This window comes from Hakea prostrata, chromosome 10 (assembly GCF_041222555.1).
Source record: "Hakea prostrata isolate BN-2017 chromosome 10, UWA_Hpros_2, whole genome shotgun sequence".
NCBI classification, from domain to species: Eukaryota; Viridiplantae; Streptophyta; class Magnoliopsida; order Proteales; family Proteaceae; genus Hakea; species Hakea prostrata.
The window spans coordinates 28,408,863-28,480,951 of NC_142609.1; the positions used below are offsets into that span (position 1 = coordinate 28,408,863).

Here is a 72,089-nt window from a genome sequence, read left to right on the forward strand (position 1 = left end):
TAAACTAGGGATAAAGGATTCTAGAATTTTGAGTTTTCTCTTCTAGCCAACTGTGCCTCTACAAATTCATTATAGAGAGAGCAAGGTGTAGTAAAGAAAATTACAAAACTCATTAATTGATTACTTTTTCAGTCGAGTTTGTCAGGTAGATTAATTTAATTCTCCAAGTTGCAAGTTTACTCTCATTAGGAGTTTTTATTTGGAGATCTATAGAGAAGGCTCAACAATTCTTGTTGAGAATGGCAGTAGAACTTGTAGGACCATGGATGAGGAAGTTGCTGTTAAAAGTGGGGAAAAGATGCAAACTCGATGAGCCCTAAAGCTCCCGTGCTCCCTGCTTGAAGGCGAAGATGAGGAAGAACTAAGGAAATCTCCTCCTTCCTCACCCGAATTGCTATCTAAGAGAAGCGAAGCTGTTCAAGTTGTAGAGGCACAACACCAGGAGTACATCTTAGAAGCCACCACCTTAGAATCAAGCGAAGCTAATGTTAGCCTCCGATGTGAAACTTACTTTGGATTTGAAAAAAACCTTTCACGACTGTGACCTTCAAAATATTCAACTTCTACATGAAGCCATGAAACTACAAACTAAAATAGGGAAGTTGCAAGACTCTTATTCTAGTTAATTTGGTCAGCTTCTAGGCTTCCCTTGAAACCCATTTGGAAAAGAAACCTAAGAGGGGATTTATAAACAAAGAAGATGGTGAGAAGGGAGGGAGAGAGTGGAGGTGTGGTATGGTGAGAGCTACAAATGGGAGAAGGAGAGTGATAGTCATAATTTCAAGAGTTGGAGTGGTTTGTTCAAGAACCAAAAGCGTTAAGTTTTGGTAAGGTATTAGGAAGCTTGGCATTATAAAGAAAATGAGATATGTAAGGGAAGTTTTTTGGTCCTTCTAGGTATGAAATTTTAAAACACTTAACATTAGGTGACAATGTTACTCTAGTTGGGACCCAGACGTAATATATTGCACTAAAGGAATCTAATATTAGTTTATGGTTTACACGCAAGTAAAAAACTTTTACGTTTTTTTTTGTGTGTGTTATTGATACTAAAGTTAACCTTGAACTAGGTTCGACCGTGGTCAGGTCGATGACCCTGGTTGGGATTAGCTCAACGGTTGAACTAACAAAGTAACGTGAAGAACAAGGAACCTGAATAGTTATAGTAGGAGGTGTGATCCCTTAAGATTCAGGATGGATGATCGTGTCCCAGAAAGTAACTAACACCGATATGGGATAGGCAATCGTGCCAAAGAAGGAAACTACCATGATCTTAGAAAGACGGGTAAAACCCTAGGATCGAACGGCCACCAAGAAGAAGCACGAACGAATCCAATGATCAAGGAAGGGAAGTAAATCTTATATAAACTAAAGCCTTACACCCAAGAGAGGTATCTGAATCATTTCCATCTATTATCGTTTTCAATTAAAGTTCTTGCAACTAGCTAGAGCTCTGTGGTGATGCATTACTGACTTAGCCTTTGGAGGTGGCCACCCGATTGTGCGGTCGTGCATCTAACTGTATTTTGCAGATCAACGTGGAAGGACTTGAAGGTTAAGTGGTTTTTGGACGCATTAGTTATAAAGACTTTTCTTGGAAAAGAGAATCGTATTGTTGTGCACAACAATGCCCTTTTTATACCAAAGGTGGCTGAGATTAAAAGCTAAATTTTAAATTAAAATTTTTTTTCTCAAAATTATTGTGGTTGCGTTCTCAACCACCCATTTGGTATATATATGTGCATTGCTGTGCATAACAGATGATATATTTTTTTTCCTATGTAAGCATGTATGGTTTCCACATCCAGAAAACAATGAAAATGTATAGGAATGGAAAAATTAAAACAATGAAAATGCATAGGAATGGAAAAATTAAAACAATGAAAATGCATAGGAATGGAAAAACTAACCTAAAACAAGAGATATGAACCATAACTTTGGCATAAAAAGTATAAGGGAGTGATGGAAATGTGCTATTATTCAAGGAGTTAACGGGTCCATTGCTCCCCATTTATTATTAGTCCCCTTCTGGTAAACATAAGTAACAGTCCCTAACTCCTAAGATGTAAAACTATATTCAAATTCCAGAAAAAGAAAAATATAAACCACGATTCATCCAGCGGATATCAAAATTCGCGGGATTTTAACGACTTTTGCTTGTAGGTCCCTATTTTAAGTGATTGGCGGACTTCAAAACTAAGTTAATCAAACCTAAACCACGCATCACGCCCAGAAGAAAATGATAAATGATAAAAAGAATAAAATAGCAAAAAAATTCAATAAAAATGACATAAGCGCCAAATCCTCAATCTTCCCATCTATTTTTTATTCGAGCGCCTGCTTGATCTGTGGAAATCGTCTCCTCCTCATTTAAATCCACGAAAGAACAATCATATCAATCGAATCTTATCCACTTTTTATTCGAGCGCCTGCGTGATCTCTGCGTAAATCGCTTTCTTCTCCTCATTGATATCCACGAACGAATAATCCTGTGAATCGAATCTTTTGTAAGTATCAGTATCTCTCTTTAGTTTTTTGAAATTAAATCGACTGTTTTGTTTTCCTGCTTTGTTGGTTTGGTGAATGAATGGCGTGATGTATTGTTTTATTTTTCTGATTTAAATCTGTAGCGTTTGAGATATTAGGATTTTGTTTTCGGGGAGGAGTTGTATGGCGTTTGGATGTTGAATGCGTTGTTTGGTTTTCAAGATTCGGTCTGTGGTGCTAGCGGAAATTGTTGCGATCTTAGCAGACGATAATGCATTGTCCGAAGGTTTTTTTGTTAAATTTGCAGGTTTCTCATTTCTAGTCTGTAGGAACGGAGAGTTAGAATGGGATTCCGGGTTTCTTGATGCTTTTATCCGATGCAACTGATTTGAGAATACGGTTATACGAGTCATGGAAATTTTTTGTTTTATCAAAGGCATGGGGCACGGGACAGGCTTTTTATTTGGGGTTTATGATTGCGGGATTCATGATTTTGGTTCGAATATAGGAGGCCTCGGAATGATTATTAGATAATTTGGTTTTCACCATTGCCACTGGTGTTAAACGCTTCTTTAAGGCCTCGAGGTGGAAATAGAAAGATTATGGTATTCAAAGATATTAAGTAGCTATTATTTTCCTGGCAAAGAGATGGTAAGCCATCAGTAAGGGAAAAAAGCATTTAAAAAAATGAAGAGTCAGGGTAAGTACAGCATTCCTGTTTCCCTCAGCCTCGGACACAGATCCAGTCTTTTTGCCACCTGCTGTTTTTCTAAATTGGCAAAATTAATTGAAGAGTTTGAAGGTGTTCTATGAGGCTGTGTTATTTTTGCGTGACAAATTCAAGCAGCAAAACAAGGAAAGGCATATTCCAACTTAATAGTATAGATCCTTCCCCTTTAATCAGCTTCACCTTGATGTCGTACTTAACGCAAAGGCCTAAGTTATGCTTATTTTTCCTCACTACTGGGTTTATCTATATTTACCGTCCACTTTTCTTTTTTTGGGTAGAACAACCATCCACTATTCTGTACTATACGTCATTGCTGGTTGTATGGCTATCCTACAAACTTTAAGCTTGGAAAAAGTATGGTGATCACAAAACACTGTAATCACGCCTCTGCACTTACATCCTATCTGGATTCTGTGTGAAAAATCATTCTCTATACCAACTTCTTTATCCATGATTAAGCTAAGATGTGTAAAATAGTTAATCTGTAGAGTCTTCCTTGTCATTTTTGTCTACTTCATTATCTATCCTAGTGTTAACCTAAGTTATACCGTATACTATGTCTCTGTTTTACTTATCCTAAAACCTTTTGATGGATCAACCCAAAAAAAAAAAAAAAAAAAAAAAACCTTTTGATGCCCATGGTCAATCTCCAAAACTCTTAACCTTGGGTTAATATATGCTTTTGTCTATTCTACTAGAACTGTTTCATCAATATAGTTATGGGATAATTACTATTGCCCCCTTATACTTTGGTTTTATTACTAATCAAACCCCTTCTTTGTGAAATTACTATTGCCCCCCTCACTTCTAACGGTGTTATGTGGCTGTTAACATCAACTATGAAATGTCTATTTTGCCCTTAAAATTAAGAAGTAAAAAATATGGCATTACCCTCATTTATAGAAACTATATTGCATGTCAATTATATCCTTAAAATCTTATATTTTAGAATTAGTTTTGGATTTGGTGGGACCACATACTTATGATTGTTGAAACTTTTACATTCCACTTAAATTTTTCGTAATCACCATGATGGAAGTTTTACAAACAAATTAGCATATAAGATCTAATTGATAGAAAATTTGGTAACATACATAATGGTCAACATATATTAGGTGATTTTCAATTTTCAGCTTTGAATTAAATTTGATATTTCTTAATATTTTAGTTTCTATTTTAAGTTTTATTTAATTACATATTTCCTTTATTTGGTGATTTCTTTTTAGAGAAAAAAAAAATCACATCTTTCCTTTATTCGGTGGTTTCTTTTTAAAAAAGAAAAGTGAAATTAAAGTTAATTTTTTCCTATTAAGGGTAGTATTATAACTTGAAAAAAGAGCAAATAAGTTAAAAGATGATTGCAGGGTTATTTTTGGGATTTTGAAAAAATATATAGATGCTACATCATTAGTAAACTAACGGAGCTTAACGGTAGGGGGGCCATTAGTAATTGTAGACAAAGTTAAAGGTTGGAATAGTAATTTTAAAAAGTACAGGGGATAAAGTAGTAATAAAATTAAAGTACAAGGGGGCAACAGTAATTATCCCTATAGTTATTAAGGTGTCAACTAGGTGTCCAATTGACTGCTGCCTTTAAGTGTTTTCAATTTTATTTATCCCAAACATCAACAACAATGTAAACCTTATCTCAAATTAGTGGCGTTGGCTTAAAAAAAAATGTTGGAAGGAAACATTTTGACTGAACCAGAACTCTTATTTCTTGGATCTTAAAACTAATTGACAGAACCAAAGTAAACACACACAAAGTGTTAAAAGGGAAGCTTATGTTCATTTACTCAATTTTTTTCTCTTTCTCTAATCTAATTGAGGGGGGGGGGGGCTATTTATAACCTCATATAAGTAGTCCTACTGAAATTTGGACTTAGAAATTTATTTAAACTAGGAAATAAACACTAACTTAACCTCTTGAAACTAAAATAAAACGTTAGAAAATACTATTCTGCCCCTATAACTTAAGTTGTGCAAAATTTACTTACTTAGACCAATTAAACCAATAAAGTAACCTTATTTGGTACTTAGCCTTGGCACTTAACTTTCAGGTCCATAAAGTAGGCCCATGACTGCATAAACCTATTAATCAAACACCCAACATCTGTATACATCAACCTTTGGTTGATTTCAAAGTAAATTAAGCAAATTCGGTGCATGGAAGAAAATTCGATCGAAATAGTCGAAATTTCGACCGAAATGCCTACAAAAATTCAAATCGAAACGAAATGTAGTAGTAGGCACGAAATGTATCCATATCGTTTAGTATCGACCGAAATTTCGACCATTTCGACCGAAATTTCAACCATTTCGACCAAAATTTCGACATATCAGCATTCCAACTTGTTTTTCCTTAGCTTTTGTTGGTTTCTATCCCATTTTCACCTAATTTTCACTACTCCTTTGCCTTCAAACACCACTTTTGCTCATTTTTTGCCTCCAAACACCTCCTAACCCACAACAGCTACAAAGGAAACTCCAGCAACAATAGAATATGAAGCATGAGCCACACCCAACAGTTCCAAACTTCCCCTTTTTTTATTTTTGTTTTGTTCATGCCTTAAATGATCTTTGTATTGCCTTGAAATTAATATATGTTTAGCCTAGGACTATGATCTATAATTGTGTTTTGTTAAACTTATCTTTTTATTATTTGCTACCATTTTTTCATTTTTTTATTTTAATAATTATTTTCTAAAATTATGTATTTTTATTTATGAATATATGATATATAGGCTTTAGCTTAATATATTTGAGACACCATCACTTGATCTAGTCGGTCATTTTATTTTGTTGACTTGTTGTATATGTAACCATTCTACCAAACAATCCATGTATGTTCGTTGATTCTATGCATGTATGCAATACAATTTGCATTTGTCGGAACCAGTCATTTGTTAGTATATACTTGAATGATAAATTTTCAATAGTTTTTTTTTTTACAAAATACTAGTTCCATTGTGTTTATTATGCTTGAAATAGGTAGTATACAAGAATCCAAATCATTTTGAGTCCATATGAGGCCCGAAATTGAAGTTCCAATTTTCAGAAAAAGTGTTCAGTTTCGATCGAAATTTCGACCGAAACGTCGAAATTTTGGCCTTTTGCAAGGTCGAAATTCCTGTTTCGGTCGAATTTTCTTCCTTGAATTTCGGTGTTGGATCTGCATCAATTCTCCCCATGTTGAAAAATTTGTCCTCAAATTCAGTGGTGTTGTGGGAGGAGCAATATGTGTAGCAGCATTCACGATTCTACAAAAAACTCTTACATTCTAATAACACTAGAGATGAAGTCTTCAACTCTGGAAACTCTCTCTTCAAAGAATTGTGGTTGCTTGACAAAATTGATATACCTTTTTTCACCATGCATTTGGGGGTCTCCATTAATCACAACTTCCATCGATATTGCTGTCTCAATCATGTGAACCTCTGTAGTACCATCACCGACCTGCTGTCCTTCATGTTGAAGATTTGTAGCACATACTATTTCTTGAAGAACAACATCTTGAACTTTGATGGTTTGTAGGGGAGTGTTCTAAATTACTTCCTTATCCTCCACTATGTCATCCTTGCTTGCTTTAATCTCTTCCACTTTAGGCATCTTTTGTTTGCTAGACAAAAGGGGTGGGAAAAATAAACATGTGGGACCCACATGTATTGGGGTCGGGGAGAAGGAATTGAAAGGAAAGGATTTTGTGGAAAAATTATAATTGTGGGTCCAACTTTTATTATAAACCCTCACTTTCCCACAAAATCCTACTAATTTAGTGGGACTTTAAAAGGGGGTGGGGTTGGAAAAAGTGACCTGCCATGTCAGCAGACAAGGTTCTTTAAATTAAGGAAGTTTGTTTGCTGACTTTTCCACCCCATTGAACCGAGCAAACCATTCTTTGGAATTTTGTGGAAAAGTTTACTTTTTCCACCCCTTTTTCCCACTTCAGATTCTTTCAAATAAACCATAACTTCTTTGTCCAAATATTTTTTTTTTGGATGAATTTCTTTATTCTTCATCCGATGTTCATCATGCCTTTAACTTAGAAGTTACTCCAAGCTCCTTGGGCAGAAATTCTTTGTCTTCCATTATTTCAGAACTGTTTGTTTGCGCACATTTAGTCTTGTCTTCTGCCTGCAAATTTTCCTTTATTCATGCTTTAGCTAGAAACTCTTCCTTGAGCTCTATGAGCTTGGCCTCGATGGAAGGATCCACTTCTCTTGTGTCTGGGGTAAAAGTGAGACTTGCTTGCTTTTGTTATTTTTGGACTTCTACCTGGGTGCTAATGACTTCTTCCTGAAACCTGGAAAAGTTAACATCTTCTCCTCTAACCCTTCTGTCTTCTGGATGGTTCAAATAGCTTGTTGTTTTCTTTATCTCAGCAGGCAGATTCAGGGGCTGAAGTATCAGTTTCTGTTCCTTTTGTGCAAAGTGGCACTCATTAGTTCTTCATGTTATACTGACATCATTGTAATATAACCAGGGTCTTCCCAAAAGTGCATTTTTGGGTGTCATGGCAACATCAGCACAGGATACTCTTACTGAATATAGTAATATTTCAAGGGAGCCGAGGCATCATTCGGTTACCTCAATTTTATTACTGTTCAAAAGAGAGACTTTATATGCTTTGGGATGTTTGTCAGTTGTTAAGTTTAACCTCTTTATAGAGGCCTCTGAAGCAATACTCACACAGCTTCCACTATCAACAATTACTTGGGTGCTGTTATTATTGGTTCTCATCTTGGTGTAGAAGATGCACTCTCTCCTTCACTCTGCACCCTGTGTTTAAGCAACTAAGACTCTGGTGACATGGGCAACATGGTAGTCTTCCTAATAATAGCCAGTAATGCTCTTCATCTGAACCTTCATCTGCAGTTAGGTTCAGCACTGAATCATCATATGTTGATTGATTCGGTGGCTCTAAGACAATCTCTTCATCTTCTTTCTCATGTTCCGTGGAGGTAGGTCCTTTCATGCTTTGGTACCACTTGATGAGCCCCAATTTAATAAGGGCCAATTCTTCCAAGATCTAAGAGAACTGACTTATATGGGATCAGGGAAGGGTATCTTGAAATTTTGGTTATGCGATGTGGGGGTTATTTGTGATGAGATGTGATGTAATGATTTTGCTAGTAAGGGTGGATTTGGTTAGAGATCTCTGAATTTCCTGGTTGGATTAATTAAAATCAAATCGCATCAAGGATATTTTTCCCATCCCTGGAGTGGTTGATAAATTCTTTGAGATGGAAAATGGGGGTCTATAGGTATTGGAATGGATTGGTACTTGAAGAGACCACAAATAATAATGTAGGGATATGATTTCCCAAGTTTGCTTGAGTTTCGATGGCTAAATTGGGAGATCAAAGGGTTCTTGCTTTGAGGGACAAAAATTCAAGAACGTATCTATATCTTGAAATTGGATGGTTAGAATGGGGTCAAACTGGGGTGATGTAGTTAAAGTTTGGGATATATCTAATGGTTAGATTGATGTAAGTCTGACTTGAACATGGGGTGTCTTTGGAACTCCGAAAATTCCAAAGAACTCAAGAAGAATTGAAAAAAGGGGGTGATATGAGAAGGAGAATTGAGTGTAGGCTGCCAGATACCTTTATCGAGCCTGAAGATGTAATAACTAAAATCAAATCGCATCAAGGATATTTTTCCCATCCCTGGAGTGGTTGATAAATTCTTTGAGATGGAAAATGGGGGTCTATAGGTATTGGAATGGATTGGTACTTGAAGAGACCACAAATAATAATGTAGGGATATGATTTCCCAAGTTTGCTTGAGTTTCGATGGCTAAATTGGGAGATCAAAGGGTTCTTGCTTTGAGGGACAAAAATTCAAGAACGTATCTATATCTTGAAATTGGATGGTTAGAATGGGGTCAAACTGGGGTGATGTAGTTAAAGTTTGGGATATATCTAATGGTTAGATTGATGTAAGTCTGACTTGAACATGGGGTGTCTTTGGAACTCCGAAAATTCCAAAGAACTCAAGAAGAATTGAAAAAAGGGGGTGATATGAGAAGGAGAATTGAGTGTAGGCTGCCAGATACCTTTATCGAGCCTGAAGATGTAATAACTCAGATGGAGAATGAAGGTTGAACTTTGATCTTCAACCAATTGTAGGTGGGTTGGCTTGACTTCACCTAGAACCTTCCTAGGGTTTAAATCTTCTAACTAATTGATAGAACCAGAACTCCTAACACTTGGATTTTCAAACTAATTGACAAAACCAAAGTAAGCACAAAGTAACTAGCCTAGACCAACTACTTAGACTCTGAAAACTGAAATAAAACATAGGGGAAATTTCAGGGACACCCCAAAATATATAGCAAAAATCACAGCACCCAAAATATATCGAGTTGGCAGAGACACCCCAAATGTCTCTTTAAATGGCACAATGGTACAATCTGTTAGCAGATTCTGTTAAGTCATGGTTAAATAATTCATAATTCCTAAATTGCTCTTAATGTATTGTGAGCTTACAGTATTACCCTTAATCACTTCTTTTTTTTTTTTTTTTTTTTAAATTTTACAATGTTACCCTTACTGGAATTTTAATCCTAATTCAATAAATCTCAATTAATAGCATTTTCTTCCTTTTAGAAAGGGGGAAAAAGCATCATTTATCTGTTCCATCGTTCCTCGTCTTCTTCCATTACTTAAATCTCAGGTGAAAAAAATTGCAGAGGAACATCAGAGATCGACCATAGCAAAGATTTGCTTTCCCTTTTTCTGATAGAATGTTGAATAACATGAGTGAAGGGAAAGAGAATAGATAAAATAAGGGAGATGACACAAATTGAGAAAACCAAAGAAAGAGAACACAAACAAGCAGAGATATGGTCGGGACTGGTTGGGGTTATTCAGGAATGAGATAAGAAGAAGCAAAGACGGAAGTATGGATAACTGCTCCTCTTTGTTTCATGAGTTTGCTTCCTCTTGGTTTCGCCCTGCTATTTCCCTGCTTTCTTCACGCTTGACTATTTTCATCTTGCTGGCCCCATTGGGTGCTATTCTGTCTGTGGCTCCCTCATTCTTCTTCTTCATTTTCTTTTTACTGTTATTCATATTGTTCTAGACACAATTGTTGCAGCCCAAGAGAAACGAAGCGTTCTCTCTTATCCCTGATTCCCTTTCATTTCAGACTTAGAATGTTGCTTCTTACCTTAAGGGTGGGCGACCCTCCTTTTGGAACATTTGTAATCAATATCTAGGTGGAGTGAAGATCTGGTAATCATTTCTCTGTTGGTTCTCAAAACAAATTTCCAACTGCTGTATCTTGGGGCATTCCTTCCTCAGTCGATGGTGAAATTGAAGAAGTTCTTCTTGTTGGTTGTGAAATTCATGAACCAACTTGGAAACTTAGACAATTTCTATCAAAAACAGGGGAAATTTTTGGGACAGTGGTTTCTTTAATTTTTAATTCTTTAATCTTGCACTGTCTTGGTGCCTTGAATTCAAATTGCAAATTGCAAGTTTGCAGTTAAGACAAAAAGAGAGTCATAGTTGGATCTTTGCATTTCTGATCTGTGAAGTCTTGGAGGCCGGTTTTCTATGACAGCCGGTTGAAGGTTGGATGAAAACGATACTGTCAAGGGAGACGTGAGGAAGTCTTGGAGAGAGAAGCTCCTTTTTTAAGGTGAAGTTTCTACACAAATTCGAACTTGAATTTTGAATATGGCGGCGGCTGGGGAGGACAGCCAGCCAGATCCACCACAGGCTGGGACTGTGTATTAAAAAACAAACCCAAAAAAAAAAAAGAGAAGAAAAATCATCATAAATTATTATTATTATTATTATTATTATTATTATTATTATTATTATTATTATTATTATTATTATTATCTTTTTTTTGGTAATAAGGAGATCATAGATTTTGAAGGGAAGAAAAAAAGATAAAGGATATAATTGTCTTTCTAAGTTATAATGCACAGAATACAGTAAAATCGTTGTTTTAATTTTTTGTACAGCAATGCTAATAATGACGTGTGTCTTTTCCTCTAATTCAATTTACCATTCTAACATAAAAGGGGGCGGTTGCCATTTTAAGAGACATTTTGGGTGTCTTGCCAACTTTATATATATTTAGGGGTGTCTCTAAAAATCTCCTCTAAAACATAAGAAAAGACTAATCTGCTGTTATAACTTGAGCAGTTTTTACATCGTTAGACCAATTAGACTAGTAAACTAACTTATTTTCATGCTTAGCCTTCACACTAAACTTTTGATCCCATAGAATAGGCCCATGACTACATAAAACTATAAACAAAAGCCCAATACTTATATCCATCAACTTTAGGTTGATTTTAAAGGAAAATAGGCTAATTCGGTGCTGGATCTGCATCAACTAGTGTGGTGTCGTCCCTATGAAGCTGATATATGTTTTTTACGAGGGACATCCTTAGCTATATGACTGCAATGTCAATATTGTTGAAAGTAGAACGGGTGTATATTTGTGCACAAGCTGCAGAAATAAATACTCCAAGACCATCATCTCTTATATGACGTAGAAGCTGATCTAGAAAAGTTTGGTTCATTGTTGAATGGCCTGTCTCTAATACCATCACAGACATAGAAGCTTTAATGGAATGGCATCATTTGAAAGGAGGTTTATTTTCCACTTCAGCACTGTTATGGCACCCATCATGGAGTGCACAGAGATCACCCATAGAAGCTTTAATGGAATGGCATCATTTGAAAGGAGGTTTATTTTCCACTTCAGCACTGTTATGGCACCCATCACAGAGTGCACAGAGATTTCCAAGGGTCATTTCTAATGGACTCCAGCAGCCACCAAGGCCTTTACTTTATAAAGATGATGACAGAAGCTCATACATTATATGCCTACTACATTTCAGCCAAGTGTTTGAAGTTGCTACTGATGCTTCACACAGTGATTTAGGAGGTGTATTAATGCAACAAGGCCATCCCATGGCATTCATAATAAGACTTGAATGAGTTAACTATACTTATGACTTGAAGCTGTATGCAGTTGTTCAAGCTTTACGTCACCAAAGATGCTACTTGGTGGGTAAGGAGTTCATTTTATTTACTAACCATGAAGCTCTCGAAGATCTTCATTCACAAATTCATAAGTCATAAGTATGCTAAGTAGATAGGATATCTTCAGAACTTTGTGTTCATCCTGAATTACTAGGCATGGAAAGAAAATGAAGTGGTTGATGCCCATAGTAGTAAAGTATGAACCTTGAAAATACTTTTGACAAGCAATTAGCATACATCAGCTTTTTGATGATCATGCAACTAATAGGAACTTTAATGTTCCTTATAGTGATCTTAGAAAGGGTAGTCAGCACCCTAAGCGTTCTTCCACGATGTATACTAGATTTTACATTCCAAACTCTTCAAGGCAGCACATGTCAGAGAATTACATTGGCGAAGACTGGGAGGATATTTTGGCAGGGAGAAGACTGTCTCTTAGGCTACAAACGAGTATTACTGGCCCCACATAGTGGGAAATGTAGAAGCAATCATTATTCCTCAGGAAGTAAAGTGTGCTAGCTAGCCAAAGTTGACTTCTCTACTCTCTCCTGCGGGTGTCAAATATCCTGGGGAGGTCTAAGCATGGAATTCGTGCTTGGCCTACCGCATACTCAGGAAAACGTATGATCTCATCCTAGTGGTAAGATGGGTCACTTTATTCCATGCGGTAAGACTTCAGATGCCTACCATATTGCCAACTTCTGCTAGTTCCACTTTCAGACAGGGATGTTAAAGTTATGAGTTACTTCCAGAAGACCTGTGTATGAAGACAAATACCAAGGTGCTGTTCACTTCCGCCTTCCCACCCACAAACAAATGGACAGATTGAAGTGGTTAATAGAAGCCTAGGTACACTACCAAGATGTTTGTTTAGACTATGAGAATACTTGGCCTTCTATATTTGTGACATTGCAAAGTCTGCCTATAATAGCTCTGTGAACAAGACAACTGGGCTTACTCCATCTGAAGTATTACTCAGTATCCAACCCAATTGATCGAGAAAGTATAAAAGACACTTGAATTTATCAGATATACTACTGAGGTGCAAGTTGATGTCAGAGGAAATATTGTACTCAATAATAAGATCTACAAGGCCAGTGTAGATAAGCATCACAGACTTCAAGTCTGGAGACTTGGTGATAGGTAGAGCCACCGCAGAAACGCACCAGTGTGGTGTATTCAAGAAGCTCCATCCAGAGAAGATGGGTCCATACTAGGTGCTCAAGTGTATTGGCCCAATGCCAATGTGATATCTATTTATAACCTAGGCATCATTCAGATGGAGGAGACCTTGAATGTATGCTGAAGCTGCCTTAACTAAAGCCACCCACGGAAGATGTAATCGAGGAGTGTTCTAGATGCTACACAAAAGACTGCTCGACATGGCCCTGGTTACTACACATTCTTAGTCAAATGGAAGGGCAGACCATCCATGTGGATGAGTTTTGACCTAGAACCTTACAACAAGTACATGGCCTTCACCATCCATGTGGATGAGTTTTGACCTAGAACCTTACAACAAGTACATGGCCTTCACCGATTCATCAGAGATGAATGTTTTCAATCAAGGGAGCTGATGCAGATCCAGGGAGCTGATGCAGATCCTGGGATCTGTGAGGAGCCTGGGCTTGAATGCTTCCTTATTTCTATTTTTATCTGAGGTGCATTAGGGTTCAAGTTATGTTTTTTTAATTTCTAACCAATATGCCCACTTTTTGGGGGTGCCAGTTTAGATATAACTCTTTAATTTTTTTTTTAATCCAACCAAACTAGTTACATCCTTAATCATCTAGAAACGTTCCAAATGAGTCTAGTCTGGTTGGTTACCGGATAAATTTCCTAATTATGTAAGCCATCTAATTTAAAATTGAGACTATCCTAGAGCTATAACCCATATGCCCATAGCAACTCTTCCTAAAATCTTAGGCTAATAAAAGTTGTTAACTCATCCTCCATGTATTGGCAATTGATCCCCAAGCTAGCGGGCCGTGGAATCTATAAAAGATCTGGAACTTGTCTGAGTTTATCTCTAATTGGAAAGGTCAATAGCTAGTATCCCCTAAAAATATGGTTATCATATTTTCCAACTCATCTGGTCAACTCATTCCACAAGTTTTGGGTAGTCTGTGAGTAATATTCAGGTGATGCATATCAGTAGTCAATCTGAAATAGAATTGTTATAGTGTTTTGAAAGTATGTATGTAGTTTTATAGGCAAGGTTGTTGTTCTTTGAGGTACTTTGGGGAAATCATGAATTTTGACATTGTTAAACGTTTTCATAGGGTCATCCTTAAGAGTTTTTTATGTAAGCAGCCTCCAGGCCCACCCAAGGAGGGCCCAATGGAATTGCCAGTGCCCTATGGCCCCACCAGCAACCCAAAGAATTTTGACCAACACAGGGGTATTTTAGTAATTTTACAAATTTCATGGTGACCTCCTGGATCCCATTGAGTCCAGTTTGTTGTCTGGACTGTAGATATATTTTTATTTTATTTTATTTTATTTTATTTTTCTGATTAGTATTTTGCCATTTATATAAAAGTCTTAGTTTAGGAGAGATTCTAAGAGATGTTGGAATGACACAATTTGAGTTCACTTTAATCTCCTTATTTTTAGGACTCCATATCTACTTTTTAGAACTTTGATGATGATTGGAGTCTTCTAGAGTTAGTTATAGCATTTTTTGATGTCAAGATAGTTGAGTAGTAATTGAGTGGAGTTCTAGTTGCTTTTCCAACTTAAAGAGTCTTTTTCTATTTCTTATTTGAGGGCTATAAATAAAGCCTCCAGCCATGTAATTCTCAAGTTGAAATTGATGAATAAAAATTGAGTTTGGAGGCAAATAAGGTTGTCGTCTTCTTAGGGGGGCAACGGCGGATTTTAGTGATCTTCTTGTTCAAGTTCAGTCCTTGTTCTTCAACTTCCAGTATTAACTCAACAAGTCCAGCAGCAACCTACCATCTCTGAGTAAGTTACAGCAACCCCAGCCCCTTCCCAACCCCTTCCTTCTCCCTTCCATCCGCAGGCCTTCCCCTCCATTACAGCGATAGCCGGCCACCCCCTCCCTTGATACCCCATTCAACATATCCCTTTAGCCCCAACCTTTCACCCTAGAAGGATAGCACCCTTCCCTAGACCTTAGTCCTACCCTTAGAATCTCCATTAAACTCTCCCTCAGTTGATTGCATAATTTTCTGCAATTCATCTTCTCTCTTGGAAACCCTAAATCCTAGTTGACTTAGAATTCCTATCTCTCTCCAACCCCAAATCCAATCATCTTGCCCTTTTAGGATTAGCATCCCCACCCCTTCTCTCACACTTGACCCAAACCCTAGCCTAATCCAAGAATCCCAAACCCTTGGAGACTCTTTAAACCTATCCTAAACAAACTAGGACTGACCTAAACTGACTAGGAATAATCTTAAAATATAAAGCACCAACCACAGCCCATTTATAAGCCTAACCAAATCATATAACTGGATCCCTTAAAGCCCTAACCTGGATTTTCATCAAGGCTACGACCGAACCCTAAGACCCTTCTATTCAGCCTTGAAACCCTGAAACCTTATCCTATACTTAATTCCCAAGATTGAAACCCAATTACAGCATCGTATTAATTCTAAAACACCTATTCTTTCGACCCTTAGCCCAAAAAGTGCAGGACCTAACCCTAACCTTTGCCAACGTCAATTCCACCAAGTGATCTTCAATTACAAGCTCCACAGCCCTAGAAGACTGCTGGTTCATAGAGAGAGGATTCTGGAGTGACCCAATTTTAGGGTTTGATATCAAAGTCCTTAAACCCTGGAACTTGGGTTACATCAATTGGTATTATAGGTAGAAAAACCAGTAGTAGCTAGAGATGGAATCAATAAAGAACATGGAAGAATCAGCAAGAGACTACATTCATTCTCATCATCATATGCACAGAGGGATAAGACAATCACAAAGACCTCTAGAGATTTATGTGGTAGGAACATATGCTGGTGTCAATAACCTTTAAGTTTTCTATGAGTGGCTATATGATCTAGACAACTATTTTGATGGGCATAACTTATTGGAGTATTGCAAGATGAGGAGTGTATGACCAGTTGGTGAGATATGCTTGTGTACAATAGGACAATACAAGGAGACAAATTAGATATGAAGGCACTGAATCTAACACTTGGGAGGAGATGACAAATGCTTTGAGGCATGTATTTTTCCCACAAGAATCCAAGCTAGGTGACACCAACAACCTCATTATCTCCAACATAAGTACCACTAGAAGTTCGCTCAATCTAAAGGAAGAAATCAGGATAATCTGTACAGAGGAGGAACAAACAGAGATGGGCATAACAGATCCAAGAATCCTTTGTATGCCAGGTTTAAATGTGAAGAAAGGCCTCACAAAGACAGACCCCATCATCACTCACTATCCACCTTGGAAGAGCTCATCGGATCTTATTATTTTGGTGCACATGATCAGTGGTTATGCAACCATTAGGGTACTGTTTGTAGGAGGGATCCACCATCCACCAATCTGCTCACACTTGACTCCACCTCCACAAATTTGTCACTACCTCCTAGGACAGACTAAATGGAGATAGGCAACACCAACATCAGCAACCTTAGCTACTATGAGGAGGGTCACTTTGCCAAAGAGTGCCCTCAAAGAAGGGGAGTTACAGTCTTCCAAATCCACCAACAAATTCCTCAAGAAGAATACCTTGCTTACCTCTAGAAGCAGCCCCAGAAGACTACTTTGATGAAAGAGAACACTCAGACAACTACCAGTATGAAATAGTGGAAGGTAAAGAGATGTTGCACATGCCTATTAGAGTGATGCCAGAAGAGCTTGAGAAAGGCTTCATGATTGAGACAATAGAAGACAAGGAGAAGACTCAAGCGCTTGATGAAGAAATTGGTGCTACCAAAGGTTACATAGACATGGCCAAAACAAAAACATCAGGTGGAGATGTGCTTGGAGAAGTGCCCTTCTTACTAGAAGGTCACCATGCCCTTGACCTAGGAGATAAAGAGTGGTTGCCCACAAATTTAAGAGTAGCACCAGCCCCTATTCTGTGCAACACCAACTTTACCCTTGTTCTCAAAGAGATTCTTGAAGGAATTGGAATAGACAACATCTAGACCATCAAGGCTAACAAAATGGAAGCAAAGGAGGACAACAAAATTGAGGTTGGTACTCAAGGCATTCATGACAACATGACTAAGGTGACTTTACTAGTTAGAGCAAAGAATACAAGAGATCCTAGAAGCATGAAGGTATACTTCGGGCATGAGCATATTGACATTGTCCTTCCCTCATGGTTCTTTGAAGAGAAGGTCCTAGGCTCGGAGACCACATTCCTTGCATTCCAATTTTGCCAAAAGTTGTTTAGGAGCAGGCTAGTAGCAACACATGTAACACATGCTACTTCCTCCCCACTACAAGATGCAAGGATGAGTTCACACTAAACATCTCCAGAGAATTGATTAAGAAGCGTATGACAGATGCTAGTTTTCTGAGGATGATTCTTTCGCATAAGGTCAGGGTAGCTAGAGTAGATATGACCTTTTCAGCATTGCTATGAGATATCCGAGTGAGCAATTTCTTCAAATGGCATGCTCTTTCTTGATACTTCCCTTTGTTTTTGCCAGATATCAATACTGGTAGGCAGGTTAAGGCTAGAGATTCGATGCCCGAGGGAGGTCCTTGAGACTTAACCTATCTGAGAGTTTGGCGAGTGAGCTATTTGGATGTTGAATGTTCAATCGAGGAGATGAATGAATTCAAGAAGGGGAGAATTGATGTAAGCAGCTTCAAAAACCACCTAAGGAGGGCCCAAAAGGCTTGCCAGTGCCCTACAGTCCCACCAACAACCTAGATGATTTTGCCAACACTTGGAGTATTTTTGTATTTTTGCAAATTTCATGGTGTCTTAGGTTTGGCTCCATCGAGTCCAGTTTGTTGTTTGGACCATAGATTTATTTTTATCTTATTTTTTGGATTAGTATTTTGCCATTTAAGAGTTCTAGTTTAGGTGAGATTCCCATAGATGGATTCCTGCAATTCTAGTTCACTTTAACCTCCTTAGTTTTAGGGCTCCATATCTATTCTTAAAATTCGGATTGGAGTCCTTTAGAGTTAGTTATAAAGTTTTTTTGTGTCATAGTAGTCGAGTTGTTGGATAAGCCAATTAGAGTTCTAGTTGGTTTTCCAACTTAGAGTTCTTGTCTATTTCTTATTTGGAGGCTATAAATAATGCCTTCCAGCTACGGAATTCTCAAGTTGAAATTGATGAATAAAATTCTGAGTTTGGAGGCAAGTAAGGTCGTGTCTTCTTGTGAGGGCTGCAGTGGATTTGAGTTATATTCTTCTTCAAGTAAAGCCCTTGTTCTTCATTCTCCAACATTAACTCAACAAGTCCACCCTCAACCTACCATCTCCAAGTAAGTTACAGCAAATTTAGTTCCTTCTCAGCCTCTTCCACCCCTTCTCTCTTCCATCCGCAGGCCTTCCCCTCCATTCCAGCAATAGCAGCCCACCCCCTCCCTTTGAAACCCCATTAGACCTAGCCCTTAGCCCCTCCTTTCACCCCTAGAAGGATTGTACCCCTCCCTAGACCCTAGTCCTACCTTAAAATCCCCATTAAACCCTCACTCAATAGATTGCAGAATTTTCTGCAATTCTTCTTCTTCATTTGAAACCCTAAACCCTAGTTGACTTAGAATTCCTGTATCTCTCCAACCCCAACTCCAAACGCATTGCCCTTTTAGGATTAGTATAACCACCCCTTCTCTCACGCTTGACCCAAACGGTAGCCTAATCGAAGAACTCCAAACCCTGTAGGACTCTTAAAACTTATCCTAAACCAACTAGGACTGACCTAAACTTACTAGGAATAATCTGAAAAATTTAGGCACCAACCACAGCCCATTTATAAGCCCAACCGAATCATATAACCGCATCATTAAAGCCCTAACCTGGAATTTCAATTCTACCAAAAAGAAACCTGCAATTTCAATTGTGGAATTTTGTCACAGCAACCGCTCAAACCCTAAGACTCTTGTATTCAGCCTTAGAACCCTGAAACCTAATCCTATACTTATTTCCCAGGTCTGAAACCCAATTATAGCATAGTATTAACCCTAAAACCTATATTCTTTCATTCTTCAGCCTGGCCGACACCTCCAAGACAAAAGCCCAACCTTTGCCAATCTCAATTCCTCCAAGAGATCTTCAATTACAAGCACTACAATCCTAGAAGACGGCTGGTTCACAGAGAGGATCCTGGAATGACCTAATTTTAGGGTTGGATATCAAAGTCCTTAAAGCCTAGAACGTGGGTTACATCAGTTTTAGCAGACTAGTCTCTTGTAGTCTTAATTTATGGTTCTCAGTCTACTCAGTAATTGGCTCCACACATATGACACATTTGATGTAGTCTCAATTGAATGAGGGCCAAATCTTCAAAGATTTAAGAGAACCAACTCCTATGTGGTGGAAAGGTTGGGTTTTAGGGAAAAAGGTTAGGTTAGGAGTATATGATTAAATGGAGTTCATTCTTAAATGATATTTAGGATATCAAGAATACTTAGCCCATCCCATTAGAGATATGAGATAAATTCCTTGAGATGGGAAACTGTGGTCTATAGGTGTTGGAATGGGCCAAAACTTCGAGAGAAAGTAGGTAATGACATAGGGATATGATCCTCCAAGCTCGGTGGGTTTTGATGGCTAACTTGGGAGTTACAAGGGTTCTTATTATGAGGTTTTAGGGATTACAAAAATTTCAAGAAAATATGAAAATATTAAAATTGGCTTGTTCAAATGGGATCAAACCAAGATCTAAGGTCACTAGTTTGGGGCTATGATGTAACTAAAGTGTGGGCAGATTGGACAGCTTGAGTTTTGTAGATCCAACCTTGAATTTTAGATGTCTAAGGAAGTCTGAAGATTCAAGAAAATTCCAGAAAAGTGAAAATAAAAAGAGGTTCATGAGAGAAGGGGGATAGAGTAGGCCGCCCGATAATTTATTTGGAGCCTTGTAAAGCTTTAGAATGGATGGAATGGCTTCTTGAAGACTGACTATTCAGCTATAGCAAGGATTTGACTTGAATTAGCCAAGAACCTTAGTGGAATACTCAACTCTTAGACCTTCTTTGACAAAGAAGTTGATATAAATTAACAAATTGAACATACATTGTTGACACAACAAACACCCACAGGGGGGGGGGACTCCAATTGAGAAGTCTTCATTGATAATCTGAATTCTTGTCTTTCCTATCAAGTGGAGAGGTTTATTATACATAATAAGTTGGAGTTCTATTTATGATATGAACTCCTAATCATGGTACTAAATTTCACAGATTTTGACCTGGCTGAAACAAAATGCTAGGAGAAATCAATTGAGAAGTCTTCATTGATAATCTGAATTCTTGTCTTTCCTATCAACTGGAGAGGTTTATTATACATAATAAGTCGGAGTTCTATTATGATATGAACTCCTAACATGGTACCAAATTTCGCAGATTTTGACCTGGCTGAAACAAAATGCTAGGAGAAATCAAAATGTGCAACATTTTGCCAAAATCTCAAAAATTTCGGTGAAAATTTGAAAACTCTTAGGGGTTGTATGATGTTAAGTAGTATAATATGGTGTGTTTGTTGTTGCATTTTAATGAGAGTTTTAGTGCTCTCTTGCATTATATCCATGGTGAGAGATCTTGCTCTCAAGTGACATCTCGCCACTTAAAAAAGTTGATATCTCTGTCGAGATATACAAATTTTCTGGTGTAAACTCGGTGGCCCATCTCGCGGGGTTTTAGGGCCCCGGTTGGGCTGAAACTTGGTATTTAGCCTATTTAAGGCCTTTTGAATACACTGGTGGCCTTGGATTTGTGAGAAAATAACCTTAAGTATGACTTTTAAGTCGACCCTATGTGTAAAACGAAATGCAGTGAAATGCAAGGTTAGACAGCATGTAATGTAGAGATATCAAGTAATTCAAGTTATCAACTATCAAGTATCAAATACATTACACATCAAACTATTAAAGAACTTAAACGTCTTCAAAATATGCAAACATAAGAAGTTTTAGACTTTTAGTAAGTCATAAATCATAATCCATAAGTTCCATAAGAGTACAAGAGTAATAAGACTACAAGACAACAAGAGTATCACTCAACATTCTGTATCAACTGATTCTAAATGGTGGTCAAATATGACTCCCAAGTCAACTCATCATTGTAGTATGTCATGTACGGTTTATGTGGAACCGATGTGTCTCTATGTCAGAATACTGGAGGAAGCACTCTTGGGTAACCATTAATCGTGGGTGGGTGAAAGAACCATTGCTGCTCTTGCTGTTGAATATATAGGTAGGGGTTTCTAAACCAGTCAGTCAACAACCACCTTCACTTCCATATGTGTACTCTTCAGGTGCAGGGTCTTGAGGAATAGCATGATCTCCATAAAAAGAATACCTAGTGTAATCGACCCGGTGCCTGTGATCCTTGTATAGGTACTTCGATCACTGCCAACTGGCCAAACTTTGCTGTTGTGATTCTTGTGAACCACTATGACAATGATCTAGGCTCATGCTTCCATGTTCAATTCAATATCATGCATGCTTGCATCATCATTCATTTGCCTTTGGTTTGATTTGCTCTTACTACTCCTAGTATAAGTCCGGGAGATAGGGGAACTATGGCTCGCATGTGTCAGATGACTTGAACCTGGTGGAGGTGACTCCCTTTGTTGACCCTGACATCCACTAACAACACCACTAGCCTGACTGCCTCCATGACTTGATGGTTTACTTGGAGTGATGGTACCATCGGCATCATCTGAACTCCCACTACTAGACATCATTGTAGTTATTTCAAGTCAACTAGGTGGCTCCCCAAATGGTACACTTGGTCCTGCTGATGCTGCTACAACAACCTGACGCTCATCAGAAGACATGTGGTCAGCCATAGCATCTGGGCCCATGGCAGCAGCAATGGTAGGATCTGGCTGCTCTCCTGGCCCATCCAACACTAGGCCACTTCGATCCCTAACCCACTGATATATAACATCATCTTCCTCATCCTTTGTGGGGGCTCATGGAATATATCAGTTAACTCAATCGATTCCCAATTTTTCGTCATCTAGATCATCTTGTATGTACCTACTCTCAACCTCATGTTGTAATGCACATACACTAAGTCCTCGAGCCTCTTACTCCCCAATCTGTTCCTTACCTTACTATGGATGAGAGAGAAGGTGCTCTAGTTCCTCTCACAATCAGAGGATGAGCAAGTTTGTGAGAGTTCTTTAATTGCTATGTCCCAGAGATTTGGTGAACTAGTTCCATATAACACCCACCAGTCAGCTGCATAACCAAATATAAGAATGCATTAGGCAAGTAAATCTTATTACTTTATAATTTATCAATTATCACTTATAGAGTTATAGACTTATAGTAATGGACTATTTTCCAGGATTATTTTTTTGCCTAGTTACAACCGTAGAAGGCTTTCCAAAACTCCCAAAGGCATCTCTGAACTCCCTGATTTGTACACCAATTGTTCAATTATTGTACTTTTACTACTTTAATATGCATTAATGCAAGAAGTTGAAGAAACAATTGAATAAGTTCTCACCTCTCCATTAATTCTCCCTTGCATGATGAGATTTGGCACAAGCTTCTCCACCATGTTTTGCACCGCATTCATCAACCTTACATTAAGCCCCAGATCATTCTTGTAATGGTACTTTGGGTTGAGGTAGTAAAGCGTGTATTGTGGAAATAAAAAATTTGGTTAGGGATTTGGTTGTTTACTTGTTTATAAATTATAACTTATAACTTATAACTTATAACAAATTAACAATGTAAATTGAAGTATACAACAAAAACTTAAAGACTTAGTGACTCACCAGCCAAGTACAAAGGATGCATTAAGTGCGTCTCGCATCTATCATCGATGATTCTCTCGTAGGATTTGAAGAAGCCAGGGGCAGCAACTCTAACTAACTCTTTCATTTGTTGGAGGGCAGCATATATGTGGGGCATTGTGGACTTCTTCTCCGAATCCACCATCCTTAAAACAAACACAATAGGCTCTAAAATGCGCACTATCCTATTCAGCTCCCTCCAAAAGGAATCATCAACAATGGTTTGTTGGACTACTATTGCATCAGGATGTCTAGATCCACACCGATTAAAGCACTCCTCATTTGCAAACATGTGTTGTAGACCCACCACTTTCTTCTGGAAGCTTTTTAGAGCTATATAGTTGGTGGCAAATCTAGTCAATCCCAGGTTTGACTAAATCACCCTTATAGCGGTTCCTCATCATCTTCAGCACATAACCATGGTTATAAATAAAATTAATGACCCTTCTAGCCCTATTAACCACAGCACTGATGGACTTTCTCTTCCCTAAGTCCTTTAACATAAGATCAATCGAGTGTGTTGCACATGGTGTCCAAAAGAGGTGGATCTTGCTGCTCTTCTTCTTCATTAACATTTCACCAGCTTTTTTGAAGTTAACACCATTATCTATGACAATTTGGACAACATTGCTTGGCCTTACCTCGAGGACCACCTGCCTAAGAAGCTTGCAAAGGTAGTTAAACATCTTTGATTTTATCTGAGGCATCCACTGACTTAAGGAAGGATGTCTTTCCATTGTAGCTCAGTTTGAAATTAATGATGGACTGTCTAGTAGGACCAGTACATCCATCAACCATCACTGTAACACCATATGTTGTCCATCTTTCTTTCAATGAACCTATGTATTCCTCCACCTCCTGCTTCGCCTTTGGTAAATATTTATTCATTACTTCCCAAGTTGTTGAGCCTTCAACCCCTACACCTGCCCTAGCAACTGCATTGATCATCCCCTAATAGTATGGTGTTTTGGCTATATTGGCTGCAATGTTGTTGTAGAGTATGAATTTGCTAATTGCCAACCTAGTTTCCTCCTCCCTATTGCCTTCTTTATCTCCAGCAAACATATATGGAATGTTTATTTGATAGGTGCCTTGATGCTTGAAGAGGGAGGGGTCCTGGTCAAATGTGACATCATAATGTGTATTCTTCCACCTCCTTTCAGTCCTCACTTCCATGAATACTATATCTAGGTGGCATGGATGCCCTTGACCCCGAACCACGTGCTCCTCTTGTCTGTTCATATTGCCTCACATTCTCAAAATGTGAGGACTGTCTGCTAGCTTCCATTGCAGTCTTCATCTGTCTCCACTTGGCCTATGACTCAATACCCATAACCCTCCTCTCCTTATTGTCGTCTGACTCCTTATCAACATCAACAAAAGGTCTATACAGAACTATATCCTCAAATTCCCTTTTCTTTTGTGCCATCTCCTTTTTTTGTCTCCCTCCCTTTAAAGTTCCTGCAATTGTTTTTTGCACTTCATAAGGAACCTTGGGACACTTGGCAACATCTTTGTAGCTATCAGACAAATGTTGCTTTAATCTAGTTGAACCCCCATAATTCAAGGTCTTGAGGCAACACTTGCATCGGGATTTTTTCTTGTCGGCAGTCAGTAGATCCCCATGTTGACAAGCAATGTTCCGAGTTCCACTGCCAGTGCCGCCACTCCCACTAGTTGCCATTTAAGATGCAAGTCTACAACACTGAAATACATACATGCATGTTCCCAAATAATCATTAGAATAATTTTTAGATAAATAAAAATATGTAAAAACAATTTATAAAACAACAAAACACACTTTGTTCTAAGATAACATATATACAATGCTCAACATTTTTATTTTTAAAATAAACTACATTATATGAGCATCATTTTAAAAAGATATATAATTTTTCATACTTAGTTTATTTAATTATTTAAATAAAAAAATAAAAAAATACAGCAAGCATGATAATCAAAATATGAATACATGGGGTTGTAGCCCTCTCAATGTAGTTTAACATAAGTGATAATCACATTCATGTCATAAGTATTTTTTTTATATTTTTTAATTTTAAAATTTTAGATAATATATTTTTTAAATACAAAAATTCAAAAAATAAATTAATAGCAGAAAATTAAATTTGTTTTCATGAAAGTGTAGATCAAAGCTAGTAGATCAGTATATATTTTATACTAGACTCACACATCCATTGTAGAACATTCTATTTGAAAAAAATTCAAATTTGGGGGAAAATCTTACCCTTGTTGAAGATCTAGTTGAAATAGGCTTGAATGATGATAAACTGATGTTGTAGATGTGTTTAGGATGTTTAGAAGTTGAATCCCCAAAAAATTTCGGCCAAAAATCAAGTTTCCGGCAAATTTTAAGAGTTGCAGCGAGAGAGAGGCAAGATAGGGGGCTTTAAAACCCCCTAAAGCTGGCGGTTGGACCAAAGTTTGCGAGATCTCCCAATTGGGTTAGGTTTTAGGCAAAAATAACACTTTCATTGTATTTATTGACCTTAAAGTACATAAAAAACCTGGCCCAAAAAACACCTAAAACCCACTGAAATGTGCCATCAAGATTTGGTGCAAGCTTATACCAAAATTTTCTGAATTCAAAATTTTGAAGTTCCAGGTAGAATGAACTAAAGTTTTGTACTACGTCTAATTGAACTCTAACTTAAAATTGAGACTTACTAGCCTAGATTAGAAAATTGAATTACTAACTCAACCATGGTAGAAGATCTAGCTCTCGAGCGGGACCTTGAACAACCATCGACCATCGACCATCGACCATCTCGGCGAGATCTTGGTCGAGATATGCGATTTTTTGGCGTCAACTCGGTGGGTTTTAGGGTCCCAATTGGGCTGTATTTTGGTATTTAGCCTATTTAAGGCCTTTTGAACACATTGGTGGCATTGGATTTTTTCAGAAAACAACCCTAAGTATGGTTTTTAAGTCTACCCATAGTGTGAACCCGAAATGTCTAAGATTAGGGAATGCAATATTATACAACATGTAATATAGAACCTTTAAAGCATATAAATGAAAAGCAAGTGTATCAAATGCATCAAATAACCTAATTGTCATCAAAATTCCATCCATATGTGTATCACAATCTCAATTTTCAAGAATAGAATAACAAAATTGAACAACCATTAGAAGTTCTATACAAGTCATTAAATCATAAGTTCATAAGACAAGCAGAGGATGATTGATCTTCCTTCAATGTCGTAGATGTGCTAAGAGTAGTTGCAAGTGAAAATCCAATTGGAATCCGCAAAAAAAAGGCGCAAAAATTGAGAGTTCCAGCGAGATATGGCGAGATCTTGAGCGAGATATCCCAACTTTCTGCTCTCGATCTCCATCTCGTCTTGCTTCTTTGAGAAAACAAGATATCTCGCGAGATCTCCCACCATGAACTCAACTAGGTGTTTATAACTTGGAAATTTACATTGATTGGGTTTCCAAATCATGGGCATTTTAGTGAATTAGTCACTAATTTAAAGATTATTGAAATACAACATCAACAAAATTTCTGCCCTTATAACTTAAGTTGGGGGAACTTACATTATTTAATAATGTACTTGGCCTAGGAACTTAACTTTTAGGCCCATGGAATAGGCCTATGATCAGTCAAACCTATGAGAAAAGGCCCAATCATATTTATCAACCATAGATTGATTTCAATGGAGAATAGGCTAATTTGGGCTAGATACCTGGAGGGGGAGCCTTGTAGAGCTTTGGAATGAGTGGAATGACTTCTTGAAAACTATCTATTCAGCCATAGCAAGGATTTGGCTTGATTTTGGCAAGAACCTTCATGGTTTTATTCAATGCTTTGACCTTTTCTCACTAAAGTTGACATAAACCAGTGTTTCTTCAATCTTGAACCTATCAAATTGAACAAAATTTTGTTACCACAACATATACCCACAAGGGGGGGGGGGACCTGAATGGATAATACTTTATTGATCATCTGAATTGTTGTCTTTCCCATTGAGTGGACGGGCTTATTTTTTACATAATGAGCTGTGAGTTCTAATATGATATGAACTCTTGATTGAACTCTAACTCAAGATAGAAATTTATTGGCCTACACTAGGAAATAGAAGTACTAAGTCAGCTAGATCTTTATAACTCAGGCATTTATATTGACTGGGTTTCCAAATCATGGGCCCTTTAATGACTTAGTTGCTAGTTTAAAGAATTGTTGAAATAAAACATAAGCAAAGACTATTCTGCCCTTAAAATTTAAGTTGTCAAAATTTATATAGTTGGACCAGTTAAACTACAACAACAATCAATGAGCCTTTGGCCCAACTTATTTTCATACCTGGTCTAGACACTTCGCTTTTAGGTCCAGAAACCAGGATCGGGACCACACAAACCTATGAAACAAAGGCCCAACCCCCTCCCCCCTATAGGCCTATATATTTGATCTCAAAGGAGAGTAGGCCAATTTGGTGCTGGATATGCATCACATGTACACCCTATGTTTCTTCAATGTCAGTATCCGCACTCTTATTGTTACCATTTTTCCAATCACTCTCTGTATCAGGATATTACATGGGTTCACTCACTTAAAGATTGGAGTTGACTTCAAGTTCCCAATGATCAGATGGATGCTTCAATGATGCTGCCAGAATTTGGTGAAGTGTCCACAGCCCAAAACCAATTTGTGAGTTAAGGGATTGATCTCAAATAAACTAGGGGCTCCTGTGGGTTTGATGTATACCTGTATGGCCGGTTGAATGGGATACTTGATTACTAAAATTTTATGGGGTTGTTATGTCAGATTTGAAGATTTTCGTAGGGTTGAGATGTCTCAATTACAGATTTGGAAGGTTTGGTTGATTAAAGAATTGGTGGGTGTGTAGGGCAGGCGTAAAGGGGCCTTCTTGAAGCAGTTGCTCAAGCTGAGAGTATGACTTAACACCCATTATTTGATCGATCTCAGGTCGCAGTTACAACTTGAGGTTGGGAAGTAGTTGGTCACGTTCTTCATGACTTCCTGCATCCATATCCGAGAGGAGATGATCGAACTTGTGCATGTACTCAAACTTCTTATATCCTTGACAAAGGGTATGGAGTTGGTGATGGAGCCTTCATTTGAAAGTGGAAGGCAACAACTCATTTAGCAGTTCATTAGACTTATTTTTCCTAGGTCCCCACCTTCCCCTTCCTGTCCACAGTAATTTAGTATCGGACAGCTTCATTTCTGCCCCTCTGATAGGTTGAACCAGTCATAGCATGGACAGCTTCATATTCTGCTCCTGTAATAGGTTGAACCAGTCAAAGTAGACACCGAGGATGGAAAACTAATCATAGAATATCTGGGGTTCATGTTTCTTGTTGTACCCTAACTCTGCAACTCCACCTTCACGTTGTGTCAGGAAGGCATCTTTGGTTCATGTCATGATCATATAGTACGTGTTCCAGTCCGTTGTCCTCCTACGTCTTGTGTGCTGGTGGTGTAAGGGTTCTTTGTGGCAGCCTTCGCTGGTACTGATTGGTGTTTGGGATGCAGCTGGTAGAGGTTGATGTTCACCCTTGTGATCCTCTTGAGTGGGTTGTTTTAGGACTTGTTACCATGATGTTACTGCATTAATATGATGTGACTCAAAAGTCCAGCAGTTATTCCTATAGTTAAATCCCTTAAGCCATATTCTTCCAATCCCCCCCCCCCCCCCCCCCCCCCCAAAAAAAAAAAAAATAATAATAATAAATAAAACTCCTCTTCCTCTTCTTTCTACAATTCAACTTAGGCTGACCCAATATCTATCCCAATGTACAATATGGTTGGTGGCCAAGAGACATGGGCTGAAGTTGACTGGTTAAATAGCCTCATAATAAGGTCGATCTGAACATCCTTTGAAGCCCAATCATTGAGCCTGCATTGCATCATCCACTCAAAATTTCTTTAATCACCATCCCAGTCCAGATTGGATTACATGCAGTCTTATAGAATTAGATAGAGAACTCCTAACCAATCCCAAAATTGATTGGTTGTTGACTTTAAGTTGGACTCATAGCCTAATGTAACTTCTGCCTGCTGTTGGAGATTTCAAATAGATAAGGATTTAATAAGGAAAAAAAGAAAACAAATTCACATCATCATCTCTAATTAACCGAACGTGCAAAGTGCATACCTTGACTATTATGATCATCATAATGTTGGTGTCGTATCTTTACTGTGCTACTTTACATTTTCTCATTCTTAATTGAGTCTCTGCTTGGTGTTGGTTCCTCATGCATGTTTTGATTTCCATGTTAGGATTTAAAATAGATTCTTTACCTGGAAATGAAATTCTCTTGGCATTTCAAGTTAATTAGCATCTGAGAGGAAATCTAACTCTTTTTATTTGAACATGGGGCTGCAATATAATGGACTAAACGTCCAATCTTTTAGCTAGATATTTTCTTCCTAGAGGCATGATTCCTTGGTTCTTCAGCTCAATACAGATCACGTAGTAGATTTTGATTTTCTATTTCTACTCATATAGGACTGCCTGTGTAACCTTGCCTGCCAATTAAGTATGTGAATATTCTGTATAGATAAACAGTTACAAAGTGTGCCCATAATCTTTAATTGGTCTAATCTAAATTTGAGGTCCTTCTACAGTGGGCTATAGAGGATGGCGGATAACGAGGATATTCAGCCTCTCGTTTGTGACAATGGGACTGGAATGGTCAAGGTATCAAGTTCTAATATTCTTTGTAAATTTTGTGATTCATATATTCTGTTAGTTTCTGGATGCCCCTAATAATGTGTTTAGCTACTGGGACCAGCTGTTTGACTTTGATTTTGGTACTTACGTTTTACCCCTATTTGAATGAACTTTGATAATTAGGCTGGATTTGCTGGAGATGATGCTCCAAGAGCTGTGTTCCCTAGCATTGTTGGTCGGCCACGGCACACTGGTGTCATGGTTGGTATGGGCCAGAAAGATGCTTATGTTGGGGATGAGGCTCAGTCAAAGCGTGGTATTTTGACTCTAAAATACCCTATTGAGCATGGAATTGTAAGTAACTGGGATGACATGGAAAAGATCTGGCATCACACTTTCTATAATGAACTCCGTGTGGCCCCTGAAGAGCATCCAGTTCTCCTCACTGAAGCACCTCTTAACCCCAAGGCTAATCGTGAGAAGATGACCCAAATAATGTTTGAGACCTTCAATGCTCCAGCCATGTATGTTGCAATCCAGGCTGTTCTTTCCCTTTATGCTAGTGGTCGTACAACTGGTAAGCAAATCTTTTGCAGGATAAAAGTCTTTCCCATTATTATATGATGTTGAAAATCATTTGTAGATTCTTTTGGGGTTGGCATGGATACTATTGTCCAGTGCTTATGAACTGAAAATTATTTGTTGGATTTTACTTTGTTGATCACAAGTGGTTGGGTTAGTCAACTGTTCCAGCAGTGATGATTACTTGATCCTCCGGACTCATGATGAAGATGAGTATTTGTGGATCCTAGTGTTTAAACCTTCACAATATAATGATGTTAATAGTCTGTCATTGCATCATGATGCATCTAGGGTACCTTAGGGTCCTGAACTCTGAGTGGGCTCAAATTTGACAGGTCACTTCTAAACAAGCCGGGGAACAAGACTCACAATGTTGCAGTGATTGACATCGTTTGTTTTGCATTTTGATATTGTTTTGATGGGTTTTTGGGCATTTTCCTGTTTCCAGTGGCATTTTCATAATTTGTCTGTTTATGTTTTAGCTCTGTTTTAGGGTTAACAAGAACCCTATAAAACTGTGTTTTGTGCTTTGGACAGCAATAGAATATTGATCTTCTTGTTTAACACTTTTGAGAGAGAGAGAGAGCTTGTCTTTTATCAATCCAATCTTCTGTTTAGCCTCAATTGTTCGTTGCTTGGCATTACATCATCTTTCTTTTATATGCAGGTATTGTTCTGGACTCTGGTGATGGTGTCAGCCACACAGTTCCAATCTATGAAGGCTATGCTCTCCCACATGCCATCTTGCGTCTGGACCTCGCAGGTCGTGATCTCACAGATGCCCTTATGAAGATCTTGACTGAGCGGGGTTACTCTTTCACCACCACCGCAGAGCGTGAAATTGTTAGGGACATGAAGGAGAAGCTAGCATACATTGCCTTGGACTATGAGCAAGAGCTAGAAACAGCCAAGACCAGCTCTTCTGTGGAGAAGAGCTACGAGTTGCCTGATGGCCAGGTCATCACCATTGGAGCTGAACGTTTCCGATGCCCAGAGGTCTTATTCCAGCCATCGATGATCGGTATGGAAGCTGCTGGGATTCACGAAACCACGTACAATTCCATCATGAAATGTGATGTCGACATCAGGAAGGATCTGTATGGCAACATTGTCCTCAGTGGTGGATCCACAATGTTCCCTGGCATTGCTGATAGAATGAGCAAGGAGATCACTGCACTAGCACCCAGCAGCATGAAGATCAAGGTGGTGGCCCCGCCAGAAAGGAAGTACAGTGTTTGGATTGGAGGTTCCATCTTGGCATCTCTCAGCACTTTCCAGCAGGTAGATTCTCTCGTGCAGGCATTCTCTGTTACACTGCCATCCGACATACTTGTTGATGAATGGGCTCTTGAAATTCAATGAATGTTACTGTTCAGTAACCTACATTACTAATATATGTGTTACCATATGGTTCTTACTGCAGATGTGGATCGCGAAGGCTGAGTATGATGAATCTGGCCCATCAATCGTGCACAGGAAATGCTTCTGATCACATCATAGCTAGGGCATGTGTTGCCAAATCATAGAAATCCATCTCTGGATGATGCATCTTGAGAATGCTGCTGTTGTTGCTGCTCCCTTTCTCTCTCATTTTCTGTTTTTTTTTTCTTTTCTTTTCCCAACTTAATTGAGAACATTGGTAGGGTTGAGAAATTTCATGTTGGCATTCCCAATTTTTATTTTTGTTTCATTCTGAAAGTTGAGAGTTAGTTGATTTTATATGTTGGACTTGAATCAAGGGGTCTGCCGTTTCTTCATTAGTGGTCCTGATTAATTTAGACCAATAAATATCTCTTCCATGTTAAATCATCTGAGTGACACCTGAGTTTCTTCTACTCAATGTAGCATGTCAAATATTTTTTTCGTTTTTAAATGTTTGGTTTGGGCCAAATAGTTGAAAACTTCGGTACACCGATTTTATAGTTTTTTGAGTTAGAAACGTATTCCCCTGTAGCGTAGGCTGGATTGCCTTATTGGAACTTTTGAACTCCTGAGGAACTTATTTTGGGCTGTATCTTGAAGGGGTATGGCTTCCCCTGACATTTTAAGGGAGGCGTGTCAATGGTTGCAGTTTGGGACGGTTTTAGGCTAAAAAATAACCAGTCCAACTATGGCCTATTAGCAAAATAATGGTTTTGGCCTGGTTTCAGTTTGGTGCGGGTTGGATTTGGGTTGACTGATGGTTTATAATCGGATTTAATAATGGTTTGGGCTAATGTTTGATGCCAACGCTCAGAAAGCAAGGCCACAGCAGACAAGAGAGGAAAACTTCCTTGCTGCTGCCTTGGTTCCTGTATTCAATGACACCGCACACAAGTGGGTTCTGGGTTCATGCACTTGCCAACGCAGCAAAAAGAAAAGCAAACCCATTTTTGAGGTCACCCACACCTATGGGTCAAAGGTGCCCCTTTTACCCTATGCCGTCCCCTCTATTGCTATGGTGATTCTCAAGCAATCCTGCTTCCCAAGGGGGGGTCAGCAAAATATATTAGAGAAGGAAAACACAATTGTTAGGAGTCACCCCATAAACCTGAACCTATAAGAAGATGAACCAAAACCAACCAACTATTGTCATTGAGCTTTCCAAAAATCCACACTAGAAACCTGAACCTCTCAACCCGACAAATTGGATTGGGATAGTTCATCACTAACCAAAGAAATCCATTCTGAATTATCGATGTACATTCATAGATATCATGATTCTAACAAAGACAATTTTCTTATTAAGAATCAAACGGGAAGAGAAACCATCCATACCATGTTGGAGCTAAAGCATGCAAATGAAGAAAGATCAAAGAACAAGAACTAATACAGTTTCTCATAGGTGAAACATTAATTGCAGCCATCAATATTGATAAGCCAAGAAGATGAATAGCAGAGATGCTGATGAAATGAAACTCTGACTTCGTGAAGGTGAAATAGAGAAAGTGAGAAACCTTGAAAAACAAGGCAACCCAAAACGGTGAAACTATAAGTAAGGCATAAAGAATTAGGTTTCATTTGACATTGTAACTTATTTTATTTATAACGGGTTTAAGGGGCTGGTTCGATTTTAGGCTAGTTTCGGGCCAATTAGTTTTGGCTAGCAGGCCCGCACACAGGTTGGCCGGAGCCCGTTTGGGCTGGGGCTGCTCAGCCCAAAAACTATAACAGGCCGTTCAGTCTACTTTTAATAGTTCGGGCTAAGTTGACACCCCTATTTTAAGGCTCTATAGGATGTTGGGTTAAATTGTCCCTACACTTAGAACATCAAATCACTGCAATATGACTCAAGAAATCAAAATCCATCTAATGTGAATGAGTTGAGATCCTTTATCCATAGTGGTGGAGGACTATATTTCCCTTACACCCTTCCACTACACATTTAGCAGGTGTTTATCTTTAATGAGGTGGACAAGAGGTGGGGCCCCTTTCTAAACATGTAGTGGAGTAACTCAAACTCTCAAAGACGATTGGACCAAAATTGTTGCAAGTATCATATCTAAACCTTCAAGAATGATCTCTAACCACATTTAATAATAGATTATAGTAGTGGCTTACTAGAGAAGCTAGATTCGATAACTCACAATCGGTCTTTCTACTCAAGGCATCTAAAAATCACATACACTTTCTCATGATGATATTGGATATCACAATCATAATCTTTCATGACAGTTCCAACCATATATGTTGTCTCATACTCAACTCCTTATGGGTGAAGAAGTACTTCAGACTCTTATAATCTGTGTAGGTGGCAATTCTTTCGCTATAGAGATAATGACACCTGGTAGAATTTAAGTATCTGTGATTAGCCTAGGGATAAAAAAATTTAAAAAGAAGAAGGGAGATAGCTTGTTGTTATGTGTATATTTTGGCTCTCCCGCAGTACTTTACTTATAATGTAACTAAATTTTCTAAATTGAGGTACAACAAAAAGGAAAATTATATATTACATGGAATCTCCTAAATCTACTAAAAATGACATATCCTAGTGAGATTACTTGTCAACCAAGTAATAAGAAAAATATAAAGTAACTAAAGTAGAAACCTAAGGTAACATAGAACGTGATATTCTAACAAAAAACCACACCTGCAAGCTCTAGGTCATGAATAGGATAATTACACTCATAATCCTTGAGTTGCCATGAATCCTAATCTACCACCTTACCATGCTGCATAAACACACAACCCCAGTCCAACCTTAGAGGCATTAGTGTAAATTGTCAAATCATCAAAGCCATCTGGCATTGTCAACACTAGAGCTTTCGTAAGTCTATTCTTCAATTTCTGAAAATTCTTCTCACAATTGTCACTCAAACAAACTTCACTCCTTTTTTGGTGAGCTTAGTCATAGGAGCAAACAATCTGGAGAAATTCTTGATGAAATGATGGTAGTAACCAGCCTCCCAAAAAGCTTCGATTCTCAATGACTATCTTAGGACAATCCCAATTTGCTATTGTCTTCACTTTATCAGGATCAACTCTAATATCTTCAGGAGAGACAATGATCCAAGAGTGCCACCTTCAAGAGACAAAACTCACACTCGCTGAATTTAGCATACAACTTCTTCTCTATCAACTTTTGTAATGCAAATATCTAGTGCTTAGTGTGTTCCTTCTCATTCTTCGAATATATCATAGTGTAATTGATTAACACAATTACAAGCTTGTCAAGCACATCCAAGAACATCAGATTCATCAAGTCCATGAAGGCAGCTAATGCATTGATAAGACCTAACAACACTGCTCTAAACTCATAATGCCCATGTTTGGTCCTAAAGGTAGTCTTGCACATATCACTTGCCTTACTCTTAGCTAATGATATCCTATCCTCAAGTCAATCTCCGAGAACACGATGACTCCCTTCAACTGACCAAACAAGTCATTAGTCCGAGGAAGAGGGAACATGTTACATCCCCCTAGCCGGTACCCTAACTGCAATACCTAGATGTGTGATCCATAGCCCCAAAGATCAGTTCATAACAATCATCCTCCCACATAGCACATTAGTATAATCAGGAGTAAGAACAAATCATTATATAAATATAATTAAGGAAACAATCAAAGAAGGATCTCAAGATAGATCACAACGAATATTAGAGCACAGAATAAAAGATACCAATCAATAATTCAATGTATAGAGTATAGCGGAAATAACTCTATAGACAAAGCGGAAAGGTAGATCAAAACTCTAATGTATTACATCTGGACAAAAATAAAGGAAGTCTAAGAATCAATCTAAGTCTAATCGTAATACAACTATGTATAAAAAAGAGTATGTCTAAACTCAAAAACTTCTATATCTAACACAAGACACTCCAACACCAGAATAGGACTAATCCTGGTACACATAATCATTCACATTGGAAATCTTCATTGTGATGTTCGTAATAGCTAGCACCTTGTATGCAATATGGGTCACTCGTTGCGGCCTCATAGTCTTGGCTCTTGAAGTCATCAGTACCTGCAATAAGGTCTAACAAACATTGTCCCTGAAGGATGAGCTCAAAATAACTCAACAAGTAGTTTAATCACCAATAACAATTACAAACAGTTCAGAACAAGCATGATGCAATATGATATGCGACAGTAATGCAAGTATGCTTCTAACTCTATATACGCTAGTCTCTAGTGGCAGACACACATTAAGATAAAACACCATACTCCTCTGGGTAGTCTCAGTCACTCTCCCTCAACAATCTCTGTATTTTGGGTTCTCCAAGGTAGTTGGGTCAAGGCTTCCATCTCAGACATTCCATGGCGGGGGTTTAGGTCACCACTCTCTCACTCCACCATTGGTTGTATGAGTTTTGGCGCATGTGAAGGTTATCCTTAGCCCAATGCAAGTCATCTACTGAGTCATATCAATCTCAGAGTCAAATACTTCCCATTCGTGCCCTAGATAGTTCGTTCTGGTATCTTTACCTCCCTTTCGTGCCTAGGCAATCCGTTCGAGTATCTCCCTCCCTAGAGTCATCGTATCCTATGGCACCAACCAACTCAGACTACAGACTCTTAACCCTATTGGTCATCCACATATAATAAATGGAAAGCTCTCATGTCCTCTCACGGGTTGTCTACCGATTCTGAGCGCCCATGAGCCCAGGTTTATTATGTGCGACTCTGCCAATGAATGACCCCCACAATGTGACTGTGTCCTCTCATAGTTTGGCTACTGGTCTTGAGCTCCCACAATCCCCATTGCTGCCACGGGTCACTTGGCCTCAATACCCTTGCTGATAGGGTGAGTTACGATGGGGTTTCCTAGCCAAACTCATCTAGACAATGTCCTAGGTATGAGTCCAGTAATTGTGGAAAGCGCCAAGGGGCAACATAAGAAAGCGTACCATACCACCTCCATTGATGTCTCAAGATAGAAATACCAAAAGGGCATTCCCCATTCCACAACTACAACCTAGGCAATTACATCTCAACATGTTTCCACAAATATGTCATATCAAGGTCCAATCACAATATAATCAATCACATTCATACGAGTATGCAAGTTAACATAATGAAACATATTCTGAAATTACAAAAGAGTAACAAATATAGAAAAGACCTAAGACAGTAGCAAACACATGCATACGAGTTCTAATAATATAAAGAATGTAATCATGTCAATTGTGAGTGAACGTACTCACCTTAACCTCGATTCATAAACTCCGAAGAAGAGATCAAAGGGTAGGTCCAAAGTCACCAAAGAAATCCTAAACAAACGAGTATTGAACATAAGGAACAAACCCTAAAGGATTGGAGACGAAACATGGTCAAACGGGGCAAACTTGCTGTCACAGGACACCTTGGTAGCCTGGGGCGACCAAGGCAGTTGACCAAGCAGCCTGTGTACGGACAGAAAACCCAAGTTTTTATCTAAAACTCATCGTTTGAGTTCCGAACACTCCGAAATTAATAGGAAAATTATGAAATAGCATGAGACTATCATGATCTAAGTGTCTAACATGGTCAACTGAGCAAAGATCTAATAAATCACATAATATGCTTAATCCAAAATCAGTCTACAGATTTCATGGATAGATTAGAGTGATTGAGAATTCACTATAGAGATAAGAAAAACATGCAAAATAGATCTAACATGTTAGAGAAATCAAATCGAAAGAATGATCATGGCTTCATGAAGAAATCACAAGGATCATGGTTAAGATCAATATGAAGTTCATAGTACCATAAGAATAAATGGAGATTGTAGAAGAGATGATTGCAAGGATGCATCATCTTCTTCATAATCTTAATACAGAGAATAGATCATAGTAAGAGTAGATCAATATCATACAAGAGAGATTACTAACCTTTGATTGAAGAATAAGAGATGAAGAACTTGAAATCTTGCAAGAGTTCTTCTCAAACACCAAGGAGAGGCTTTGAGAGAGGCTTCCCATGTTCTCTGAGGGTTTTAGAAACAAAAGAGGCTAAGAAACATGTACTTCTATTATATAGAGCACCAACAGAACTAATAGAGGATCTTTGGCAAATTCTGTCCCTGTTGGTCGATTGGCCCAATTGACCAAGCAAGACAGCAAGGCCAAAGCAGGGAATTAAGGGCCTAAACCAAATCCAATGAATTTCTCCCAACACAACATATGACTTACCTAGTATAGAGGAATGCCTTCAAATCATGTCCAACTACACTTTAAGTCCATCAACTAGTCTCATCCTCATCAAGGTGCAGTTTCATTTCCAATTCTGACAAAGCTTTCAAGTATGGAACACCATCATCAACTTCCATGGATTATGGGTCAAACACCATGTCTTCCACTGAGATGGCCCATAGTTGGCTTCTTCCTTTACTTCGGGTCTTCGGACCAACAAACAACAAGGTTTCCGAGCCAAGGTTAGGGCTGGGTTTCACTGGAAGCCTCTCTCAAAGCCTCTCCTTGGTGTTTGTGAAGAACTCTTGCAAGATCTAAAGCTCCTCTTCTCTTGTTCATCTTCAGGTTAGTAAACTCTATGTTTCTCATTGATTTACTCTAGTACTGATCTAATCTCCTTGCTGTGATTATGAAGAAGGTATTGCAACCTTGCAAACACCTCTTCTACAATCTCCTATGATGAGAATGAATCTCCATTCATTCCATTAATGCTATGATTTTCATACTCGATTCTTATCCATGATTATATGATTTCTTCATGAAGCCATGATCATTCTTCTAAGCTAATTTCTCTAGCATATTAAATCTGAAGTCGTGTTAGTATTCATCTCTGATCTATTGCTAATGATCCTCTTGAGTGAATCCTTCATACTCCTTTGCATCCATGGTTGTTTTCATTGAAGATCATGTTTTTGATCAAATTAGAAAGTCAAGTTTTCAAAATAGAAAGTCATGGTTTTGATAATTGTTTTGTGTCTAATCTATGTTAGTTAGTCTTAGATTACTGTTCCTAAGATTCCTTTGAAATTTCGGAGTGTTTCGAATCCCGGAAGATGAGTTTCGAATCAAAATTTAGCTTTTGGCTTCAGGTACTGTTCACCTAGTCGACTGGATCAATCAACCAGTCAGGCTGCCAGGCATGGACAACAATGATTTCTTCGTCCGATTTGATCCGTTTGACCTTCGATCTTCTAGGGCTTTTTTCTAATGTTGTATCTATGCTTGTCTAGGGTTTATTTGCTAGCTTTGGACTTAATCTCTTATTCCTCCGGAATATCTTTGAATCTATTTAAAGTAAAGATAGTTGTTTCCATATTAACATAGATTGCATGAATCTTAGTTTCTAATTTGGGAATTTCATAGATTCTATACTGTTCTTATATTTTCTTAGTATGATGTTACTACTGTAAGTACTTCAAGTATAGTAATACCTTGTTCATGTATTGCTTTATTACTTGAATCATGTATGAATACTTATTCTTGTCATTTACATATTCGATTGATCATGTTTATATGTATCTTTCTATATGATGGGATATCGATTGTGTATATTATGACTGAATTGGGATTGTGATTGATTAGGTATGATTTGGAATTGGGGAATGTCCTTTTGACATTTCTGTCCTTGAACATTAGTGGAAGTGGTATGAGACATTTCCGATGGTGCCCTTGAGTCTTTCCCATATTATTGTATGTCATACCTAGGGCTTGTCTAGCGGTGTTTGGCTAGGATGTCTTTGTTATATCTGTGAAACCTGGCCCTAACCTTAACCCGGATACTTTTTGATTGTAGGTCCGAAGACCCGAAGTAGAAGTGAAAGTCAACTATGGGCCATATTGGTAGAAGATATAGTGTTCGACTCCGAACCTATGGAGATTGAAGATGATGCCCCATACTTGAAGACAGTGTTGGATATAGAGAAGAGACTGAACCTTGATGAATAGAAGATTAGTTGATGACCTTAAAGCTTGGTGGGATATGATTTAAAGCCATTTTTCCATGCTAGGTATGTTATAGAATATGTGTTTAAAGTTTCGTTTGATTCCGAGTAGTGGAAGACCCTCAAATCCCTATTTTTGGCTTTGCTGTCAGCCTGGGTCGAGTGCTTGGGTCGACTGGCCAATGCTACCCAGCCAATCAACCCAGAGTTGCTGAACTCGAACAAAATCTTCTGTTTTGAGAATCTTGCTATATATACCCCATGACTTCGTGATTTTAGTATCCCTAGCCTCCATAACACTTAGAGAACGAAGGGAGACCATCTCCAAGCCTCCAAGAGTGAAAAAGAAGACCTAATCTTGCAATCTTGCAAACTATCTCTCTTGTTCTTCAATTAAAGGTTAGTAATCTATCTTTTGTGTTAATGATTTATTCTTTCTATGATCACTCTCATCTCTGAACTGAGATTATGATGAAGATGCTGCAACCTTGTAGTCATATCTTTACAATCTCTTTTCATTCTCTTGTACTATGATCATCTCATTCATTCTTGACATGATTCTTATGATTTCTTCTTAAACTATGATAATATTTCCTATTTTGATTCATTCTAGCATTATAGATGCTTCTCTATGATTATTCATACCTCTGATCTACTGTGTTCTTGTACTAGAATGAGATCTAATCATCTCTAGTTCATCTCTTTCATTCATAGCATGTTTCCAATGAAAACTATGATTTTTACCAAAATAGAAACTATGGTTCTAAATTAGTAAGTAATGTTTTAATGGTGGTTTGATGTCTAAATTATGCTTTTAAGGCTTAGACTACTGTGTTAGACAATCCCTCCAAGTTTCATCGCATTCCGGTTTGTGTAGCATAGGTTTCGGATCAAGATTCCCTTTTTATTTTCGGATTTTCTCTTGGGCAGATTGCCTGGGTCGACTCGCCAATGCTACCCAGCCAATCAACCCGCAACAGCAGAATCTGTTTTCTTCGTCCGATTTGATTCAATTCGATTCATGCTTATTCTTTTAGGATTACTTCCTAATGATTATGTGATGCTATTCTAGGGTTTATTTGCTAACTTTGGATTCATCCCCTTGTCCATCCGGAATATTCTCGGATCTATTTAAGGTAAGGAAAGTTGTTTCCATATTAACATAGATTTGCATAGATTTAGTTTCTAAATTGGGAACTACTTAGATTTGCTACTGTTATGTTAGTTTCTATTATGATATGAATGCTGCAAGTACATTAGAATCTTATTCCTTATTTACTTTATGTATTGGATTATGTATGATTACTTACTCATGTATGCTTTCTTATTTATTTAAGCTTGTCTTATTATACTCTTTCATATGATGAGATATTTGTCGTGGATGATATGACTGAATTATGGTTGTGATTGCTTAGGTATGATCTGGGATTGGGGAATGTCCTTTTGACATTTCTGTCCTTGGACCTCATTGGGAGTAGTATGGGATATTTCCAATGTTGCCCTTTGACGCTTTCTCGGATTATTGGTTTTCATACCTAGGACTTGTCTAGCAGTGTTTGGCTAGGTTATACCCTTGTTATATCAAACCCGAATCGGAAGGGTATTGAGACCGAACGACCCGTGGTAGCAATGGGGATTCATGGGTGCTCAAGACCGGTGAGTTATATCCGTGAGGGGACATGAATCACATTGTGGGGACCATTTGTGGGTAGAGTTGCATATGGATAGACTTGGGCTCATGGGCGTTCAAGACCGGTAACCAACCCGTGAGAAGACATGAGAGCTTCCCATTTACTATATGTGGATGACCTATAGGGTTGATGAGTCCGTATTTGAGAGAGTCAGATACGCTGACTCTAGTGTGAAGGATACCGGAAAGGATCCCAAGAGGGGAGGAATGGACGTATCTGGATCTGAGTTGATGTAACTAAGTAGAAGACTTGTATTGGGCTAGGCTTTACCTTGACATGCGCCAATACTTAGACCAAACGGTGATGTGAGAGAGAGGTGACTTGACCCCTAACCATGGATTGTCCAAGATGGATGAAGGACCCACTACCAACCGGCGTTGTGTGATGAGACCTACCCAAAGAAGAATGGTGCTATGACTTAAAGCATGTTTGCCTATAGAGACCAGCATACATAGAGTTAGACTCATACATGCATTGTTGTCTCATATCATATCACTTATTGTTTTGTTAGTGATACTATGTTATTTATGCTATTATGGAATAACTTGCCTTGCTGAGTTTCTTTTGAAACTCACTCCTTTTTGTACAATATCTTTTGTTAGACTATTCTATAGGTTTTGATGGCTATGAAGCGCAATATGAGGAAGCGCAAGATGAAGAAGCGTACCATACGCAAAGTATTGGCGATTACAAAGATTACTGTAAGGATCCCTCGAGTGGTCTCTCTTATTACCAGGATTAGCCCTACTGTGGAGTGGGAGTGTCTGAGCATCATCGATGAAGTCTACGTGTGAAACCCAGCCCTAACCCTGACCCGGAAACCCTATTGTTTGTAGGTCCAGCAACCCGAAGTAAGGCAAGAAGTCAACTTTGGGCCATTTCAGTTGAAGACTTGATGGTTGGAGTGGAATCCTTGAGTATGGATGTCAGTGCCCCTGCTATGGAAACTGCACACTGATGAAGATTGGATTAGTTGATGGACTTGGAGTGCTCTCTATATTGGTTCGAAGGCATTTCTACCTACTAGGTATGTCACTTTAGGTGTGTGCAAAACCCCTTGATGTTTGGACTTGATCTGAGCCTTCAATTCCCTGTTTTGAAGTTGCTGTTCTGATTGGTCGACTCATTGGTCGACTGGACCAGTCGACCAATCAATCGACCAATTGATTATGTTTTTGAAATTTGAATCAAGGCTACGCTATTTAAATCTAATCTCGGGAATACTCCGCCTCATCTGCCTCCTAAGCCTCTAGAACGAGTTAGAACCCTAATCTAATCGTTTCCCTTGCATCCTTGGTTGATATCTCGCAAGAACTCAAGCAATTCTCATCCTCCTGCATCAAAGGTATGTGTATGATCTCTTTCCTCTCTATTTCTGATTTTTCTTTTCTTGAATCTGTTCTTGATTAAGATCAGGAAGATGATGCTGCATTCTTGCAACCATCTATTCCATGATCTCATCATGTTCCTTGAGATTCATGATCATCATCATGATCTCAACCCTTGCCAATTGAATCCTGGAAAACCTAACCCTTGAAACCCTAAGGCTGCATTTGTTTGCAAAGGTGGGGTGGGAAAAATGGGGTGGGAAAAAAAAACATGTGGGTCCCATGTGTAGTGGGGTGAGGGAGAAGGAAAGGAAAGGAAAGGGTTTTGTGGAAAAGTGATAGGGGTGGGTCCCACTTTTTACTTTTTCCAACTTTCCCACAAAGTCCCACCAAATATGTGGGGTTTTAAAATGGCATGGGGTGGGAAAGTTGGGCTGCCACATCAGCAGACAAGTTTCCTTGAATCAAGGAAACTTGTCTCCCACTTTCCCACCCCAAGCAACCAAACAATATACCATTTTGGGATTTAAGGGAAAAGTAAGAAATCTACACTCTTTTCAAGAATTTTCCCACCCCTTTTTTCCCACCCCACCTTTATTCCAGCAAACAAACGCAGCCTAACCTTGTGTGGTCATCAGGGGAACCTTTTGGTAAAACCCCCATGTGAGGGAAACCTCATGGCTAATGTGGAGGTTGATCTAAACTCAATATTCTTTAATTCTTCTTGTTATAATTGGCCTATCATCAATTCCCTCCCTCCTGTGATCTCAACCTTTTTCATGGGAACCAAAAAGGGTGAAACCCTAATTTCTTGGGTAAGATCAAGAACCCCTATTTTGATAATGTTAGAAGACTCTCACTTTATTTTCTTTACTAGAATAGTAACCTATTAATTTTATTCCCTTACCCTTGATCATGTTATATTTTTCTGTCATAATCTATGTTTAACCTAATTAGGTTAACTTTCTGATTCCTGAGTTGTGACCTGGAAACTTAATTTGATTAATGGTTTGTTGTCCTCTATAGACTTAGATGTTTTCATTAAAGTTTCCCCCTTATTTTGTACCCTTTTGAACCACCAAATTCGGATTCATATTCTAAAAATTCTGATTTTTGTAGGCTACTGTCTCTGTTGGTCGACTCATTGGTCGACTGGGGCAGTAGACCAATCAGTCGACAAATGGGTACAGCAACCCCATTCTTGGTCTGTTTTGATTGAATTGTAATCTTTCCTTCCATGTATCTTTCCTAACTCATAGTATACACTTGTTTAAGACTCTTTTCTCAGGTTTAGTCAAGGTCTTACTTGATTCTCTAAGTTCCTTTGCGAATTAGAAGGTAAGGACAGTTATTCCTTAACTGCATAGATTACTTGTTCTCTGGTTTCTACTTTGTGAAACTATGAGATTACCTACTGTTGTTGTACTTAATTCTGATCTCCTACTGTGAGAATAGTAGCACTTGTTTATATCATCTTTTTCATTATTCATGTTATATGAATTACTTATTACTACTTAATCTGATTTTGCTTTTACATTCTCTTTTATATGATGAACTACTGGTTGTGTATGTCATGACTGATCTGAGAATGTGTTTGATTAAGTTTGGTTTGGGATTGGGAGGTGTCCATTTGACACTTCTGTCCTTGGACATTATCGGAAATAGTATGGGATGTTTCCGAGGTTGCCCATCGACACTTTCCCGAATCATTGGTTGTCATACCTAGGGATGTCTAGCAGTGTTTGGCTAGGTTATACCCCTGTTATATCAGACCCGATTCGGAAGGGTATTGAGACCGAACGACCCGTGGCAGCAATGGGGATTCACGGGCGCTTAAGACCAGTAACCAACCCGTGAGAGGACGGGAATCACACTGTGGGGGCCATGTATTGGAGGGTTGCATATGGCTAGACTTGTGCTCATGGGCGCTCGAGACCGGTGAGTATATCCGTGAGGGGACATGAGAGCTTCCCGTTTACCATATGTGGATAACCAATAGGGTTGATGAGTCTGTATTTAAGAGAGTCGGACACGCTGACTCTAGTGGAAAGGATACCGGAAAGGATCCCGAGAGGGGAGGAATGGAAGTATCTGGACTTGACTTGATGTAACTGACTAGATGACTTGCATTGGGCTAGGCTTTTCCCTGACATGCGCCGGTACTTATGCCAAATGGTTGTGAGAGAGTGTGTTGACTTAACCCCCTACCATGGTTTGTCCGAGAGGGATGCAGGACCCATTACCAACCGGCTGCCCAAGATATCTTAAATGGTTGAGGGAACCCAAGATATCTTAAATGGTTGAGGGTGTGTGTGTGTGATTGAGACCTTCCCTAAGAAGTACGGTGCTATGACTTAAAGCATGTCTGCCATAGAGACCAGCATACATACATTATCTGTCTCATATTGCATTGTATCTTGTTATGTTTTGCCACATGTTGTTTATGTTGTTATGGATTAACTTGCCTTACTGAGTTTCTTCGAAACTCATTCCTTTTGTACATTGTTAGACTATTCTACATGTACTGAATTCTATGGCAAACAATTCGATGAAGCGCAAGCCGATGAAGCGTACTACACGCAAGGTGTTGGCAACCAACAAGATTACTTTGATGATCCCTCAGTTGATCAACATGCGTACTACGATTAAAGACAACGTATACGTGGAATGTTTCAAATGGATTGATGAAGTCCACTACTTTGAAGACGTTATTTATAGAATTGAAAACCCTGATGTTAGAATTTTATCTTAGTTCCATTGTTTTGGATATTATTTCTTTTAGACTTACATTCTGCGTTCCGCTGTATTTTGTGGAGTGAGTTTCCGCCTCACTCTACTTCTTTTGATGTGACTACATCTGGTATCATTTTGCACTCTGATTATATTGATTATTCATTTCTTGGCTTTAATCTTTTGTTATACTATTTAAACCCTGATTATTTCCTGTTTATGATTATGTAACTGTATATGTGGGAGGATGATTTCCTCATTACTTGATCTTCGGGGTTGTGGATCACACTCTCGGGTATGCCAATTAGGGTACCGGCTGGGAGGATGTGACACTACGTTTATGAGGACATCCTTTATAAAGTAGAAAAGACTCTAGTTTAGTTAGATTATATCTTTCTTTCCTGTTTTTAGAATCGGTTGTTATCCCATTTGATTTTCGAACTACATTCAGCAGTACTCGTGGAGTGAGATTCTGCCTCACTCTACTTTTGATTTATATATCTGTTGGTATCTTTTCCGCACTCTGATGATTATCTCGTTACTTATCTATGATTCATTTGAATAATATTATTAACATTGATTTAGTCTTGTTCTTGATTATATTGTTGTGAATGTGGGAGGATGATTTCACTAACTACTGGATCTTGTGGACTGTGGATCACACACTCAGGTATGCCAGATAGGGTACCGGTTGGGTGGATGTGACAATATCAGACCCGATTTGGAAGGGTATTGAGACCGAGTAACCCGTGGTAGCAATGTGGGTTTGTGGGTGCTCAAGACAAGTAACCAACCCGTGAGAGGACATGGATTACATCGTGGGGGCCATTCATTGGTAGGGTTGCATCTAGTAGACTTGGGCTTATGGGCACTCAAGACCGGTAACCAACCCGTGAGAGGACATGTGTCACATCCTCCCAGCCGGTACCCTAACTGGCATACCCGAGAGTGTGATCCACAGCCCCGAAGATCAAGTATCGAGGAAATCATCCTCCCACATATGCAATAACATAATCATGAACAGAAATAAATCAAGGTTTAATATTATAAACAAGGTTCAAAACAAGAAATGAACAATCAGAATAATCAGAGTGCGGAAAGATACCAGATATCCAATGATATCAAAAAGGAGTGAAGTGAGGCGGAAACTCACTTTACCAAAATAGCGGAACGTAGTATAAAAATCAAAAAGGGATTACAACTGAAACAAATGTGCTAATAAATAAACTAAGATCCAGCGTCTTCAAGTTTATAGATAACGTCTTCATAAGTATGGACTTCATCAATCCAATGAATCCGTTCTAACTCTATGTCGTTCTCAAAAGTAGTACACAGCTTGATCCGCCGGGGGATCATCAAAGTAATCTTGATCGTTGCCAGCACTTTGCGTGTAATACGCTTCATCAGCTTGTGCTTCATGTGCATCGCTCGTTATAGTATTTTGTACCGCAGGATAATCTAACAAAAAGAAATATACAACGAGAATGAGTTTCGAAGAAACTCAAGAAGGTAGTTAATCCATAACATCATAGATAACATGTGGCAAAACATAACATGATGCAATGCAGATGAAACAAGTAATGTATGTATGCATCTAACTCTATGTATGCTGGTCTCTATGGCAGACATGCTTTAAGTCATAGCACCGTACTTCTTTGGGTAGGTCACGCATACGGCTCCTGTTGGTAGTGAGTCCGGGCATCCCTCTCGGACAAACCGTGGTAGGGGGTTAAGTCAACACACTCTCTCACAACCATTTGGCATAAGTACCGGCGCATGTCAGGGAAAAGCCTAGCCCAATGCAAGTCATCTACTGAGTTACATCAAGTCAGTTCCAGATACTTCCATTCCTCCCCTCTCGGGATCCTTTCCGATATCCTTCACACTAGAGTCACGGATATTACTCACCGGACTCATCAACCCTATTGGTTATCCACATATGGTAAACGGGAAGCTCTCATGTCCTCTCACGGATATAACTCACCGGTCTCGAGCGCCCATGAGCCCAAGTCTAGCCATATGCAACCCTCCAATAAATGGCCCCCACAATGTGATTCCCGTCCTCTCACGGATATAACTCACCGGTCTTGAGTGCCCGTGAATCCCCATTGCTACCATGGGTTGTTCGGTCTCAATACCCTTCCGAATCGGGTCTGATATAACAGGGGTATATCCTAGCCAAACACTACTAGACATCCCTAGGTATGACAACTATTGATTCGGGAAAGTGTTGATGGGCAACCCCGAAAACATCCCATACTATTTCCGATAATGTCCAAGGACAGAAGTGTCAAAAGGACACTTCCCAATCCCAAACCAAACTTAAGCAAACACATTCTCAGATCAGTCATGACATACACAACCAGTAGTTCATCATATAAAAGAGAATGTAAAAGCAACATCAGATTAAGCAGTAATAAGTAATTCATATAACATAAACAATGAAAAGATGATATAATTAAGTGCTACTGTTCCCACAGTAGGAGATCAGAATTAAAATACAATAACAGTAGGTAATCTCATAGTTTCATAAAATAGAAACCAGAGAACAAGCAGTCTATGTAGTTAAGGAATCAACTGTCCTTACCTTCTAACTTGAATGGAATCTTAAAGAATCAAGTATGATCTTGACAAAACCTGAGAAGACAGTCCTAAACAAGTGCACACAACATGTTAGGAAAGATGCATAAAGGAAAAGATCATAAATAAATCGAAACGGACCAAGATTGAGGTTGTTGTACTCATTGGTCGATTGATTGGTCTATTTGGACCAGTCGACCAATGAGTCGACCAATGCAGACAGTGGCCTGCAAGAATCCGAATTTTGAGAATCCAGAACTGAATTTGATGGTTCAAAAGGGTACAATTAAGAGGGAAATTATCATGGTAGTATTCTAGGGTATAGAGGATATTAAACCATAACTCAAAACAATTCTCAAGTTACAACCTAGAAATCATGAGGTTAACCTGATTAGGGTTATCATAGGTTAGGAGGGGAAAAAATAGAAAGATTAAAGAAAGAATTCAGATCTAGTAAAGGAAACATAATAATTGGGTTACCATGATTAAACTAGAGGTTCTTGATCTTACCCAAGAATTAGGGTTTTACCCTTTTTGGTTCCCTCGGAAAATAATTGTGAGATCTGAATGAACAAAGACAAATCAAAATAGGAAAGTATAGATGATTAAATTTTAGGTTAACACAATATTACTCAAGAAGATTTTCCTTCACAAGGGAGGTTACCAAAAGTTTTCTAGACAATCACACAGGTTGGGGTTTCAAAGAATTAGGGTTAGGTTTTCAAGAATTCAATAAGTAGGGTTTAAGAACATGATGATGATCATAAGTCTTAAAGAATATGGTGAGATCAGAGAATTGATGATTACAAGAATGCTTCATCACCTTTCTGATCTCAATGAAAACAGAATAAAAGAAAGAAAATCAGAGATAGAAGAGAGAGTGGTTGAGATCATACCTTTGCCGTAGAAAGATGAAGAATTCTTCAAGTCTTTGAAAGAGATCACCAAAGGATGCAAGGGAATGGGTTAGATTAGGGTTCTAACTCGTTCCAGAGGCTTAGGAGGCAGATGAGGTGGAGTATTCTCGAGATTAGACTTAAATAGAAGTGACAGAATTCAAATTTCAAAAACATAATCAATTGGTCGATTGATCCAATCGACCAATGAGTCGACCAATCAAGACAACAACTTCAAAACAGGGAATTGAAGGCTCAGATCAAGTCCAAACATCAAGGGGTTTTGCACACCTCTAGAGTGACATACCTAGGAGTTAGAAATGCCTTTGAATCAATACAGAGACCACTCCAAGACCATCAACTAATCCAATCTTCATCCGGGTGTAGTTTCCACCATTGGAACACTAGCATCAACACTCATGGATTCCAATCCAGCCATCAAGTCTTCAACATAAATGGCCCAAAGATGACTTCTGTTGCCTTACTTCGGGTCACTGGACCTACAATAAACAGAGTTTCCGGATTAGGGTCAGGGCTGGGTTTCACACATGAGAGCTTCTCGTCTATTATTTGTGGATGACCAATAGGGTTGATGAGTCCATAGTCCTAGTTGGTTGTAGCCATAGGATACGCTGACTCTAGTGAGAAGGATACCGGAAAGGATCTCCCGGGGCGAGGAATGGAAGTATCTAACTCTGACTTGATATAATCAAGTAGATGACTTGCATTTGGCTAGGCTTTACCTTGACATACGCCAATACTTAGACTAATGGTGATGTGAGAGAGCGGTGACCTAAACCCCAGCCATGGAATGTCCCGAGGGATGCAGGACCCAATTACCATCGGAGAACCCAAGATACCAGAATGGTTGAGAGAGAGTGATTTGAGACCTACCCAAAGAAGTATGGTGTTATGACTTAAAGCATGTCTGCCAATAGAGACCAGCATACATAGAGTTAGAATCATACATGCATTGTCTATTTCATATCATATTGCATTTTCTATGTTCTGCTATCATTTTATTTAGTTGTTATGGAATAACTTGCCTTGCTGAGTTCTTTTGAACTCACTCCTTTTTGCAAATATCTTTGTTAGACTATTTTGCAGGTACTGATGAGTATGACGGCCAGTACTATATATAAAGCGCAAGTCGATGATGCATACTACTCTTAAGGTGCTAGCTGTTACGAAGATTACGGTGAAGATCCCTTGTGTGATCATGCTGCGTACTAGGATTAGCCCTATTTTGGAATGGAAGCAGCCGTGTTTAGTTTCTCTAGTTTATGTTTATGAAGACATTGTTTATAAGATGGAGGAGACCTTAGTTTAGTTTGATTATTTATTTTCTTTCATTTCTTTTGGGAATCAATTATAATCTTTTCCTTTTAGTTTCGAGTTACATTTCCACTGTAGTTGTGGAGTGATTTTCCGCACACTCTACATTTTGATTATTATATTGGTATCATTTCTTTCCACACTTTGATTATGTTGTCATCCTCTATTCTTATCTTGATCTCATTGTTTATATAATGTTACATTGATTACATCTTGTTCATGATTATGTTATTGTATATGTGGGAGCATGATTTCCTCAATACTTGGTCTTCGGGGCTCGATCACACACTCAGGTCTGCCAGGTAGGGTACCGGCTAGGTGGATGTGACAAGAAGAGCTTGGAGTTTGGTGAAATTCTTGCACATGAGGTAGTGCCGAAATGCCAATCACAAGGATAATCATATGTTGAGGTAGGAGGACTCTAAAAACCCTATTTGCAACTATTCTTTCTTGGTATTTATGACAGTTGTTTGCAATAATAATGAGAATGGTGGGAGTTGGTATGAATTGAATGCTTATTCTTGCTCCCCATTATGTTTCCCAATCCCATTAAGCGATGAATCACGTTATCCCTTCATTTTGAGACCGATTCATCCTCTTTGAGATGCCCATGGCGGCTCACTAAGAACCAAATTGGGCCTTTTTGATTCGAGACTAATTAGGATGACTAGAGTTGGGACATACTATTGTTCCATTGAAATCCCAAAAATCCCCAAGTGATTTGGTTTCAAAATGACCTCGAAATTGACCATTTTGATTGTAGCCAGTGGGGGGTGGCTGATTGGCCTTTGTGAGCTTGACTCTTTGCCCCCTATTAGGGAGCACAAGTTGGACTCATTTGATGCTTAGTTTGATTCCAACTTAAACCTAACTTAGTCTTTATGTTTCTGGGGTTCTTATGGATTGTTTGCACTCTTAAATATGTGGATTTCTTGGACATTGGAGATCATTCTTGTCATTGATAGGGGAGGAATACATGTTGACTTGATTATATTCCTGGTTATTACAAATGTCACATCCACCCAGCCGATACCCTATCTGGCATACCCAGGAATGTGATCCACAGTCCAAGGATCAAGGATCAAGGATCAAGGATCGAGGGACCATGCCTCCCACATACGCGATAACACAATCATGAACAACAATAATCAAGGTAAAAGCAACTAATAATAGATATCATGAATAAGATAAGATTCAATAAATCAGAGTGCAGAAAACAAATAATGTCGATGTATAAGTGAAATCATGAAGATGAGAGAATAAGTGATAATCACTCTCTCAAAGCAGCGGAAAAGTAGCAATAATCTAGTTAATTACAATCCCATGTTTTAACAAGTAATCCAGAGAAAGTTAATTACATATCCAATTGTTCCATAATAAATCAGGGAAATGGGGCACTAGACTAGGGTTTCTTCTATCCTAATAATCGTCTCCTCATAGGTGTGGATGAAGAAAGTCCAGCTCTGCCGCTCCCGCACTATCTTGGGGCTAACCTTGGTACGAAGAGTAATCCTCTTTGGCACCAAAACTCTGATCTTGACTGAAGCTACCACCCGGAGGGTAGTATGCGGGATCAAAGTCCGTCTCGAAGAAGGCGCCATCAGAATCTTTGGTACCTGTAGGATAATCTAAAAACATTGTACAAAAGGAATGAGTTCGAAGAACTCAGCAAGGTAGTTATTCCATAATTTAAAATCATACATACACAAAACATAACATAATGCAATGTGATATGAAACATATGATGCAAGTATGGTTCTAACTCTATGAATGCCGGTCTCTAAGGTAGACATGCTTTAAGTCATAGCACCATACTTCTTTGGGTTGTCAGTCACTCTCCCTCAACCCATTTCGTGTCTTGGGAATGCTGTGGTAATTGGGTAAAGTCCTCTCAAACCATGGTAGGGGAATCGGTCACCGCTCTCTCACATCACCGTTTGGTATAAGTACTGGCACATGTCACGGTAAAGCCTAGCCCAATGCAAGTCATCTACTCAGTCGTATCAAGTCAGATCCAGATACGTCCATTCCTCGCCCCTGGCGATCCTTTCCGGTATCCTTCACACTAGAGTCAGCGTAATCCCAGATTACGGACTCATCAACCCTATTGGTCATCCACAAATAGTAAACGGGAAGGTCTCACGTCCTCTCACGGATTGGTTACTGGTCTTGAGAGCCCGTGAGCCCAAGTCTAGCTATTTGCAACCCTACCAATAAATGGCCCCTTTCGGGTATCCGTAGCATGGTTTATGTCCCCTACCGGATTGGTTACCCGGCCTAGAGCACCCATCAAACCATACACTACCACGGGTCATTCGGTCTCAATGCCCTTACGATTTGGGTCTGACATGACAAGGACAATCCTAGCCACACAACTAGACAATCCTATGTATGTCATCCAATAACCCGGGAAAGTGTTGATAGGCACCTTTGGAGAACATCCCATACTATTCCTCCGATGCCCATGGACAGAAGTGTCAATAGGACACTCCCCAATCCCAAGTTATATGTAGGCAATCACATATTCAAGTTCATCATTTCTCATGCATTCAATACATCTTCACGATAAAAGTTAAATCATAATATTGAAATGATTCATCATAGACACAAGTAATCAAGAATAATAAATTAATATGACAAGAGTATATGAATCGCAATACTACTGTCCTAAAACATGTATAATAGTCTTATAATAATTAAAATAATCAAGAGACTATGTTCTTTAAGTATAAGCACAAATCATAAGTTTATGGCCTATATGTTTATGGAGATAACCATCCTTACCTTAGGTTGAGTTGATGATGAATTGAGAATTAACAAGGAATGGTCCAAAAGAAATGTTAAGACCCTAAACAAACATCAATAATAAGTTAGAGAAGAAATCGGGAAGATCGGATGTTAAACGGGTCAAAACTGGCTAAGGTTGCTGTCAGCAACAACTTTGGTCGATGGCATCGACCAAGGAGGATCGACCAAAACTTCTTCGGGATAGAATAGTGGATCTTGGGGGGTTTTGATCCGAAATTGGTTTTCCGGGGTTCAGATCGATCCAGAACTTGGAGGAATGCTTAAGAACAGTATAAGGGCACTTCAAATCAAGGAACTAACATAATCCAACGGTCCAAATAGAAAGCCCCAAATTGAGCTACCAAGTTCAAGAGACAAGCATCATAGCATGGATTGAAATTGGTTGCATTGACATTGAAAAGGCAAGCATTAGCTAAGGGAACTTATAGAAATTCAATTCATATGCTAGTGATAAACATGTACATAGCATACCATACAACTCAGTTTTGAACAAAATGGCATGATGTTAAGAGGAAAAATCAAGGAATACATATGCTAGGTTTAAGATGGGGGCATAGCATCAATAGATAGCTAAGAGGATCATAGGTTAAGCAAGAGTGGACACTTGGAGTGATGGTTGCAAGGTTGCAACACCATCTCCAAGGTCTCAACAGCAAAAGAGGGAAAGAAAAGAATAGAAAAAGATAGAATAGAGAGTGGAATGATGAATCATACCTTGTAGTTGTAGATGGAGATAAGAAACAATGATTAACAATGAGTTTTGGTGGAGTATCCTTCACATATGCCTAGGAGTTGCTTTGGGAAGCTCCCCCCACGTTCTCAGGAGTGAAAATGATTGCAATAGGGCTCAAAACACGAGGCTAGTATAAATAGAATAGAAAATGTTCCAAAGAATCATTACCTTGGCTGACTGGGAAACTTTGGTTGATGGTCCTTGGTCGATGGCATCGACCAAAGATGATTGACCAAAATATATCTCGGCAGAAAAACAGGTATAGTTTAGCAACTTCAGGCAGGGATTTGGAGGGCTATACAAGGTCAAATTGAATGGGGTTTTCTTCTACAATTCAATCAAGAAGTCTAGTTTCGGGGAATACCTTTGGATTGTGCACTGGAGGTCATTAGGTACTTCAAATAAATCATTCTTCTCCGATGCGTAGACTTTCCTTAAACACCGACAATGTACTCAAGCAAGGGGTATCATCGTTAATGTCCATGGGCTCGGTCTCCGACTCAAAATTATCAATCAAAAGAGTCCATAAGTCTCTTCTACCACCACTTTGGGTCTTCGGACCTAAATACAACAGTGGATCTGGGTTAGGGTCAGGGTTAGAATAGGGCTGGATATTACAACAAATGCCAAATACCTTCCTATGAATTGCATGAGACTTTGCACGAATAAAAAGTACATGGTTAGTAAGTGTTAAATGTATTGGATAGTAAACCTTGATGAGTGAAACTACCGTTTCGGCAAGGGTATTGAAGCTGAGTGACCCATGATGGCAGTGGCTAGGTCCTGTGAGCATCACATAGGCCCACTGGTATCATGTAATGGTAGGGTTGTACATGTTAGGGTTGGGCTCATGGGGCGTCCAAAAGATGGCTTGAGTGCCGTGAAGAGACACGAGAGGCGTCTGCCCTAGCATATGTGGACAACCATAGGGTTAAGGAATGGTAGTCCAAAAGACGGTTTGAGTGCCATAAGGAATAGCATTCCTAGGTGGAGAAGGATACTAGACCAAAAGGACACTAGGCATGAGGGAAGGTATCTAGACCACATGTAGCACGATATGTAGTTGACCTTGCATTGGGCTAGACTTATCCCTGGCACACACCAGTTCTCAGACCAAATGGTGTTGGTGAGAGAGTGGTGAACTAATCCCTAGCCATAGTGAGATGTGACCTAAACCCAATGTTGCGATTTCCCAAAAGACGGCTTGAGTATTGTGGGGGAGAGTGATGGAGGCTGGTGTTGTAGCTTAATGCATGTCTACTATAGAGACTACATTTATTAGAGTCTAGGAACATACTTGCATATTCATTTATTATCTATCATATTATATTGCATATCTATGTGTGTGATGGATGCGCGATGTATGATTATGTTGACCTGAATGAGTTCTATGGAACTCATTCCTCTATATATATATTCTCTTAGATTCTATTACAGGTTATGTGGACCCCATATACTTGGAGAGTTCACCGCCGGCAGAGTTCTACGAGGGACCGTTAGGAGAGGACATCGAGGTGCACGGGGAGTTGTGTGCCTACTCAGACTATGCTTATAGAGTCCATCCATTTTGAGGCTTTGAAGACTTCTTATGAGAAAATAGTTGTCTCAGTCACGATTAGTTACATTCTTTTTATTTAGTTGTTAGGAAAGGGCGCTACTTAAGACTTTGATAACAATACTTAGACTTCCGCTATAGTAACTCCTTCCTCCTTTTTAACTCTGATTTTGATTAACTTTGATTATTACCATGAGGATGACTGTAATAACTTAATGATTTGCTATCTTTTATTTTGTTGCTCTTGAATTATGCTATATTGTTTTATGTGATTATGGATTGGCCATGAACCTACATCTTGTAGTGTATCACCCCATGGGTATTCAGGTATGTCCGAAACTGGCTAGTTGAGGTGTGATACCAACCAGCTCGAATTAACCTTGTGGTCATCCACATACAAATGGGCTAGGTCACATCCTATGGTTCCAACCAACTTGGACTATGCCTTCCTTATCCATATGCAACACATGGTCTGTTGTGTCCCCTCACCTACTACAATAGGTTATTGGGTGACCACACCCAGCCCCACTGTCATGGGTCACTCGGTTTCAATACCCCTACTGAAAGGGTGATGGCATGATATGGCGATGCATCTAGACACATAGATAGTACGCACATAAAGAATCTAAATGCAATGTAAGGTACCAGGAGCAATGGGCGAACCCACAACTCGAGGTAGAATATACATGTACACCGACATTCTCTTATTCTCATCATATCCCTATCATCATAATTGTAATTGAAAGTAAATAACAATAAGATAAAATATATAAACTCATGTTGCTACTCATGTGTGCATGCCCTATAACAAAGTCACACAATCACACACGAGCATAATGTAAATGAATAGAACGTGAATTTAAACACATGATCATATAAGATTGTCTCCCTCACCTTACACAGTGTTAGTACTCTTGAAGAGAACCGAGAATGTGAGCAATTAGAAAGCCAAAAGATCACCCCAAGACTTAGCAAAATTATGTAGGATAGTTTAATTACAATTTGGAACAAAACATACAAGGACTAGACATCGAAAGATGTCAACCAATCGGACTCGGGGAGGGCCGGTTGGCCAAGCCTACCAAGACCGGTTGACCACCCACTAGACCCCAATAAAAAAATGACCTCTCTTGCTCTAATCCAAAATCCAATCTTTTGGGGACTTTTAGGACTTCAAAAGAACACCAAAAATGTCCCCAAAACACCTTCTAAACAATCAAACAAGTCTCCAACTCAAAAACCCCAAATTGGTTAATGAAGAGTTGCATGTGGGCATCTTAAAGAGGTCGATTGGTCTCAATTGGGTGAAATGAAACCAATCAACACACAAAAGGGCTAGGAAACATGCCATGAGGCTTCAACAACTCATCAAAAACTTTCAATAGCTCATCTACCAACATTCTCCATCATAAATGTCAACCACCAACTTAAATAACTTGGAAAAAATGATGGAAGAGGATTTCCTTACCACCACACGCGAGTATCTCTGCAATCCACCCTTCAGCACGCCTCAATCCTCAATGATTTGACCAAACACCACTCCTTTCTCTCCTTCCAAGCTCTCATCCTCTAAAGAGCATAAACAAGTCATTCATGAGTCAAAAGAACAATAAAATAGGGTTTCAAGAGCTAAAAACCCGAAAATACTCTTTTCTGGGTAGGGGTGGTCAGTCAGTTTGATCAACCACCCCTATATCTTCTTCATTTGAAAGCGGTATTTGGAAGGCTTCGGAGGGTAGACATCTCTAATCATGCTTGACTCAATGGTATAGTTTACCTTGGCATGGGGGTCTTCTTGCCTTGGTTTTCATGCATGCAAAAAAGCCTTTTTAACCTTTTTAACTCATCCAGGTGGACTTTCTCTCTCATTTTGAAATCCAAAATGGTGGTTTGGTCATCTCCTTCACTATCCATGTCCATGGGTTCAACTTCTGGACCCACGACCTAAACTTTGATGGCCCACAACTATCTTCTACTAGTACTATAGGTTCGTGGATCTAAAATAAAGGTTTATCAAGTTAGGATTCTAGGGGATTTCACACTATGAGTCACTAAAGTCATCAAGATCTTGCACACATAAAGTCATTGCCAGTCAGAGTCTAGCTAGCAATGCTTCAGACTCGGCTTCATTGTTAGTGGCTAGGAACCCAAACTGTAATGCATATTGAACTGTGAATCCTCTTAGAATTTTTAGAAGTATACTTGCTCCTCTTCCTGACTGGCTACTTGAGCCATCTAAAAAAAAATCCATTGGTTGGAGCCCCAACAATCATCTTTCTCAATATGTTGATGTTGTCTCAACCAAAAAATCTACCTGAATTTGTGCTTTAATTACTATTTGGGATATGAACTCTACTTGATGTTCACTAAGCTTGACCTCTAAGACAACTATCCTCTCGGCCAAATTTGGCCTATGTAATATCTTCTTCAGAGGGAGATTAGTCAAGACTTCACTCGAGTGCACCTGGAAATAGGGTCGTAGCTTTCTTGCTGCAATCATCAATGCAATACTAGCTTCTTGACCTCTGGGTACCTGGTCTCAGCACCAAGTAAGACATGGCTAGTATAGTATACAGTGAACTACTTAATACCTTCCTCCCAAACAAGGATCACGCTCACCAACGAGGTCAAGGTTGCCAAGTATAATTGTAATTTTTCTCCTTTCTCTAGTCGGGACAGTACTGGTGGTATGCCTAGTTTTTTCTTCAACTCTTCGAATGTTGTTTAACACTCCTCGGTCCATTGGGCCTCTTTGCCTCCTAAGTTTTTCAAGTCTTTGAAGACATTGCTCCTTAAACTTTGCAATGAACCATTTCGATGCTACTATCCAACCGGGTAATGTATTGGACTTCCCGAACAATCTTTGGGGGTTGCATGTCTATTAGTGCTTGTATCTTCTTGGGATTCACCTCGATCCCTTTTATGAAACCATAAAGTCAAGAACTTGCCAAATGATACCCTAAAGGCACATTTCTCTGATTCAACTGTATCTGGTACTTTCTTGGCACTCCGAACACCTTTGACAGGTCTTCTATGTGCTTTCTCCAAACGAGGCTCTTGAATAACATGTCATCAACATACACCACCATATTCTTCCCCATCTGATCTCTGAAGATCTTATTTACGGTCCTCTAGTAGGTTGCTTCAGCATCTTTAGCCTGAACGTCATGACTTTTTAGTAAAAAGTCTCTATGCTTGTCATGAGTATGATGTGTCTGGAATCGTATCTAGTTGTAACCTGAGTAGGTGTCCATAGAGCTTAATGTCTCGAACCCAGCTGTGGCATCGATCAATAGGTCTATTCGAGGAAGTGAGTAGCAATCCTTCAGACAAACCTTATTCAGTCCATATAATCTACACATTCACCATTTCCCATTCGCTTTCTTAACCATCACTACATTCGCCAACCAAGATGGGCATTCGATCGGCTTGATGAATCCCAACTACTCTAGCTTCACAACTCTGGTTCTGATGGCTTTATACTTCTCCATGGAGAAGTTTCTCCTTCTCTCGACCACTGGCCTTGCCTTGAGTCAATCTAGAGTCTGTGATCCACCATGCTCCGGTCAATCACAGGCATATCCTTTGCTGACCATACAAAGACATCCATGTTTTCCCTTGGAAACTCGGTGTTAAAGTAACCTAGAGGGGGTGAATAGGTTGAAACTAGTGGATTAGCCTAATTTCATGAATTAATTGTACATATAAGATTAGGTAAGCAAATTTAAATGTAATTGAGAAAATGAAGATAAACTTAGGCAAATTTGCAAACACACAAATCACAACACAAGGATTTTATAATGGTTTGACTTTCCAAGTTTACATCCACTCCTCTCTTGGCCTCTAGAGAGATTTCCACTAGTGATTCCCTTTCAATATAGTAGGTAGAGAATCAAAACCTTAAAATATTTGTTATGAGGCAAGAGCACCTTTTTACAATCTTTGTTCACAGGCAACCAATTCTAATCTACCTAGATTAAAATTGAAAAGAACTAATTACAAGAGTATGTTTAGAGATTACCTACCAATGGCTGTGACACTTTACCCCTTGTGTGTGGGTGATACAATGAGAAAAAAATGCTCAAGTTGAATGTATGCACCACAAAGAAATTCCCCCACAAAGCGTTTTACCACCATAGCCTTGCTCCTACAAGCTTGCTTATCTTCCTTAGAATGTACTTGAAGGGATGGGTATGGATGCGACACAAGAACACAAATTGATCATCAAGAAATTGAGAGCTTGAGAGTGAGTATAGTGTGTGTGGTTAAAATGTGCAAAGTAAGAGCTCTTAAATGGGGTGAGTTGGTCTTATATAGATGGTCTTCAAGTGCCTTAGCCCACCCCCCCTCCCTAGGATAGATTTAACAATCATATTATAACTGAGACGGTGCATTGTCTTGGAATATAACCATTGAAAAAGTAGCCATTGGACTTAAGTAATTCAAACGGTTCACCTTCTCATTCAGGCGGTGCATTGTGTCACGTCTGTCCAAACAGACCAATCTGTCCGACCTTCTGTGATGCATTCCTTTTCTCGAAGTGCACCATTTGAGTTTAAACGATGCACCGTTACCAGACGGTGCACCTTCTCATTTAGGTGGTGCACCGACTAGAACAACATATGTGGGGGGTTGTCCTCCTAGCCAACCCTAATTGCACACATAAACTCCCAACATATCCCAGGTCATTCTAATGCACATGATTCCATTATTTAGATGCAATTACAAGTTTGAATGCACATGAGTTTGTCCTAGGGTCTATGTGTACTAAGTCTTCATGTTGAGCTTGATTTGATCTTCATTCTTACTCTTTGAGTCTTCTTATACTCCATGCTCAATTGACTTAGTCTTCATATTCATGTTGACTCCATTCTTCACTTGGGCTTGGATATCTCCTTTTGAGTTGCACTTATATCATTGCACTTTGGATTAATCTAAAGTATATACAACTCAAAGCACACATTAGTACCTTGTGTTTGTTATCATCAAAACCAATGGAGGTTGAGGTGGCATTTATGTGGCAATGCTGACATGACATTTCCTTAACACTCGATTAATACCTTTTTGAAATACGAGGATTGTTACAAACCGATGAATGTTCCTTTACTCAGTTCTTCAAAGATTAATCTAACTCACTCAAGCTTTTCCACTGGCTCGGCACTTTGCATGGTCTCCTCTTCTTGGTCATCTCAAACTTCTATGGTCATCGTTGCCGCTGATGCGGGGCCACTTTCATTCTTCCTCGTATAATTCAGATAACATTGGTGTGATGACTTCGGATTGGATAGAGCCTCACCTACCCCATTCTTAGTTGGGAAGTTGATTTTAATGTGCTTGATTCATACAACCACTCCTAGCAGGGTGAGCATTGGCCTTCCAACGATTATATTATAAGTTGTCAAATCCTGAATAACCATGAAAATTGATCTCACCATTGAATCTCAGGGGTAGGTCCCGATTGTAAGATCTAGTTGTATTGTCCCTTATGCCATAGCCTAGGATCCAGCAAATCCATATAGGTGACTCGAGCAAGGGGTAGGTAGATCATCCTCTAGCTTCAGTTTCTGACATGCTTTATATGAAAGGAGATCTAGTGAGGAGCATGTATCCAATACACGATGTGCCTCCCGATTGGCCAACTCCACTTTTATGACAATGGCATCATTGTAGGGTGTTTAAATTCCATTCAGATCTTCATCTATGAATATTATGGGTTCAAGATAGTGCTCATGCTTTTTTTTCTTACTTACTTCAGCAGCACCAACGAACCTTGACTTCGCCTTCATCTTCCAAATGGATTTAAGAGTCCATCCCCCGAAAATGGTATAGATTGGACTGATCCCTATCTCCTCTCATCCCTTTTTGGAAGCAGGTTGTTCATTCCTCCCGTCTTTGCTCCTCAAGTGTTCTCTCTTTCTTTCTTCAGTCAACTATCTTCCTCAGCTACTCCCTGAACCTTTTACATATCTTATGAGATGTCCTTGGGATATCAACCTCTCGACCTCAACTTTCAAATTCCTACAGTCATCTGTATAGTGTCCGTAGTCTTTATGGAACCTGCAATACTTATTGATATTCCTTTCTTTGGGCTTCGAGACCACCTTAGTTGGTCACTTGAGGAGGTCTCGATTTAATTTGCATTAAAATCTCAGACCTCTTCACATTTAAAGGAGTGTAATCTTCCTCATTTGGCGATTTGTTTCTCCAGTTTGATTGACCTTTTCTGCCTTAGTTGGCCACCTTAGACTTAAAGCTTTGAGCTTCGTCAACAGTCTTTTGCTCTTTGTTCGCCACCTTTGCCTCTCCCCATCAAGCCTCAATTATGTTAGAGACTTTGGCTTTCTTTTGGCACTTCCGAAAGAGCTCAGCATATGTTTCAGCTTGTCTTGTAGGAGGGATTCTATGGGGCCATATTTGTGACTTGCTCATCCAAGTTCTCTGTCTCCATTGAGACTTTATTGAATTGTTGTAGGAAATCTCTAATTGATTCATTCTTCTCCTCCATGATAGTAAACACTTAGTCATGATTCCACTCTGGAACCGACCGACAAACATCCTCTTGAGTTCATCAAAGGTGGGTTATCAAGCCAGAGGGAAGGTTTAAGAACCACTTCTATGTTGCACCCTATAGGGACTAAGGAAACACCCGATAGAGTATTTGTCACACCCCACACGATGGTATCGGATTCCACCCCAACAACCCGTGGGTGTCATCCACAGCCTTAAGATCTCAATTACACTAACAATAATAAATAAGGCACACAATTCAATAATCAAGAGAAAAATGAACAGTTCAATAATTAATAAAGGAATAAAGGTTCCAAAATCCCAAGAATGAATACTGAATGAATCAAATAAGAATGTATAAGCAAATGCAAAATAAAAAAATGTCTGATTATGGTTTACAATTATCTTTCAGCATTTTATTGTATTCCTCTTCAAATTTTTATATGGAAGGAGCCATAAGACCCTCCTTCATCCCTTTATCCCAACGACAATCAAGTAGAGCTCTATTCTTGTCAATGGGCGCCATAGGAGCAATCCATGCATCCACAGGAAGCTTTATGCTCATTGTAACCAGTTCCCACTAAAGTCTCTAGTATCTTTTCAGTGGGGTTCTCCCATAGATACGAGGTTTCTTTTGTTTTTGCATAACCATCTAAGAAAGAAAATAAGAAATCACAAGGAATGAGTTTTAACGAACTCAGTAAGGCAACAATTACATTCATATTCCTCACATATGATTAAAAAAATGAAAAGATGAAATGCTATGTCATAAATGCATCTAGGAATTCTAACTTTGAAAGTCTCTATTTAGGCAGACTTGCTTTAAAATATACATCAGCCCTCATCTGGGTAGGTCTCGTCACTCTAATTCCTCGTGACACCCAAGCTGTCTTTTAGAATCTCGGGTAAGGGGTATGGTCCACATCATCAAACATGGCTAGGGTATAGGTCCACCTTCTCTCACCACAACCATTGGTTTGAGTACTGATGCATGTTGGGGATTCTAAACCCAATGCAAGGTCATAAGGTAACACACTACATGTGGTCTAAATACCTTTCCTCATGCTTAGTGCTCTTTTGGTCCAATATCCTTCTCCACCTAGGAATGCTAATCCTCACGACACCCAAGCCATCTTTTGGACAACATCCTTTAACCCTATGGTCATCCACATGTTGTTGGGACGAAAGCCTCCCAAGTCTCCTCATGACACCTAAGCCGTCTTTTGGATGCCCATAAGCCCAACCCTAACATATGCAACCCTACCATTGTATGATAAAAATGAGCTTGTGTCTTCTCATAACACCCAAGCCGTCTTTTGGATGCCTAAAGGACCCAGCCACTGCCATCACGGGTCACTGGGCTTCAATACCCCTGCCGAAATGTAGTAGCATGTACAGGTAACCTAACCATGCATCTAGACATCCTAGTCATGAAGGACAACAATTATGAAAAATTTTGGGTGCATCAGAGACAATGTCCCATACAACAACCCTTGATGACCCAAGCCAAGAAAATCGGGCCAAGTATTCCCCAAGTCATAGTTGCACCAAACAACAATCCACAACATGAAAATAAGTAAAGCATAATGATTCATAATTAATAAGTAAACAAGCATAACAATACTTACAGAAAGCTATAGAGTCATTGACATGCTTAGAATAAATAGCAAATCAACAGACCAAACAATCCAACTATATATGTAATTGTGTCCTTACCTAACTTAGCAAAAAATATGGATAAACGTGCTAAGTCCTCACAACCAATTCTAGTAGATCCCAGAAAATCCCAAAATTATGTTCATTAAGTTTTGGAACCCAACCATTTGCTTAAGGCAGGTGGTCAATTCAATCGACCGGCTCAAGTGACCGCTAGCCTTTCGGGCAATTTTCCAAGTCTGAAATTCAAACTTTTGATCATCCATCTTCGACAGATTTTTGGATGAGCTCAAGTCTAAATTACGTTCTTAGAGCACTACAAAATCCTCTTCAACAACGAGAAAACGAAAAAAACAGAACTTAACATAGATCTGAAAATAGAAATCTCATTCTGAGGGTAACTGCCATTGAAATAGACATAAGATCTATTCTCTTGGCAATCTGACCAGAAATGATAGAAGGAATAATTCTTCATCTTCAATCAATTTCCAACAAAGATTCCAAAGAAAACTACTATCAAGGTAGGGCACCACAGCAAGGTGTCGGTGATGGAGGCCTTAGTCATTTACAGCATCTACACCAGCTTTCGGATCAACCTTGCCTACATCATGCATCACATCATGATCGATTGAGTTGAGTATCCTGGGGTCAAGAACTTAGCTTTTGGTCAACTTTTGACATGCATCTTCCAGCACTTTGACGTTGATCTCGAGGATACTACGGTACTTCATCAGGAGCTAGGGGAGGACATCGATTCATGGTTGATCGGGAAGATGAGGCTTCATGATACAGCTAGATTGGAGGATGAACATGAGGATGCCAAGGATGATGATGAGGACAAGGACACTGAAGATGAGGATGATAATGGGGATGAGCACGGGGATGAGGATGCTGAAGATGAGGCTCAGGACCAGGATGATATCGAGGAATAGGGTCATGAGAATATTATAAGACACGAGGAGATTCTCACACCACACTTCTTCGAGGTTGGAGGTCCATCACATACGACTTTTGAGGCTCTAGGTGTGGCTTCTCAATTGTTAGCGATATCTTCCACACTAGAGGGGGGGGGGGGGTATGTATTGTGGCACACCCCCCCAAAAACCCAACGAAGGGGGGTACCCTATCTGGATTACCCAGGGAGTGAATCACGGTCCCGCCGATCAAGTTTAGGAACGATCATAGTTGTCACATCCACCCAGCCGGTACCCCATTTGGAATACCCGGGATGTGATCCACAGTCCAAGGATCAATGATCTGAGGTCCATGCCTCCCACATACACGGTAACACAATCATGAACAGTAATAATCAATGGTAAAAACAACTAATATCAAGTATCATGAATAAGACAAGATTAACTAAATCAGAGTGCGGAATATAGATAATAAATAAGGTATGATCAAAATCATAAAGGGTGAGAGGGTATGGTAGTCACCCTCTCAGAGCAGCGGAAAAGTATTAAATCAAGTTAATTACATATCCAAGTATCACCGGAATAATTCAAGACAAGTTAATTACAAAATCTAAGGTTCCACAAATACACCAGTGGAATGGGGCACTATGCTAGGGTTTCTTCTATACTAATGGTAGTCTCCTCAACAGTATGGATGAAGTAAACCCAGACTGCCGCTCCCGCACAACCGTGGGGCTAACCCTGGTGCGAATAATAATCCTCCTCGGCTCCAATATACGAATCCTCACCGACGCCACTATCTGGAGGGTAGTATGTGGAATCATAGTCCGCCTCATAGGTGGTGCCATCGTAATCTTCGGTACCTGGAATGTAATCTAAAACATTTGCACAAAAGGAATGAGTTCGAAGAACTCAGCAAGGAAGTTATTCCATAATTAGAAATCATACACATTCAGAACATATAATAATGCAATGTGATATGGAACATATGATGCAGATATGAGCCTAACTCTATGAATGCTGGTCTCTAAGGTAGACATGCTTTAAGTCATAGCACCGTACTTCTTTGGGTCATCAGTCACTCTCCCATTTCCATATCTTGGGAATGCCCGGGGAAGATCGGTAAAGTCATCAAAAACCATGGTAAGGGGAATCGGTCACCGCTCTCTCACATCACCATTTGGTCAAGCATCTGGCGCATGTCACAAGTAAAGCCTAGCCCAATGCAAGTCATCTACTCAGTCGGTCAAGTCAGATTCAGATACGTCCATTCCTCGCCCCCGGCGATCCTTTCCGGTATCCTTCACACTAGAGTCAGCGAAATCCCGGATTTCGGACTCATCAACCCTATTGGTCATCCACATATAGTAAACGGGAAGCTCTCACGTCCTCTCACGGATTGGTTACCGGTCTTGAGCGCCCGTGAGCCCAAGTCTATCCATATGCAACTCTACCAATAAATGGCCCCTTTCAGGTATCCGTAGCATGGTTTATGTCCCCTACCGGATTGGCTACCGACCTAGAGCACCCATCCAACCATACACTACCACGGGTTGTTCGGTCTAAATGCCCTTCCGATTCGGGTCTGACACGACAAGGATGAACCTAGCCACACAACTAGACACTCCTATGTATGTCATCCAATAACTCGGGAAAGTGTCGATAGGCACCATCGGAGAACATCCCATACTATTCCCTCCGATACCCAAGGACAGAAGTGTCAGTAGGACACCCTCCAATCCCAAGTCATACGTAAGCAATCACACATCAGATCTCATCATTTCTCATGCATCCAATGCATATTCATAATAGTACTCAAATCATGATATTGAAACGAATCATTATAAACATAAGCAAATCAAAATGATAGAGTAACACAACAAATGTATAAAGATTTAAATGTTACTGTTCTAACACATATGTATCAGTATCATAATGATTGAAAGAAATTTAGGGATTTCATTCTTTGAACAAAGCATAGTTCAATATTTAATGACTTATATGTTTATGGATATAACCATCCTTACCTTTGATGAGTTGATGATGAATTGAGAATACCAAGAATAGTCCAATAGAAGTGTTAAGGCCCTAAACAAACATCAATAATAAGTTAGAAAAGAAGTCGGGAAGATCGGATGTCATTTGAGTCAAAACTGACCAAGGTTGCTGTCAGCAACAACTTTGGTCGATGGTTTTGGTCGATGGTATCGACCAAAATGATCGACCAAAATAATCCTCGGCGTGAATAGTGGATTTTGGTCCGAAATGAGTCTTCCGGTGTTCGGATCAATCTGAAACTTGGAGGCATACTTAACAACAGTAGTAGGACACTATAAATCAAGGAATTAACCCAATCCAATGGTCTAATTAAAAAGCCCCAATTTGAGCTATTAAATTCAAGTGATAAACATCATGGCATGAGTTGGAATTGATTGCATTGATGAGGAATAGCATGCAATAGCTAGGGGAACTAATAGAAATTCGATTGGAATCATATGGCAATGTTAAATATGGACATAATACACTCTATAGCTCAGTTTGATATCAAATGGTATGATGTTAATAGGTAAATCATGGAATACATATGCTAGGCATGAGATATAAGCATTAGCATCAATGAATGGCTAAGGGAATCATGGATTGAGCATGAGTAGGCACTTGGAGTGGTGGTTGCAAGGTTGCAAAGCACCATTCCAAATGTCCCATCAGCAAGATGACAATAGGAAAGAATAGGAAATGGTAGGATAGAGAGTGGAATGAAGAGTCATACCTTAGTGTAGAAGATGAAGGCAAGAATCAATGATAAACTAAGTGTCTTTGATGAGATACCCTTCACACTAACCAAGGAGCTGCTTTGGGAAGCTCTCCCCACGTTCCCGTGTGAGAAAAATGATTGCAAAAGGCTCAAGGCTCGAGGTCATATTAAATAGAAAAGGAATATTCCATGGAATCATTAACTTGGTAGATCGGGGACATTTTGGTCGATGGTCCTTGGTCGATGGTATCGACCAAAATGATCGACCAAAATGTTTTCAGCAGAAAACTCAGGTTTAGAACAGCAACTTCAAGTAGGGATTTGAAAGGCTATACAAGGTCAAATTGAGTGAGGTTTTCTTCCACAATTCAATCAAGAAGTCTAGTTTCGGGGAATACCTTTGGATTGTGCACAGGAGGTCATTTGGTACATCAACCATATTAATCTTCTCCGATGCGCAGACTTTCCTTAAACACTGACAATGCATTTAAGCAAGGGGTATCATTGTCAATGTCCATGGGCTCGGTCTCCGAATCATGATCATCAATCAGAATGGTCCATAAATCTCTTCTTCCACCACTTCGGTTCCTGGGACCTGAATACAATAGTGGATCACGGTCAGGGTCAAGGTTAGAATAGGGCTGGATATTACAATAGTCACTTAGCACAATAATATAATCAAAAGCAAGAACAATTCTTTGTATTCAATTATTTTAATAATAAAAGTCAAAAGAGGATCTCAGAAGGATCACAAAGGACATCAAAGTGCGGAAAAGATACCAATAAAATAAATGATCAACATGCGGAGATGAGGTGGAAATTCCCTCTACAACATTGGCGGAAGGTAGATATACCAAATGGTGATGTGAGAGAGTGGTGACGAAATCCCCTACCATGGTTTGAGAGGACTTTACCCAACTATCACGGTAGACCCAAGATACGGAATTGGTTGAGGGGGAGTGATTGACGACCCAAAGAAGTATGGTGCTATGACTAAAAGCATGTCTACCCTTAGATACTAGCATTCATAGAGTTAGAATCATACTTGCATAATGTGTTTCAAAACATATTGCATCATGTTGTGGTTTGTATCATATGGCTTATGTGTTATGGAATAACTGCCTTGCTGAGTTCTTTTGAACTCACTCCTTTTTGCAACATCTTTGTTAGACTTTACTGCAGGTACTATTACTGTCGACTTTGACAATCAACACTCTGAAGACCAAGTTGATGACCCATACACCACTGGTCATGATGTACAAGTTGATAAAGACTAGTAGTCCGAGATTGGGATTTATCTGGAGCAGTTCAGTTTTGTACTTATGTGTTAGGGATGGAATATTGCCTCTTTCCCTTTTTAACTTTTTTATTTGAATTGTCGAGACCGTAGTTTAGTTTGTTCCCTTGTCATTTTGGGAACCGGTTGTAACCCTATGGGTGACCGAGTGGCATTGATCACCTCCTTACCCTTCTTAGATTTTGGAGCCTCCGTCGGTTGTTCTGGGCTAACCGAGCGGTCCCTTTTGTTACCTGCGTCTCATGATTCCACTCGTCTTCCTCTGACGAAATTGGACAAATGCCCTTGAGATATCAATCACTCAATATCTGCTTTTAAATGTTTGCAATCATTGGAATAATGACCGTAATCCTTGTGGAAACGGCAATACCTTTCTCGATCTTGCTCCCCAGGTTTGGTGGGAAGCTTTGGAGGCCACTTCAAGATATTCTATTTCTTGATAATATTTAAAATATCAGCCCGAGGAGTATTTAATGGAGTATACTCACTTTTACCGGGAGATCTTTGGCGCCACGCCTGGTGAGGCTTTCCGACTCGATCACGAACATTCTGTTTCGGCTTCTTCTTGTTCTCAGGGGCCTTCTGTTCTTTTGTAGAGGCTTTATTATCCCCCTGGCGTGCGTCTAGGATCTCTGTGACCTCTGCCTGCTTTTGGCATCTTTGCACCAGTTCAGCATAAGTGGTAGGCATATCGTGAAGTAATAACTTCAAGAGTCGTCAGTTAGTGAGTCCAGTGAACAAAGCAGTTTTAGCCACTTGCTCATCTAGATTCTCTATCTCCATTGTGACCCTGTTGAATCTTTTCAGGTATTCCCGAATCGATTCACTTTTCCCTTGTTTGATAGTGAACAAGGTCTCCTCAGTCTTTTTGATTTGGATTCTGCTTTGGAGTCGTCCTATGAATTTGCACGCCAATTCTTCAAAATCCACGATCTTTCCCAACGGGAGATTCGAGAACCATTTTTGTGCTGCTTCGGTCAAGGATGAACCAAAAACCCTGCAAAGGATTTCATCGGAATTACCCGCAACAGCCATAGTTTGCTGATAATAACTGATGTGAGCAGTGGGATCTCCCGAACCATCGAACGTGGAAAAAGTCGGCAAACTGAAATTGTAAGGAAACTGATATCCGGCAATGGGCCCGGCAAACAGAGTTTTTCGAATAACAGAATAAATATCATAAGTTATTCTCCCTCTCGCTAATTGTCCGAGTTTTTGATTGATATTGGCCAATTCTTGACCAATATGTGCGGATCGATCTCCGACGACACGATCATTCTCTCAAGCCACATGTCTGATGGTTGGTGAGTGAGTTCGTACTCCTGCACCCAACCTTATATTTGAATCGGTCGTACTTCCTTGCGGTTCGTCGAACCGATCGTCTCGCCTAAGGAGTTCTTCAGTTCTCCTAGGTTCTCTTTCTCGCCATTGGTCGCCTTCCAGGAAATTTTGACCTACATTCTGTTCATTGATTAGTCGTTGCTCCCGTTGTAACACGCGCCTTCCAGCATTACGGTGATCAGGTGCTTGTGGTGCCACCACTTGTCTGGTCAGCACATGGAGCGCCTGACTTACCTCCAACAACTGGAGTTTCACTTGATCCAGTTGATACTGGAGTGGATCTGGAGGATTATTACCTCCTTGTCCACCATCTTCCCGTACCTCCAGGGGTCGACTTCCCTTTGGGATATTTGGATTATTTGCTCCGGAATTTGGACACTGGCATCTCGCTGGGCCGCCGCCGCCGCCGATGATCTAATCACCATGGCTTTTCTGAAGCGTTTCCCAAAGACAGCGCCAAATGATGCATCCAAAATCTGCTCAGCCCTTAGATCGCTGATGAATGACCTGCAAAAACAAACGTCACATGTGGGCCGACCGCTGGGATCGGGAGTCCACCTCCGAAGGCTAAGTCAGTTGATGAACTTAATCACAAACGGCTTTGCTGGTGTCACGCCCTCCCAGCCGGTACCCTATCTGGCATACCCGAGAGTGTGATCCACAGCCCGAAGATCAGGTATCGAGTGATCAACCTCCCACATAAGCAATAACATAATCACGAACAACCATAACAAGAGTGCGGAAGATAAATCATAGATCCAATAATGAAAGAATGAATCATAAACGAAACGGAATAATAGATATAATCAGAGTGTCAAACAGATAAGTAAAGTGAAGCAAAAATCCCACTTTACATCCAGCGGAAAAGTAGCTCGAAAGAATAAACTAGATAAAACTATTCCCAGTAGCAAGTACATTGGGTAACTAAATTATTCTCCACTTTGTAGACGACATCCTTGTAGGTGTAGATCTCATAAATAGCACAAGGACGCTTCCACTCAATGGTCGGACTAAGCATTGTACGGAGCATAACCACCCGCGGAATCTTCGAGTAATTGTGGTAACCGCAATCACCTTCCCGGAGATATGCCTCTTCGCCTTGCGCTTCCTCGTAGGGACCGTCATAGTATTCCGTACTGCAGGATAGTCTAACAACATTGTACAATAAAGGAATGAGTTTCGAAGAAACTCAAGAAGGCGATTAAAATCCATAATAACATATATGGCAGATTCCGTAACAATCATAAATGCAATATGATATGAGACAAACAATGAATGAATGATTCTAACTCTATGTATGCTGGTCTCTATTGGCGGACATGCTTTAAGTCATAGCACCGTACTTCGTAGGAAAGTCTCAATCACTCATCATCAGTTGGTAATGGGTCCGGCATCCCTCGGGACAAACCTTGGCAGGGGGTTAAGTCAACACACTCTCTCACAACCATTTGGTATAAGTACCGGCGCATGTCGGGGTAATACCTAGCCAAATGCAAGTCTTCTACTTGGTTACATCAAGTCAGATCCAGATACTTCCATTCCTCGTCCCCGACGATCCTTTCCGGTATCCTTCACACTAGAGTCCTCATAGTCCCCGACTACGGACTCACCAACCCTATTGATCATCCACATATGGTAAACGGGAAGCTCTCACGTCCTTTCACGGGTTGGTTACCGGTCTTAAGCGCCCGTGAGCCCAAGTCTAACCATATGCAACCCTACCAATAAATGGCCCCCACAATGTGATTCCCTGTCCTCTCACGGGTTGGTTACCGGTCTTGAGCGCCCATGAATCCCCATTGCTACCACGGGTCGTTCGGTCTCAATACCCCTCCGATTAGGGTCCGACATAACAGGACATCCTAGCCAAACACTACTAGACAATCCTAGATATGTCATCCAACAGCTTTAGGAAGGTGTCCAGAGGGCATCTCCGGAAACATCCCATAATATTCCCGTAGTAGTCCAAGGACAGAAATGTCAAAAGGACACCTCTCCTTCCCAAACCATACGTAAGCATACACATGCATCAATTCATATCATCACATATATGGTAACTCCATATATGGAAAGAAATCAATATTTACAAACATTTGTATAACATTGGTAAGTAAATCATACATGAAACAATTCAATATGAATAAGTAATGCTACCGTAATCAAAGTTATGCAACAGTAGTATATCATTGTAAGAATCTAATTTAGGAAACATATTAATGATATTCAAATATAGAAACTAGATTCATGCTATCTATGTAATTA

The 72,089-nt window shown here is 39.4% G+C and overlaps 1 protein-coding gene across 1 annotated transcript; it reads left to right on the forward strand.

The window, feature by feature from the left end:
* Positions 1 to 2,275: 2,275 nt before the first annotated feature.
* On the forward strand, positions 2,276 to 32,197 carry LOC149002421 (actin-like). The gene is made up of 5 exons (XM_089136878.1): positions 2,276 to 2,507; positions 29,764 to 29,836; positions 29,993 to 30,386; positions 31,059 to 31,672; positions 31,815 to 32,197. Exons 2-5 carry the CDS (start codon positions 29,777 to 29,779, stop codon positions 31,878 to 31,880), a joined length of 1,134 nt encoding a protein of 377 aa, XP_088993004.1. The 5' UTR covers positions 2,276 to 2,507; positions 29,764 to 29,776; the 3' UTR covers positions 31,881 to 32,197.
* The last annotated feature ends 39,892 nt before the right edge of the window (positions 32,198 to 72,089 follow it).

Coding starts and splice junctions, on each gene's coding strand:
- LOC149002421 (XM_089136878.1), top strand. CDS start 29,777: ATGGCGGATAACGAGGATATTCAGCCTCTCGTTTGTGACAATGGGACT. Junction 29,837..29,992: donor ATGGGACTGGAATGGTCAAG/GTATCAAGTTCT, acceptor TTTGATAATTAG/GCTGGATTTGCTGGAGATGA. Junction 30,387..31,058: donor TGCTAGTGGTCGTACAACTG/GTAAGCAAATCT, acceptor TTTTATATGCAG/GTATTGTTCTGGACTCTGGT.